Below are 72,089 nucleotides of genomic sequence, written 5' to 3'. Positions count from 1 at the left end.
ATGGTGAAATTTTGAATTTCAAAACATCCGCAGATGTGATCATACGGCGGACCTTCAATGTGACACTAAGTGTCATTCCATGAAAAAGCGAGGTATGGTCCCAAAGTAACAGAAAGCGTGTGCCCTAAACGAGAAAAACAATGGGCGGAACTAAACAAAATGAAATTTTGAAAGGGGATCAGAGGTTTTGAAGCCTACAAATCATAGATAAGGCGTCAAAGATAGAATAGAATTTAAAGAGAAATTCATGCTGAAACTTTTAGAAATGTCATTTTAGCGCGAGTTGAGTACAAAAGATCATTTTAAAATTTTTGTCATTATTTTGCCTGAATATCCCTTTAAACATAACACTGCATCAAATTACTGAGATTATGGTTACATTCCATACGAATATAACGTGACATTGTTTACATAAATATTTAATGAATTCTCATATTTCAAAAAAAGTAATAAAAAACAAGTTGATGGATACATCTATTTGTAACATGAATAAATTGTATTTAATTGGTTCCTTTCAAAGATCAAGCCAGTCACGGTATTCTTCGGAACAATACTGGATGTGCGTCTGCAATGTTATAAATGACAGACAAACAGATACGATTACATCATGACAACGTTATCATATTCTGATCGTAAACCTCAGGAAAGAAAACGTGACTGTGTAGTATAACATCACGAAAAGGGTGTTTATGACATAATCTGTCTTTTTATAAGAATCTCCAGGAAATATCTTTCCCATAGTATTTAAAGTCTATTTATTTACGTTTTCCACTTCATGACAACGTTATCATATTCTGATCGTAAACTTCAGGAAAGAAAACGTGACTGTGTAGTATAACATCACGAAAAGGGTGTTTATGACATAATCTGTCTTTTTATAAGAATCTCCAGGAAATATCTTTCCCATAGTATTTAAAGTCTATTTATTAACGTTTTCCACTTACACTACAGTATATTCATCAAATGTTCCTAACGAATTTATTGAAAGTTTAATACGAAAACGAAACACATTGTGTAACATAATGTATGTTTCAAATTTGAATTGTATTGAACAACTTTGTCTCCGTTTAGCATGTTTATCCTTGAATGTGACAGTGGACTACAAAATCAACTATGAAAGGCGACATTCAATGTAAAAGTAAAACTGTTTGCCTTATAAGAGCAAAAAGGTTTAAGCCAATTGAACAAGGTATGGCCATTCATATATATCATCATAAACACACTTTTACTGACAGCTTTAACATTAAAAAAAAAACGATTATGAAAAAAAAACACACAAAAAAACCATTTGCAAAATGTCATAGTCATTCTAATCTACATCCGGATATTTAATGAGTTCTTTCCGGTATAATTTCAAGCCTCTGTTGTCAGACAAAATTGCTCCGTAAGGTCAAATATCCCAAGAATTTACAATTTCGACAGTCTATTTTTAAAACGAAGATAATTTGTATCCAGCGATGCCCAAAGTGCAATTGGTTAAAGCGTTAGAATTTCAAAATCGATAAGCGTATCAAAACAAGGTAATATCAATTTTATAACAAATATGGTGACTCATATGTTAGTTTGGTTCTGGAGTGATATATGCGGATATATTACTTGCCAATATTTTATATCATATTTTATATTTCATCTTGGCAGGTAATATATCCACATATGTTATTCCAAAACCAAAATAATAATTTCATTGCCCTTCCCCTGCCTGGTAAGACGATTTTAAAATAAGGCATTGCTGTTTCAAATGAAACGTCATTTTTTTTTAAATTAGATTGCCTTTAGGGCACCGCTACACCACAAAATGACGTTACATAAATACATGACGTATTTGCTTTGTACCTCACGACTGTAAACAAGAGAAAAGGAGTAATCTGTTGACGACGCTTTTTGTAATTAATATCAAGCTTTGACGAGGTCATTTTTGTTTTAAATACAGATAAGAATATTTATCATTACTCTATTTTTGTAAATATTTGTTATTTGACATTTACAAAATGGTTGTAAATCGGAATTTACACCCCAAAACATTAAATTTCACCGCATCCACAGAGCATTTTTTAACCCCCGTTTGGAAAATTTCATGTGTTGTTCGGTTTAATCAATTTCGTGGGAAACAAAATCCAAAAAGGGAAAAAGGAAATTAAAAAAACTTATTTTTGAAAAAAATTCAAAATGAACAATGTATTTTTATTAAATTTAACGGGGATCTGTTAAAGGCTTAAAAGGAAAAAAAAGAAAATCATATTTTAAAAAAAATAATAAAGCCAGGTTTGAAAAACATAAAGAATAAGACATCGAAAAAAGCAAAACAATATGGAAATTTATCATCAAAAATTAAATGAAAATAATTCATATATGAAAGATTTAAAAAACTTCCCCTTTCCCTTAATTTTTCATTTTTTTTTTTTAAATTTAATTCTTTTATAGGGTACAAAAAAGTAATTATGGATTTATTTTTTCGCCCAACAGGGGTTTTTTAAACAAAAAAATTAAAAATTACAATTTTTTTGGGCCAATAAAAAAGCATAATTTAGTTTTTCATATTTGATGCAAAAAAAAACCTTTTCATAAAAATACAACAAAAAAATTTTTAACAGAAAATAAATTCCAAAAACCATGCAAAAAAATAAAAAAATTACAATTACTTTCTTTACCCTTTTTGTTCAAAAAATTTATATATTATATGTGAAAAGTCGAAAACCAAATATGTTAGGTGTAAAGTCAAAACACCAAATTTCCCTTTTTCGTAAAGGCCCAGACAAAGTTTTTTTTTAACTTAAAAACCCAATACAGGGGCTTCACGTTTGGGTTAAACTTTGCTGCACCTTTTTTCCCATAAAACACCCTCGGGGTTTTTCAAAAAAATAATATTATAAAATTAATTTTTAAAATTTTTTAAAAAGGGTTATGGGGAGAAGGGAAGCTTCCAATTCCACATCCCGATAACCAAAACTAAAACCCGAGTTTTAAACGTAAATTTTTGGGGTTTGTGGTTAAAGGGTTCTGTATTTCCTCCCTTTAGGCCCGTTTAATAAAAATTCATTAACTGTCGGGGGTTGTATAGATTTTTGTAAATTTTTTAAATTTCCCCAGTTTTAATCCATACACAACCTCAAAGGGAAATTTTTGACCCCCATTAATTCGTTTTAAAAATGTACAAAAAGTTTTAATTGTTAAAATCTTTTTGCAGTGATTTTTTTATAATTTAATTTTTGGGGTCCGTTAATACTTTTTTTCTCATAAAATTTGCATTTGACTTTACCCAAAACTCACCCCGGGAAAAGGGCTCGCATGGAAACCTAAAAAAAAGGGAAAGATTAAAAAGAAAACAGAACCCCAAAAAAACCAAAACTCAAAACTTTAAAAAAATTTGGCGGGGCTCGATTTGTTTGGCCCGGGCAGGGCGTACGGGAAAAAGCAAAAGTCAAACTCCCCTAGCCCCGGGTGAACAGAATTCAGCATTAAACACGAAAAAGGGCACTTTTTAAAATTGAAAAACATCTGCGATTTTAACGGCTTAATCAGGAACCTTCAAAGTGACACACAGGTGAGAAAAAAGGGGGGAACTAAAAAAAGGGAAATTTGAAAGGGATCCGGGCTATAAAGCATGCATATCACGGGCAAGAACAAAAAAAAATTTTTAAAAAAAATAGGAAACTTTACCCAAAGGGGTAAATTAACGGGTTTTCAATGGGTAGGAAATCAATTTCGATTTTCTGAAATATAATTTTTTAATTATACAAAAGTTCATAAAAAATTTTTTTAAAGACGTTCTTTTGCTTCACAATTGTTTAAAAACACAAATTTAGCAAACCCAAAATTGTTTTTCTCTATCGTCCCATTTTGAAATCCAAATATTTAACCCAAATTTTGGGTTTTAGTAAGCCCAAAAAAAATACTGAGTGTACGCTAATTTTAATTAAGGGCCAAGAATTAAAATTGATCAGAAATTTACAAAAATTCATGAAAAGCTGTACACTGTAACATGATGAAACAAGTCTTTTAAGAAAAATACTCTCAAATAGACGACAAAATTTTTAAAAAGGTTATTTCCTATATTTTTTTAATTTTAAAAACGGGATTTTTTTTGCATTAAAATTTCCTCTTTTTCAATCAGGGGAAATCAAAGAACTTTAAATTTAATTCGTCGATTTTTAGAAACACCAATTTAGTAAAGGGGGGACCAAAAAAAATAAAAAAATTTAAAAACCCTTTAAAAAAAAACCCATAAACGGGAAAAATTTAAATGCTGCAGACTCAGTTTTTTATATAAATACAGCACTATATCGCAACATTTTAACAGAAATTTTTAATGGCCGCATTGAAAAACAAATGCCTTTGTTAAATATAGCATATTTTTTGTCAGAAGAAAATTATTTACCTTCCACACCGTTTACACTAGCGTAAGTCTACTTCGACATGAAAAAGGTTACGTATCAAACGCGTTTGTATAGGAGTTATGCGAACCAAATTGTTTAAATTTAAATGTTTCCATTACACCGTTACATGTTAAATATAATTGTCCCATTTTAGAGGTTTAATACTAATCACATTGCACAGAACCTATAAAAACATGTTTTTTTTAATTTAAATGATTTTAATTTGATCATGGAACTTTTCATGCTTTACCTTCTTTTATTCTGTACGGTATTTATTTCGTAATTGACTGTATAGAAACACAACAATTCGTGTTGTCATTTATTGCTTTTTTTTGAGGGGAAATAGTACTTTCTTCCTTACGTCATGAAGTACATTCCATTGTTTAGTACATTATCAATATGTCAATTCGAAAATGAGAAGAAAGATGTTGTTAACATTCCACATGGTTAGCATGACATAGCAACATATAGCAGGCACCCATTACACAACACAAACAGACAATATGACATTGTGTTCGTAAATGTACAAACCTTTCAAAGTAACATTAATTAACAACATATTTCATTCTAAACAAAATGTATGAATGTAGTTTTAATATTTTAACCAAACAACAGCTCAATTACCCTTTGGAAAAACATTAAATCTGTTTGCCGTACGGCTTTTGAATAAAAAATGTCAAAACTAAAATTGTAATTGATTCACACTAGTTTTCAATACCTTTTTGATACATGGCTTATTAGCATACTACGCAGGCAGCCACTTGTCACTCACACATCATATTCAAAAAATCAAAGTTTTGTACCTTTTTCATCCTTAAGTACGGTTGCATGTTAATTGTTCTTAATATGTGAACTTCTTTAAATCTATTTACAATTACTATGGGAATTGAAGTAATAGTGAAATGTGTTTGAAGTGCTTGAAAGAATGATCTGATCTCTGATATGCAAGAAAGCATTGAAGAATTATCAGATGTAGGCATCATCAGTATCGTCTGAAACTTACTAAATGATTCTTTTTTTGTTACCTCAAAGGAACAAATAAGGATCGTATTTAACATCATTAGATTGATGATATACCATGTTAATCCATTTCATCAAAGTTTAACTACTTTTCTTTTTTTATTCTTCTTTTTTTCTATTAGAACTCTAATTAATTATAATTAGAAGAACATCTAAATTCGTGAGCATGACGGCAACTTAACTGGTTAATAATAATTTTTCCTCAATGTGTAAGTAAATATACTATTTTGAGAGTAACTGAGCAGCAACCCTATAAAAATGTACGTATTTTCTTATATATTTTTTACGGTATTTAGATAATATTAAACATTTAACTAAATTTCATGGTAAATCAATCTTTAAGAGGAAGATAAACAATCACAATTTCATTAGTTTGACACTAACACTTTATAAAACGATGTCATGTAAATACTGAAAAAATATAGAATAGTTAAATTTTCTTATTTGTGGCTTTGTAATTAGTAATTCCATTCGTTAATTAGATACATTTGTATGACATTTATTGCAAATCTATGATATTTAAGTCATTCATTTAACTACATCATTAATTTAACTGATAAATTGATTAGCAAATCTTCACATTTGAACCACTCATGTTTTATTTTATTTTTACAAAATATGCATTATATACATATTAACATGTACATTACTCAGTATATACGTACATTATATACTTAGTATTCAATAGAAGTTTTCATTCTGAAAATAACCTAAATATAAATCATCATAATAATTGACTACGACGTTGCAATAGTATAATAATAAGGAAACAACCACAATTATATAACATTGCCAGGATTGTTGTCTAGCATATAACATAGACAAATTCTTAATTTATTGAACTGTAAAAACTATTGCATGGTCAAAAGTTCAATCTAAAATTTGCATACGCATCATTAAATATTTGAGTCTTGCTGTCATTATAGTCAGTTTAAATAAATAAATAAATAAATAAATAAATAAATGAATGAATAAATAAATACAAAATTTACATACAAATCAACCGTAAAAATACATGTTTAGATGCCATGCCTTTACTGAAGCAACCTCTGCGAATGAATTTATTTACTTAAAAGCATAACCCTAACATAGGTACCATAAGTTGAGTCATATATCTATATTTTTGTCATAATAACTAAGTATATAAAAGTAAAGATAGTTAAAAATGGACAACACAATGTAAAGAAATCTACTGGATCGACCAAAAAGGGATTGATTTATTAGATGTATACAAGGAAATATTGTTTTATAATGAAAAGGGTTTATTGCTATCGAAAAAATACTCTGACTCTCAACTTATTAATAAGACAACTAATACAGTAACTTAAATTATATGTGCAAGACATTTAGGAAAAAAAAAACAAAAAAAAAACAAAAAAAAAAAAACAGCATTCTAACAAAATAACACTGTATCACATTGCGCGTCTATAAAAACCATTTGAACAATGATAGTTATAAAACATTTACATTGTTTTTCTCCAAACCATACGCAGTCTAATGGACTGTCAGAAATACACTGATTAAATGTTTGGCAGTGATCAAATTAGCGATTTGCTGGTAATATGGTTATTATTATAGTATATTATTGTTGTTTATACTGATATCCTATAGTTTACGAAGCGATTGAGTAATTGTTACTGGATAACTTCCCGTGCCAGCGTACAGACGTCGGGAATGTGAACTGAAGTAAAACAATTGATATATGATATAACTTTTGATAACCGAGATCGCATTGATACACTATTGCGAAACACACTTTGTTATCTTTAAATTTTCTCACACTTATCTTCAATTAATTTTAACCGGAATGTCATTAGAGGTTTTTAATATTAACCTAACACTTTAAATGTATTTTTCTGAACATCAACAACAACAACAAACAACAACAAACCAGCACATTATTAACGATAAAAATGCATATTCAATAAAAGTAAGAACATATTTCAAATTGAAATGTTATAAAACGTTTATGAAAATACTAAACATGCTTATTATGCAAACTGTTTGGACATCACTGATATTTGCATAGGACGACAGTCGTAATATAAAAGCCTTTTACTTTGATGTTGATGTTTGTACACTCAGCAGAAGTTCCAAACAAACACCATATTGTTTTAAGCTAGTACTGTACAATACGGGAATGTTGTCGTGTGCAGATGTGAAGAAAGTATATTGGTCACTGATTATCGACATTTAAGTTACACTATATTTGATGGACGATTAGAAATTTGACCGAATGTTTCTTAATGGCAAGAAATATGATTATAGAGATTACACCATTAGGACAAACATCTGGCTAGTTAAGAGTTTATAGCCTTTGTCATATCCACCATTTCATACACGATAGGAATGAAAACATTTAACATTTAAACTTTAGTTATCTTGGACTTAATGTAAAGTGATTGTTGATAGACATCGAGTAAATTTAATTTAGTTGAAAGTTCAAAACGTTACTTTGATTATTTTATACGTTGTTAAGATTGTTATAAGAGCGCGTTTCTTAGAATATACAATGATTGGTTTCGATACGGTTTTGTAATATGAATTATTTAACAGTCAATTATAGCTGTAATTGATGAACAACACGAGCGTAATACATTTGTAATAAATGTGATACAACCTCTGCTGTTATCCTGCAATAATTCTTTGTTATGCAATACCGTTAAATAGATTTAAGAAATCGACTATGAAATATGCTGGACACAATTTTGGCATTTTGGCACTGACTTGCACTCTGTCTGTGCATCTTTATTATTTCAATTCCTATAGAAAAAATTAAGACATTTTATTAAATTACTTCTAAAATATCAAATGTGTAGATAAAAGTTTTGCGTCACAAATTTGAAGAGTGTAGTCCTTGTTAAGAAATGCAAAGAAGCATTCAATAAGATTCAATTACTATATAGGTAAAAAATGGTGCTACATACAACAAAGAAATTTGAAAGTAAACAGCTTGATAAAATATCAAATACAGCAGATTGATAAGTCAGACAAATTGATAGATTTCTAATCTGCCGTTTTAACTAAAAAGATTTTACAACAAACTTGACAATGTGCTCTTTCGTAAACAATTATGTTGTGTCGAAATTCTTACTGTATCCACTAGTTTGATAATTAGAATAAGACAGGTTATGGATCTATGTATAAGCGGAGAGGACACCCCAGCAGTTTTATACATGTATATAAAACAGTTCATGCAGGTGCTGTCTGCTAAGAATAACAGGATCGCAATGAAAACAGACGTTGGAGGCACTAAACAAGATGTTCTGGAAACTTTGTTCTAAAATGCAAATTGGAGAGGAAGTTAAAACATATGTAGGAAATGATATTTGATAAATGTACTTTAAATTATCTTCTGTGTTATTCATGTTTTATTAGATATATACAAATGCTGTAATTATTTATATTGCGAATACATTGAACTTTTCATCTAATAAGCTCTTGACAGAATATCTGCTTTAAATTTGATTTAATCACACATGCAAACATACCTTTAATTTGATAGAATGCAATTATCAGTGGCGCCACAATGCTGTAAGTTTCAAGATTAAACATATAAGATACAAATTATATTTAATTATAATGGTTTAAGATTGATTTCTTGTGGTAAATGATCTAATGATGGAAATAGAATATAGCAATAAGCTAAAATTACGTTCTAAGGAATTTTCGTCTTCGTTGAAACCAGTATACGAGCAAATAGACTGAACATTATTAAGAGGATTATAATCTTTATCCTATAAAATTGCAATGTCTTCAAGCCCGTTTCTGGGAATCTCAAATTATTGATACATTCTTTTGACATTTAGAAGTAAATATCACTTGTTTGGATCAAATCGATAAATCGACGGAAACCATACCCTTGCACTTTCATGAATGTACTTCTACAGTCATATAGTATTTGTATTTATTTGGTTTGTGTATAATTGAGAAATGAATTAAAAAAAGACGGTACTGATAAGAGCAAACTACCGTCCACGCCCCCTAGTTTTATTTCTATAAAGGCGTATACGGCGTCTCTCGTTCTTTATCTGGTCTTAAAACGCTGTATATACTGTACATATGTATGTATATATCCCAAATAATTCGTAAATCGTAAAAGTAATAAATTAAACCGAAAGAAAATCAAACAAAAATCGGTTTATTACAATTGTTTCTTTGATTGTCAGCAACATTTAATCGTTGTTTCCTTGAGCAAGAAACTTTTCATTCATTGCGATTCGAAGAAAGTATTATCGAATTTGTCTTTTAGGTTATAGGTTCCTACACAAATGGACGTAAATAAACTCTGAAGAACAAACTAAAAAGTTAGTAACTAACTAAGATTGTACATCAGTGTACCTTAATAATATGTTAAAACATCTTAAAAAGAAGATAATGTTTATAGCAAACCAGTTAATACACGTATTATGAAAAAGGAAAACCAGAAAAGTTCTAATTATTTACATCAGTCATATCTTAAAGATATTTCTCATTAAAAATCATGAAAATAAGTTTAAAAGTGTCTTTTCTCAAAAGTATGTTGAGGGTTTTATTCTTATTCATAACGTTCATAATATTCAGTATCACATAATTTCGGTAAAAAACATCTAACATGCTTATTATACTAATATCTAAACCTTATACATGTAATACACATGTTTGTCATTTTTAAAGAACTTCAAGGAAAAAATTAATTATTTCTGAGGCATAATTTGCCTTCAACACATTTAGATATTCAAATATCTTATTTTAGCTCTTATATGCCATTTGTTATACATATCCAAAAAAAAAGAGGAACAAACGCCTTACCAATTAGCAGTTAAACATAATACTCCCTTTGATCTTCATAGTTTAAGTTGCTACGAGTGTTGTTATGCTATTTAAAATTGTGCTTCTAATATAAACTGCTAGCAGGAACAGATAACACACTAAACATCTTCAACTTTTATTTCAGAAAATATATTTACAATACCGTAACAGGAAACTAGATATGGTGATATTTTCCCCGGGAAATAATGCTGTCAAAATGTTTATATACGACTATGATAAAACATGTTTGATTAATCGACAGAGTAAATTGTTTCGCTGACAATCAAGTTATGAATATTTCGTCTAGAGATAACATCTGTAATCTGTCTAGTTGCAAATAAAACATGTCAAATTGTAGAGCTTAAAGCTACGGACTTGATAAAACAATAGATATTAGCTATGAGAATCAGAATCACATTAATGGTTTAATTTTTGATTCGTCACCCGTAATGATTGTTTTCCCTCTCTGTTTGAACGGCTTAAAGTAAAGTAAGTGATTTATAACTGACCACACGCCTGTGTTTGCATGATAAAGTGTCCAAGTAATCGGATTAACAGATAAACATATTTTAGATTGCCTGATTAATGGTGATGTATACTAGATTTGTTCTTCCTTAAACTGAATTTAGTTGTTGCTCTACTACTTTTTCGTCAAATAAAGTCTAAATGACAACCTTAATTGCCATAAAATGTCCTCCATAGAATTTTTTAATCACTCATTTATACGCCGAGTATATCCAGACAAACACTACACGTGCTGAGAAATAGTAGTTAACGACCACGTCAACTAGACGTCTTAAACGAGCTGTTAAAATCTTTTTATTTTATTTTCACATTAGCGTCTACATATAACTTATTTCAGAGACCAGTTATTTGGTATCTATAATGCATAAAACATGTATATTTATTTTCTTATATTCTTGAACGAAAATTCTTAAAGCGACCAGTTTATCAATCTTGATTTAGAACAGAACGTTTGCTCCTTGTTTTCTGGTACGGCTGTATCAAAATGAGGCTTCAATGCATGTTATTTTTGTCCTGCTGTATTAATTGTAGAATATATAACACTCTTCAGATGAACAAATCAGCTTAAAGGATAATCAATTCATTATGTTACCCTACATTGACACAGACACATTGGAAAAAGAGATTGATTAAATATTTATTTTTATATTGTCACAGGCGGGCAATTAAAATGTACTTAAAATAGTTCATACTTGTTGACCGAAAAATTACAGAAAGATAAATGTTTGTTTACTAAAACATGTGTCAGTCAGCTTTTATTGTTAACATGAATTTTTGTAACTCGACTTCTATTTTTTATGTTATTTCATCGAGCAGTGAATCATCTTTGTATTTCATTAAGACGCAACGTAATAGCAAATTGTCTTATGTTATGATGAACATTTATTAAAAATTTAAAACAGTTGAAGTCTTTGTTTTTCAAATAACTACATAACATGTACATTCTATGTACTGAAAAGCATATGGTAAAACATTGCCTTTAAGAATGAATAATAGCCCCGAACCGCTTGCTGTCCAACGCACAATTATGTTCCACAATAATTGAAAGAACCTGTCGTACAAAAATTTGATGTTTTGACAATATTTAGAGAATATTATGACATAAGACTGACTGTGAATAATGCCTTATTACCACTATCGGTTCGGATTAATTTATAAAAGAATTGTTAAAAGAAATATCTAAAAAGCCACCTACAGCTTCTTTTTAGTTTCACAAGCAAAACTCAAATCAAACATAATGATTTCTTTTTATTCACATTATCAACTCTTGGTAAACCAAAACAACAAGGCACGTCATTAGCCTTTTAACAATACGCTATTATCTGGTAAAGTGATATAAAATATTTACATTGTTCTCGCCAAACCATACGTAGTCTAATGGACTGACAGAGAAACATAGACTAAGTGGTGGGCGAGCCGTCATAATGTTCGTGATTTGCGATAACGGTTAAATGTTTTCTCCGTTATGAAGGTTACAAGGCGCTTTACATTTAAACAAAAAGTGACTTCATGTCTAATTTTATTTTCCAAAACTGTTTTTTTTATTAATCTTAATTGAATGATTATATTTTCTTTAACGTAGATATAAGTTTTGACCCTTAATACTTAAAAAGTAAATGGACATTCAAAATGACAAAAATCTTCATTTTAGCGTTTAATTTTGATTTTTAATGCAAGATAATAAAGTGTTGTTTTTTTTCCTGAAAATGTATATCAGTTGCCAATGATATAATGATATGATGATAGTGATTTTATATTACGTTTGTTTTTAAAAAAGCCAAGCAGTTATATTTTTTTTATAAAACCTGTTAACTTGTTACAAGCATTATATCAGTCATTAAAGGTAATTAATTATCTTTATGTTCTTTATAGACATTTGTTTTAAACCTTTAGAATATATAGATAAACTTGCACCTGATACAATTATACAAAGTCGGATTGGACTCAAAATAAATTTAGATTTTGATATAAACGAATTGAAAAGATAGATGTGCTCTTACATATAAGCTGACTTGAATAACAGTATATTGTATATTATTCTTTAATCTTAAAGAGAATAAAGAAAATCTTATGGAGATAACTATCCGTTTTCTCCTACCCAATATCATAGTAAACTGTGCGAGATGTTAAGAAGGAATTAAGGGAATGCAATAAGTAGAGAGAAAATTGGAATAAAAGCATTCGTTACAAGTAATAAGGAATATCTCTACAGAGTTTTATCTCCAATACCAAATTGTACTGCGGCGTCAAATGTAGGATTTCTTCGGACCATTTGATAGCTTGTAATTGGTTAATTCATTGTGTCTATTATATATGTTAGAGGGGACTAAATGGAATAATTGATAACAGGAATTAACGACACATAAAGTGAATAAATAACAGAGGAACTCTTTAGATATGTAAAGATGTCAAATATGTTTACATTTTGTTAGGCTTTCTACTACATTAGAATACCACAGATATATGTGAGCTCAGTATCTTTTAATTTATATTTTGTTATCGAAATCAATCGTAACTTTACATTGTTAGTTAAAGTCTTATTTCAAAAATTGTTATTATATCATTGTACAAAATATTAAGTTGAAGTTGAAACACGAAACTATTTCGTTTAATAAATTTTGTCTTCACACAATACGAAATTTATTTCCTTATGGGATTCAATTTTTTATAAGAAGCGAAAATCATCAATAAAGACCAAAGACCTCGATGAGAAAATATATTTATGATGTGCACTGAAGGGGATATTAATTGTTCAGAAAGTGTCAACATATCTTTGAAGAATTTTGGATTTGTAAACATTACACCAAGTGGATCAAATATCACTGTAAATTCGGAGTTTGAAAATAATTCATACGGTGAAAATAATGGGCCGTTGTCTGAAGAATCTGAAATTGGGCTCATCGTTCTTTTCACGTTAACTACACTGTTCTCAATTGTGGGCAATGGTTTTGTTATTATTGTGTTCGCTCGTGGACGACGTTCAAGAACAGACCTCCGTCCTTTTTTGATAAATCTTGCTATAAGTGATTTAATAATGGCATTGTTTTGCATGCCTTTTACTTTCATTTATACGATGATGGGTACATGGATATTTTCAGAGCCAATGTGTACAATAGTACTATTTGTTCAACTGTTTTCCGTCTCAGGTAGTGTGTTTACAAATATGGCAATTGGAATAGACAGGTTTATGGCTGTCATGTTTCCATTACGGTCCCGTTTAACAAAACAAAGAGCAAAATATGTGATAGTTGTAATTTGGACATGCAGTATAGCTCTTTCATCCGTACAGTTTAAAGTCGCTCGATCTAATGATTATGGTTATGGGGTCATTTCATGCCAGGAACAATGGGAGAATATAAATGATAGGAAAACGTATACAGTTTTTCTTTTTGTGATTACCTATTTAATTCCATTGCTTATCTTGTCAATAACTTATTCAATTGTTGGAATATTACTATGGAAACGGATATCTCCTGGAAACCGGGACCATGCTCGTGACATGCAGCAACTTCGATCTAAACGTAAGGTAAGCCTCTTAACCCAATAAATATGGTAATTAAATACACATAACCTTCCAAGACGGATTGTAGTAGATCTATTATCTACATTTAGTTAGCCCAGTGTCTTGATAAGTAAGCACTGAATTAATACTATAAGAAGCGACCACAATTCATGAATAGTTAATATGTATTCTTCTACAGCATGGATAACCGTAATTGATGTTAACAACATTTCTTATGTTTATATAATAAACTATTTTTGTTGTATAATTACATTTGCTTTGCTATGTACTATTAAAATCATTTCTAAAAGATAGACGCTACTAATTTACACAAAAATACTTATTACAGCAAAATAGTCGTATATAACATTTAAATGATCCTTTTTATATTAACCTATTTTTATGTGAAAGAAATGCATATTAAAAAATACATATTAAATATTAAGTACAACGTTGGAAAATATGTTAAGTTGAAAATTTAAATTGTATTCATATTATTAAGTTATAAAAAGTAACTCGAAATCAGTATTATGTATGGACGGAGAGAGTCAAACATGAAATGTTTAATTTAATGAATCTGATCAAAGGTTCCGTCCTATTCTACATAGTTTCTAAATTCCATTAGGTACTAAACTTAGGCCGTAAACTCTCATAACAAAGTAAACATACATCGTTAGTATGTTGGCACATACAAGTCATAGTTTCCATGAGGTTTTATTACATTCCATGTTCTACGAAGCCTGAACAAGATCTACACAAATAAATGATATACCTTCCTATTAGTTTGACGATATTGTAAATGTGTATCATTTTATAATACACATTGACATGTGTATAGTATTAAATGAAGCAATATCCGATTTATATCTTACCTAATAAACAGGCATTCTAATGATCGATAGCCGTATGGGTTCAAACCCCGCCAGGGGCAAGTCGTTGTTTCCTTCAGCAAGGAACTTTGCACTCATTGCTCAGTAGTGGTTGGCTCCAGGAACAGATTCGAAAGTGTGTCTATTAGTTTATAGCTTCCTTCACAATCAGACAAAAAATTATATAAACCAAAGGATTTACTTATAATAGCAAGTATGTATTTAACATATATGCGATAAATCTTTATTCGAATTTGCTTATTGAATATTTCTCAGGTGACAAAATATTGCACATAAATAAAGGCACGAAACACATAAAAAATCCGCATTTTGTAATATTGAAAAGACTTTCTCTTTAAAACACACTGTAAATGATAAGAATTCTCTAAAATATATACTATGCCCAAATTTTATATAAGAAAATATTGGTAATTACTTTACAGTCTCTTTACAAATATGAAATAAGCATGTTTTGAATTCACATAAAAAGATATGTTTTAAATTCTACGCACTATAGGTGGTTACAATATGAATAAAGAGTGTCATTAAAATAAACTGGCTTTTGTTTTTTTTTAAAGAAACGAACAACTTTATTTGACCTGTAATAGGGAACGCAGCTTCCCATAGGTAGCTTATTCGTAGTTTCATTCAAATTAGACATATTCAGTAAGAAGTACAACGATTTCGATTAAAGTTTTTTACTTCAGGATGAGCATAGAATATCTTTAAAAATATAGAAATTTATCATTATGTTACCTTTTTTGAACACTGTCTTGACTAAGATCAACATGTATTGATTTAAGTGATATTATGATAATTTTTAAAAGCACTTTTAATCCACCAACCTAGAGTTTTTGTTTCAGTTGTTTTCATAAATAATAGAAATTCATTCTGCCTTCTAGATTGCATATATCTATCGTATGATAATGTTACAGTATATTGAAATTTTCAAGTATTCTGCAATACGGTTAACATTAATAAAATATTTAAAAGGATATATTATATGATACATACAGATAAATAGCATTTAAAGTAATATACATGCATATTGTGTGTTCAGTTGTACTAAAAAGAGAAGAAAAAAAAAAACATATTGTGTAGTTATACAATTGACATAATGATAGTTGACTTGTATGAAAGACAGATAATAAAAAGTATTTCATCAAAATTTGTTTTGACAACAAAATTTTATAGTTGACAACAAATAAAAACATTGGGTTTTGTAAATACAAGAAATGAAGTATCGGTATTTCAATTTATAAAATAGCATTATTCATGTGCAGCACTTCTTTTACTCATTATAACAATAGGAAGTACTTAAACAAATCAAAATGTACAACTGTCAGCAAACGGATATTGATATGGTTGATGTCTGATAGCTGCACCTGTAAACAAGCCTTTATTTCCTCTTTCCTCTAAAGATAACACCAGTCTTGTCAACAACCGTTATATCAGAACTATTTTATTGCTAAAGCAAGCTTTAGATGTAAACAGTAAGTGCACGAGCTTGTAATTGAATTTTTCTTTCGTTAGGAAACGTGAATGGAATTTATACACTTGTGTATGGTTAGGTTTAAATAACTCTAGACATAGGATATCCCTTAAGGGCATTAGAAATACAAGCAAATAGTTTGTAATCGCAGATTTAGTTTCAGTGATTTTGAAGTCAGCTCATAAAAGATATTGGAACTTGAAATATCTCCAACAATCACTTTCACTGGTTTAATCGGTATTCAATCCTGAAACACTTTAAGTAATGGAATCAACTTCATCTTAAATTTCGGAGTAAGACTTACAATGCCCCTCCATGCTTTATTTAAAGTACAAGCAGGCATTTGAGTAGAACAACTGTTCTTCAGTGACCTCTAGCTAAATTACTTCCTCACGGAAAAGTGTGATCCCTTGGAGAAGCATAAATCCTAACAAAATTACATGAAAAATTGCAGACTCGGTTTGATTGAGTCTGTACATGAGGAGTAATGAAACAGTGCAAAATCCCTCACGCCCCCTATCACCTGCTTGAGCGGTACTCAATTCTCACACTTAATAGTGTACACGTCGCCTTTGTGATAATGTAGGTTGTCACAGAGATGATACGTATATTATATTATTTACCTCGCTCTCACGAGATAATATCTCATTCACAATGATTATGCATTTTTCATTCACTTTTTTATTTAGATTTTTTTTTCGATGTATTTTTTTATATTTTAAATTTTGAAACTGGTACCCCATTGCAACTATGTATATGTCAGTGTTTTTTTTTAGTCAGCATTTAAAATAAATGTGTTTGGTGCTGCGCAATTGTTTCGGTGGATTTCTTTTATATTTTAAGAAGAGTTAATGAATTTAATGCTGTCTTAACAAATACTTACCTACTAGTGGTTGAAATTAAACATATGATGCACTAAATTGTGTGGGTTTAAAAAATGTACCAAAGAATTTGGAAAATGAAACAATTTTATTGGATAAAATAACACATGAAGCCCTAAATTCCTAGCTTTTGTATATTTTTTGTCTCTGTTACCTTGTTTAATTGAATTTAATGTTGCAAGTTAAATATGCACATGTCAGTCCCTGGATTATTAAAGGTTGTGCCCTTTCAATCGTCTCTCATGAACATTATAATTAAACAGATCTGAGCATTTTATTACAGCATTAACACACGCACATACTCAATTTATCTACATAAAACAGTAAAAAGATAATTGCAGCAATAAAATGAACTACTTAACGCATTATATTATGTAATAAAACAGAGAAACAGCGTTTAATTGAATGTTCCAAACTGGCAGATGGAAAACCCACAAACAAATATAGACCGCAAATATTAAAAGAAAAGATCATTGACAATTATCCTTAATTTTCTTAAAATTTGAGAATACGAATCTGTATAATTTTGATTGACGCAGGAATGTATCCCTGGTAAATAAATCATGAGACTTCATTGAACGCCGCCTATCATTATTGATCTTGTTTATCACATTTTAGATAAATAAATATATATATATGTATGATCTTTATAAATGGTTATGTATATAACCAATGAATGTTGCCCTCCGTAGACACCGTTTTTATAAGTTCAACGATCAAGTGTAATCGCCGGTTTATTTTTAATATCAAATACGTTTTATGCGACAACATATATGCATACGTAAAGTTTACATACCTTTGACTCTAACCCCGCAATAATTATGTTTTTATACTTCTGAAAAACAGATCAACGCAATTGGCAATGAAACATACTAGACACAATTTCTGGCAATGCTAAAAATGTCTATGTATAATAAGTGTAATACAGGTCATGTCAAAGGTATCTAGGTATTTAGATATTTTATAGTAGTAGTTATATAATTCTTATAGCACTGAAATGAGTTTAGAACGTAAATAACAAATTTTATAAAAAAAAATCTATATCGCTTCGCGAAAGATTGTTTGAAGGGGAAAAAGCAAGAAAATAGTTTATTTCGGTAATCTGTTCATAAACAGTATCTTGTTTCATATAATTATTATGAAATCATTATTTATTTTACTGGTTATTGCATAAATTAAAAAATCGGTTTTGTTTCTACATTTGAAAATGTTAAAACTATAGGTTCAACTCGAAACTGTTTATTTGAAAAGCACTGAAATGTACGAGTATACATGTACTGCATTTTGTAATGAAAAAGAAACACGAATAAAACATTCCTGTAGAATGCAGCAAATCACAGTTGTTTAATTATAGCAATTAGCAAAGAAATTAAATAACATCCCTCATCCTTAATCGCATGCAGGTGTTTTGACAACCCTGCTTTTAAATCTTTAAAATGGTAGCCTGTTTAAACATGTTATTTATTGCATGTTTCCGACATTTAATATTATTACTCCTCACTTTTTTCGTAATGTTAATTTCCCATAGGGCTCTGGGAGTTATTCTTACTGTTAATGCAAGTGTACCACGTGACTAAGAATTTTGTACTGTTACGTCGGTAACAGTACTTTTTATTTCACAGTATGAAATCTGGTCACGTGATCTATTTTCTAAATAAAACGAAACAAAATGGCGGCCATTTTTTTTCTTTCGATGCATTTTTATTTTCGACGTTCACCACGATAGGACATGACCAGAGAAACTATGAGACCCATAAAATTTAGTTGTTTGCACCCTGGAGTGCTTTTCTCTATAAAATATCTTTTTGTTGAATTGTCAAAAGTAAACATCCGTTTTCAACGGAAGTAATTGCAATGCGAATAATTCTATGTCAAACTGGAACATGCAGACGATTAAGCATGCAAGAAAGGATTATTTAACAATTTTAAACAGTGAAACGTTACAGATATAGGACATCATTGTTATTTTGTCAAAAACCATGCGAAGAATATTCTAGATACAGAAGGATCAGATTATACAGATCAAAACCGTATAAATGGGTTAGTATTTTGCTTAAAGAATAAAAGAAAAAGAAAACTTCTCAAGTAGGCCTTAAGTACACTTAAGCCTTAAAAGGTAAGGAAAGTGTAGTGTTTGTTACTCTTGGTTTATTTTTGTTACAGTTAGATTTAGTTGACAATTTCAGATCATCACAGTATTTTTGCTCGGGGTAATAAAATAGATAACACATGGGTTTGTGAGTAACAGTAAAAATATCACCCGTAGTGAAAATACTGTTAACCTCGGCTACACCTCGGGAAACAGTATTTTCCTCCGATGATATTTTACTGTTACCCACAAACCCATGTGTTATTTATATACTAATGTCGGATACTGTTATATTGAAAAGTAAACACAAACAACAACAAAATGTAATTCTAGTTTTGTTTGAACATATTTAGAACAAACAACTTGTTAGAAGTCACAACTGTTTCTTTGACATGGTGTTCCAAAAATATAATTGAATATTGAAAATTAAAACTGTTGAAAAAAAGATTATCAAGGTTTTGACACATGACTTCTTTTGAAAATGACTATAAACCTATCTGATAGTCAGTCAATAGTAGTAGAATTAAAAATCTAATAAACTTAGCAGGAAAGGATGTTTAGTTTGTTAAAACTAAAAACAACTAATTATCGTTTATTTTTACATGTATATGTGATAGAAATAAGTACATACATTTGTAAGGATATGACACAGATCACTAATTAACTAGGTAAAAGTATCTATAAAACACTTGGATAACGCTCCTTATTTACAAATAAAATGATTTCCTTAAGTATACCAATGAGCACTGGGTGTCGTCTGCGTTTGAAAACAGAATAAATTAAACAAAAACATTTTATAAACTGTTTTGGTTGTACGAAAAGTGGTCTGTTAAAAAGTTCTACAGAATCTGTAACAAATTATTTTATTCAATAACATTTTCAAATTCTGTATGTATAATGTATTACAAAATGAAACGATATTTATGGCATGAATCTAAAGAAATACATTATTTTTTCGACAAAGCAATTAATGACAAAATTTGTTCCTCGTTATTATTATTTCTTGGAAAAAAGAACCACAAAGCTTAATAAAGTGATAAGGAATATTGGTTTTACATGAAGTTCCTGTGATTAAAATAGTTCTGCCAGCGATAAACAGTATTAAACATCCGGAACATCGTGTTTGTTTATGTTTTAACAGCACGCATGCATTCGTTGATAATGTTACAATTAATCTCATAACATAATGATTGTACTATAGTATTTCCCTCTAAATTTGAACAGATTTCAGCATTGTCTGTATCCACAGTATCTCTCTTTCAAAGGTCCTTTGCTCATAAGGGAACATTGAACACCGCGTGGACAAGTGTAAATGAAAACTTATATCTAAATAATTTTGATCTCGCCCATGCACTCGAAATTCGTATATACAGATTTAAGTTATCGCCTTACTCTATACACGCCTACTAAACGGTGGCTCTTTCACATTTTGGTGATCTGTTTAAATGAGAGCCATCTACGCAAAGAAAGGCAGGACGGACCACATACGATGCAAAAACACAATGTCAATAAGCTGAATTGTGGGAAGTGTGAGAAAATTTTTGATTATGAACGCAACTCAAAACGACACCTCCAAAGATGCGGAAAAAGTATAAAGAAGAACCACACATGGAAGTATTGTATCAAACAGTTCGGTAGTCCAGAGGCATTTTTTCCATATGTGATCCAAAGAGAAGATTGGGACAATGATATATGCACGATTAAGTGGGCCAGCATCTACTTTACGGTAGGGAAATCACTCAAAATGTGTCTCCTCGTAAAAGAAAACCCACGAGGTGATATTTGGTAAAAGTTCTAGCAACGTCATTTCAGGGTATTTCTTGTCGAAACTGCACCCAGCATGATGAGAAAAAAGTTCTACGTGGCATGATATTCTTCGATTTTTGAAAACAAACATGATCGTTTTAATTTACTAAAATTTCTTATCTTTTTCAGCCTTGTTTTCATCGAGGGCTCTGAAACGGAAGTGTCGATGGCTCTCATTTAAACAGATCACCAAAATGTGAAAGAGCCACCGTTTAGTAGGCGTGCTATAAAAAAACGTCCAGAGAGGTTATGTAGACACGGACCTTTAACGGGTCACCCGGAGATCAATTGTATACCATATCTAATCGTTAGATCCCGGTATAATGAATCGACAGAATAAGTTTGAATTGAAGAGCTCTCAGTATCGAAGTATCACCTATTATATTATTATGCAGTCGAGATCGAGCCAAACAAGAAACACTCTATGTGTAACGTCCTCTATTATTATAATTTTTCTAAAGTTTAAAAATGATCAATTACCAGTACCGTAGAAAAACAATAGATACTTTTTTTCGCGGACCTAATTTGTATGAAATTGGGATTCTGTTCCGCTTAAAAGTAAATGCAAGTTCTTCTTGATCTTATTCCTTATATTATTCGTGTTATTTGAAGTGTTGCATCATGTATCGCAACTAAAATGTAACCTATTTTAGATCCTGCTTTGTAAATACATCATGAAACGACCCGAGCCCCTCATTTACATTTTAGAAACATGTAACGTGCTTCTCCCATTCATCTTCAAATAGAGAGTATCTCCGGCAATGGCTTCGAAAAACAAACAACACAGATTTGCCGTAGAGAAATCAAAAGAGAGAAACATTCTGAAAAATCTCGAGACATTCTTTAGTTTAAAAATGGTTTATTCATCCTCATTTTCTTGGCAAAAGTTTATTTCAATTTAGGTTTGGAAGACTATAATGAAATATCGCTTTTAATCAAAATCTTGAAATTATCAGCACATTATCAATGAAATATAAGCATAATGTGGCAAATATTTGCCAAGCAAAGCGGAAAAAGCTTATAAATGAAAGAGTAAAATTACTTGATATTTCTCTTTCATCATTTTGGATTGAGTTTTGCTAAGCAAAATAAGGAAAATCTTTTCTCTAACATTAATTACTAAACTATGCAGAAATTGAACTTAACATGTTCAGCTTTTACTTTACTTAAGAATGATGCAAATGTCGGTTGCAGTGGTGATTGCAATGTTAGCAGCTGTCGAGAAAATTAAAATGTTGTTTATAGACATTTATACAATTAAAATTGAATTTTTAATGGCTTTATTGCAATCATATCTTTAATAATGGTTGATAATGCAAAATAAAATTTAATGGGTTTGTGTCTAAAGTACTTCCTTACAAAAACAAAACTATTTGTTTCCTGACTATGGTTGATACTGTGTTTTAAGCAAAATTCACATTTAGCACAAGTCACAAGATAATTCGTTCCAAGCATATGAACAGTCGTAATATGATATAAAACTCCTTAAAAACAATTTGTTTCCACAAGGAGTGTTTAATTATCATTTTTTGAATCAATCTTTATATGTATCAGTATTTTCTTATTACAAACGTATCAACTAAATTGTTAATCAAATCACGATGTTGCTTAAAAACATAAAAACTAATTAAAATAGTTTTTGTTTCACAATTACGTGTCAGTTGGAGATTATGTATTAGATAAGATATATAACATGTACACATATATAATACAGTAAATATTACATGTTTAAATTATATTTTCTTAGAAAAAATAAAAATGAGGAGGAAACGGCCTAATAAAGTGATATGGTATATTGGTTGTACATGAATTTCCTGTGATTGAAATAGTTCTGCCAGTGATAAAAAAAAAGAAAACAGTCTGAATGACACGTCAATAATTTTAACTTGCCTAACATTTGAAAATATAAAATTACCAATGCCGTGGAAAACAATAGATACTTTCTTTCGGCGGAGAAAAATATAATTATCATGTTATTTAAAGTTTTGTATCATGCATCGCAATTTAAGTTTAACCCGCTTTATATCCTGCTTTGTAAAATAATCATGAAACGACCCCGAGAACATCATTTACATTTTAGAAACATGACACTTGTCTCTCACGTTCATATTCAAATGAAGGGCACCTTCGGCAATGGTTACGAAAAATAAACAACGACAAACAACAAGAATAATCCTGACATTTTTACTTTAAGTTAACAAAACTAGTTAATTCTTAATGAGATCAGCTGGAATCTAGAATGCACCATATTTGCACTACATAAACATGAACAGCTCTATGCTATGAAATACTCGTACCACGAAACGCTATTAATTAATATAAAAATAATAGCAACACCGATATTAAAACATTTTAACCATTATCAGTTTCCCTTAAAAGTGTATGGAGTTTCCGACTGACATGTGTTGGAAGTCTTCAACATGTTAACTTTAGGGCGGGTTATGCCTAAGGCCTATGTAGTCCTTATGTTTATAAAACATTTCATACAAGTAAAATCTAATCTTAAAAATTTGAAGAACTGGGCATTGATTTAATCATACCATTTCTTCAAATGCAAAATAAAATTAAATGAGTTTGTGCCTGAAGTAGCCTTAAAAATAATTCGTTTTCTGACTCGCTGATAATGTGTTTTAAGTAAATTTACATAAAGCACAAAAAATTCTGGTAACAAAGTGATCCCTCGGAAGCATTAATCACAACAAAATTACAAGAGAATTGCAGAATCGGTTTGATTGAGTCTGTACATGAGGGATAATTAATACGTGTAACATCCCTCACGCCCCGTAGCACCGGCTTGAGCGGTACTCAATTCTCAACACTTAATCGTGCTGGCATCAATGATCCCGAAGGACCAGAAAATATAACAACACTGAAGTGAAGTACGGGGCAACTTTTTACAGCTGCCACACAGCACTTTAATCTTTTAATTTGAAGAACTGGGCATTGATTTAATCATACCATTTCTTCAAATGCAAAATAAAATTAAATGAGTTTGTGCCTGAAGTAAGCCTTAAAAATAATTCGTTTTCTGACTCGCTGATAATGTGTTTTCAGTAAATTTACATAAAGCATAAGCCATATTAAAATAATTAGATCCCAGCATTTGAAAAGTCGGAGTATCGACGTGACCGACTGGTTAACGCGTCGGACAAGTAATCAAGGATAGCTGGCCTAGTGGGTTCAAACCCCGTCAGAGTCAATTCGTTGTGTTCGTGAGCAAGAAACTAATACCTATTACTTAGTACTGGTTGATACCATGAACAGACTTGAGAGTGTTTCAATACGCTTATAGCTTCCAACACAATCGAACCAAAATAAATTAGTATAAACAAACAGTCGTTATATGACCAAAAGCTCTGAAAACGTATAGGTCATAGTTGCCACACATCAAAGTATGGTAAAGCATTTTTTGTATCAATCTTCATATGTATCATCATTTTCTTTGGACAAACATATCAGCTTAAATGTTAATCAATTCACGATGTTGCTTGTTGTGGACAAATAAATTAATGTTGCAAAACGTTTTCAATTAAAAACTACTTAAAAATAGTTCTTGTTTTACAATTAGGTGTCAGTTGGAGATGATGTATTAGGTACATGTAAGACATGTAACATGTACACATACATGTATATGATAAGTAAATATTATATGTTTTGTTTAAAGTATTGAAACAGATAAACAAAGATTCTAATATTCTGTGGTTATACGGTAAAACTAAAACCAATTTTGTTGTAATGTGATCTAGATTTTGTGAGTCTTTAAATTAAACTTAAAATATTTTCTTTTGGTTTCATTTAGGAATCGTGTAAACGATATCTAATGTGCATACAATAAAGTTGAACATGGCACTTTAGGATAACGAAAAGCTTTTGTTGTGTTTCCTTATTGAAAAAAACAAAACATTTATATTCGGTGTAGTCTTTATATCTAAACAAAACACTTCAATTGTTTACACTTATCTAAAATATGGTAAACAAGATCATCAAGGAAAGGCGGCATTAAATGAATATGTCTTGAAATATACATCAATTAATGTAAAGTGTTTGTAATGAAATAAAGAAAATAAGAACCCATGAAGAAAGTCCAAACACCAAAATTTAAAAAATTGCAGGCTCGGTTTGATTAAGTCTGTTCATGGACGGTACTGCAAAGTGCGAACTACCGTCCACGCCCCCTAGCACCGATTTAAGCCAAATTCAACATTTACACACGAAATGGCAAAATTGTGAATTAGGAAACATATGCAGATGTGTTCATACGGCGGTAATCATGGAACCTTCAATGTGACACAGTACTGCCATTCCATGAAAAGCGGCGTATGGTCCCCAAGTAATAAAAAGCGTGTGAAACAATGGGCAAAACTAAATAAAATGGAATGAAGACGACAATGATGTATAAGATGAATGCTTTGTTATTTTGTTTTTTGTATTATACACAAGAAGTAAAAAAAGTTTTTACCAGATTTATATAATCCTAACCAATAAAAATAGTGTCTATCAGTACATTTATTGTGTTAAAAAATAGGCAATTTTTTTTTATTTTGTTACACCAATAAACATTCAAACTCTCCCAAGTTTCAAATATGAAAAGATTGAGTTATTAAACTAATAGCTGTTAAGACAATGTACACATGCTAAAAATGTAGTAGTTTGCAAAGTATACACCAAATTAACCGTTATAAAAAGATGTTACAGCATAAATGATATAAAATATTTACAAACATTTCGCCAAAGCTTACGTTATTTAATAGCCTTTTAAGGTTACATAGATTTAACAGCAGGCGAACAGATGTTAATAATGTGGTTTACTAAAACATGACAAAACAAAATGTTAAAAGTAAGAATATCTTCTTCTAATTTGTAAAAAAGATAGGTGTAGATTTGGTTTACTATTGCTGATAAAATTTCAAAATGTATATTTATGTGTTTATCTTTAATATATTTTAGAATATCCAGCATAATAATGGAAATAATATTTTTCGTATTAAAATGATCTATTATTTCTAAACATAATATAGTTCAAAGATGTAAAATCCACAGACGTCGAAAAACCTTTAAACAATATAGCAACATCTTACAAAGTATGGATGAATTATATGAAAAACTGTATACATTTCAAGTAAATTACTTTCCAATTTCAATGAAGGAAGAAAGAACATTTATAAAGATTCGTTGCTCTCCTCACTAGTGCCAAAGGTAAACTGAGCGATGAAGGTGAGGTTTAATTACTAGAGAAACATTGGAAAGAAAGCGCTCGTTACAAGTAATAAAATAGTTCTCTTACGGAGTTTATCTCCAATACAAAATTATACCGTGTTTAAAAGTGTGCAATTTCATCGGGCCGTTTGATAGCTAGTGTAAATGCTATTGAAATTATTTTCATATTGTATGTTATATGGATTTAAATGGATTTATTGATAGCAAGTATGAACGTCATGTGAAAGGAAAAACAATTAAAGACTTAAAGGATAAAATCATGTTTAAAAATTTCTTTCATTAAAATGTAAAATGAATAATATGTGTTAAAATGATTAAAGAATTAAATCAAATTGTTAAGCTTAATCAGCTTTAGATATTTACTATACAAATCAAAACTGTTATAAAAATGATATTTTAAAACCTTCAATACACACAGTACAACTACTTTTATTTTGGAATGATATGATTATGGATTTCAGTCTTTAATATTTTTAAAATAATCCCTAAAATGCAAAAGCCTAGATGCGGAAATATATAAATAATGTGTTCAAAAGGGGAGAGTAATTGTTCTGAAGCTAAGAACATATCAGTAAAAGGTTTTGAGTCCTTGAATATAACGACCTTTGGTTTAAATGCTACTGTTGGTGTCCTTTTAGAAACAGATTCTCAAGATGGAAACAACGGACCACTATCGGATGATTCTGAAATTGGATTGATTATTCTTTTCACGTTAACTACACTGTTCTCAATTATAGGAAATGGTTTTGTTATTATTGTGTTTGCTCGAGGACGACGTTCAAGAACAGACCTCCGTCCATTTTTGATAAACCTTGCTGTTTGCGATTTAATAATGGCATTGTTTTGCATGCCTTTTACTTTTATTTATACGATGATGGGTACATGGATATTTTCAGAACCAATGTGTCCCATTGTGTTATTTGTTCAACTGTTATCCGTCTCAGGTAGCGTGTTTACAAATATGGCAATAGGTATAGACAGGTTTATGGCTGTAATGTATCCATTACTTTCACGTTTAACTAAACAAAGAGCAAAATATGTGATAGTGATTGTTTGGACATGCAGCACTGCTCTCTCGTCTGTACAGTTTAAAGTCGCGCAATTCGATGATCATGGTGATGGCATTATTTCTTGCCAAGAACAGTGGGAAAATATTAATGATAGGAAAATGTATACAATATTCATTTTCGTGATTACCTATTTAATTCCATTGCTTATCTTGTCAATAACTTATTCAATTGTTGGAACATTACTATGGAAACGGATATCTCCTGGAAATCGGGACATTGTTCGTGACATGCATCAACTTCGATCGAAACGTAAGGTAAGAATCTGAGCAGATAAAACTCTCATAAAAGGAGAGAAAATGTTAAATGCACTGCCTTGCTTGGCGGAACTTAAGTAATATATTATGGATAGGTTGTCAAAGTCTTAATATTAGAGCACATGAACATAATTAAGTTGCAATTACAGAAGTGAATAAGTGATGATAATTGTAGTTGATTTTACTTTTATCATAAACATATTTTTGGCGCATGAGTCTCTGAATAAAACTTGAATAATTGTTACGACAGCCTTTATACTCTGCAATTGTCATTTAAGTTTGGTAATTAGCCCTTTCGCTATCATAATCATAAACATATCATTATCTGGGGTACGGTAATCAAATTGTAATGAATTAATCTCCTACCACCATTTTGCTACTTTAAGCATTTCACGCATTGTAACAATGGTTTAGTTGAAGTATTTGAGATACACATTTTCAAACTGTCTTATTGAATTGTCAGACCACAATGAGTTCGACAAAAACATCCTACATTTAAACATTTTCTTTAATCACAATAGAATTATACATATTTTACTACATACAAAATCATAAAGATGATTACAATTATGTCTGTTTCTTTTCTTATATGCTTCGCAATCGTCAAATAAAATTTTCTTTTCTCTATTAAATAGTTTTCGCTGTTTATCTGTGAAAATGATTAATATCCATGCATTTGAAGTGTACAAGCAACATTATATTCCTTTCATTCTGTAAAGTCATATTACACGACGGTCAAGTTCCTGACTTGCAAGCTCTAATACTTGCTAATTCAATTTGCAACAACAGGAAGAACCTGAAAACAGCAAATTTAGAATCATCATGCGTTATGCTTTAAAGCTAGTTAACTGCATCTACAAGTTTTGCCTCCATATATTTACAAGAGAATATGCATACCATTAAATGTTTATATATGATGCTGTGAAAATTTACTCGTACTTTTTCTATTGTTTAAATCGTAAAATAATCTGTGTCGACGAATTTCCAAAATTAAAGCAGTTTATCTGATGTTTACTATTTATTTAATTTTTGTTAACTGATATATAGGCGTGTATAAAGTTGAAGGCATATGAAGTGGTCACGCGACCAAGTTGTTTTTACGAACGCGTACGTTTGTCCTTTCTTTTACCTTTCGTTTTAAAAATAAGTCCCTATTTATAATTATGCATAAGTTCAATATGTCACGCCGAGTATGTCTCCAGAGGTGACAAAAGGAATGTTGTATCAGCATAACAAAAGGAAAAAAAGAATGCGAACAGGTTGTCAATTGTAACGTAATTGATATGTTTTAAATTAACTGAAATAGAAAAAACTGTCCGAAATTGGAAAAAAAAATATATTCACGACAGACACAAATCTATATATGACAAGTTGTCCATTTCAAACAAACCTGTTGCTTTGATCACGTAAACAGAATTTTTATATGTGTTTACATTACTCTCATTAAAACATCATTAACGCTAAAATTCTAACCCCTTTACGAGGAAACAATGGTATAACGAAATCAGCCGTGTTAAATTTTTTTTATTCTAGCAGGAACTCATTGTTTTATATCATACAAATAACAAAAATACTGTTAAAACAACTCAACGACAACAACACCAACAACAAAAAACCAAGTATCAGAGCTGCGTCGTTTACGTATATGGTTTGACTGATTTGATACCAAGACATTATTATATTACGTACACGTGCAAAGCTGCACAATTAATTAGATACTTACTATAGACCTGTATATTTTTGTTGTCAAATGTTTTGATTCTGACATTACACATTGTATTTATATCATTTATTCCATCGATATGATTATGAAAACAACAATATTTTAACTGTTGATTATTGTGCAAATATACATCATTTCTCCTCATATTGCATATTATAATTTTGTCAAATACCAATTATACAAATATATACTTTATATTTACACATTAGTTCTTAAGCATGGTTTAAAACACGAAATGCCAATTTGACTGACATCAATAAAAACAGTCTTGAAACACGTTAATTGAAATTAAAAATGAGTTATACATCATTAAAAAATCAGACTGGCACGAACAATTTAATCGACCATAAAATAACAGGAGCAATGTCTGTGATAGAAATTACATATTCTGCACTCTGAATCAGTTTTAGTTCATTCAATTTATATTTTGTTTGCGCCAAAATACACAATTCAATGTATGTCATGAGCACACATTAGAAATCATTTGTTAACAGCCATACAACTTTATATTTCTATGGAGTTTAAGCTTATCTGAAACGTTCAAATTGTAGAAAAAAAGGATTTAATTTAAAAGAAACAAAATTGTAATGAGATGTTTCGCTGTATAAAATTTTAACATATTCGACATTGTCTTTTTTAACTGAGAAGTATGTGCAATGAATGTTACAATATTTCTAAGCCTTTCAAATTGTTTATTTTGATCTGACATTTTATGAAATAAATGTTTCCTTTGACAGACGTACTTTTGCTTTTGTTTATGATTTTGTTTTAAGGAAACTCAATACCTGCAATCTTATTTAAAAAGCAATAGCACCGCGTCTCATTTTTAAAATAAAATATATCATCATAGTGTTAATATACTGTCATACCTTAACATTCTCAAATAGATTAGTTAGAAGGCACAATCGTGAAGTAAGACTCCTAGTTAATTAAACATTAATTGTACATTTGTAGTAGAAAATTTATTCTAAAATATCATTTAAAAAAACAAACCAGAATAAAGATCAACAAGGTAAAGGCAACGTTCACAGGATGCAGCCCCCCAACACACACACGTAGGGCACACAGAAGTCTAGAAAGTTATAGTTTAGAATATGCGTAAACATACATTGTATTGTTTTTCAAATTTTAACAACACTAAATGCATATTACAATGACACTATATTATAAAATATGTACTTATGTATAAATAAATAATAGGATGAACAATAATGTTCTGTACTATGGTATCTTGCTTGAATTGGACAGAAGAACTATATCGTTGTAATGTTGAACATACGAGTATACACGTATTCGTACAAGTCATATATCATACGCCTCCTAAGAGACTCATTAATGAGGCAATAATTCGACTGTAGCCGACAAATCATTTTTTTCTGAAAAAAAAAATCACAGCAGAGCATGCTTTCATGTATTTCTGGCGCAAATGGGTTGATAGTATGATAATAGAGTACAGTACAACACATGCAATACAATATAATAAACTAAAATACAATAATTATATCAATAGTAAAATTATACAATTCAATGATATACAATAGAAGACAAAACAATACAATGCAATTACTTCACTGCACTACAATGTCCTGCCCTTTCCTTTCCTATCCTGCACTGCACTTCACTTAACTTCACTACACTACACTACACTACACTACACTACACACACTACACTACAAGATATACTTTTGTACGAATATATAGTGCCAGTAAAATAACGAAGAGAGAACCAATTTTATTTGACATGCAATAGGGAATGCAGTTTCCCATACATTGTTTCTACATTCCATTACTCAAATTAGACATATCCAGTTTGAATTTTATAGATTTCAATAAATTTTGGCTATAAAATATTTTATGCAAAGATGAGCATAGGTTCTCTTTATGACTAAGAACTTTTTTACCAGTAGTAATATTTTTGTTTCGATATTTGTACAGCAGCTCACCAGGATTTAACACACAAACCCATTACCAAACAATAAATCATTACATGAAAAGAAAACGCTGTATTGAAGTCAGTTCAGACGTTAATTTAACGCAAGAAACGGTGGCCCAAAGAACTGGCTTAAAATAGTTCTCATTTTATGTATTTAAAAACAGCAATGTCAAGAATAGAACTAAGACGCCAAGATCTTTTGTAAATCTAAAAGTGAAACCTATAATGAACTTTAAAGTGTTAAATTTAATCGAACTGATCTATAATTTTACTATATTAATTATTAATCAAATTATCTACATGTATTTCAATAAATTTTCTACAGAAAAAAAACTCAATTTGTTTTTAAATAAAGTGCAGTTGTTTAAGAATTTTATTGTTGTTGTAACTACAATCAGGAAAACATATACATGTAATAATCTAATAAGCATAAACATGTCTACAGCAAACCAAAAGCTTACATAAGTAACGTTTGTGTTAACGGTTAATATACACCTTATATAGATAACCTCAATGTTTTTTTCAGAAAAGGAGATTAAGCTATTTTGTAAATACAGATAAAAAGAAAAGAAAAAAAGAATAGAAATTATAAATAATAGCATTTTTATTTCATAGAGATGCCAACGAGACTATTAGATGATTTGTGTATTTTATTCCGTTATAATCAAAGGAAACACTTCAACTATTCGAGATTTAAAAAAACATGCTTCAGATGCATTGATTTTTACACTTCTATTAACAAGTATTTTCACAACAGATATGAATGTCTTCTGAGACCGAAGAACTTTGATCTTTCTAAAACCGTCCTGAGAAAGGAAGTTAAAACATGTTTGTTTTTACTTTAGATAAGAGATGACGTATGGGAATACTCATTTAAGTTTAAGATTATTGTTGATATTGCAATATCTTTAAGGTCATTGTTAATATTGCCATTACTTTCAATGTAAATCTACGCATTACATGTTAAAATTAAATATAAAGTATGAATTGAAATGCGTTTTAAAAAATCGAACACAGGATAAACTTAACTCTAATCAGACATGTCACCACAATATAATAAAGATGCAAACATCTAGCACCAGAAAAAATAAAAGCTTGAGAATTGAATGTTGCACTTCATAAAGCTGTAAAGTATTATTCTAACATTATTCGTGACATAGTCTATGAATGAATGCCGTTTACGGACCAAATGTGTATACGAGTACTAATATACGGCTATTATTTTATACATGTAACCACTTCGATAAATTGCATAAATAATTCAATATTGTAAAAGTATTCTTGTGGATATAAATCGTTTCTAAAGTGATTCCTTTTTTATATTATACCTAATAAATATGTCAGGGTCTCTGATGCGGCGAGTTTTGAATCTCATTTTCATATCTTTCAATCATAAGAATCTCATCCAATGCATGAAAAGAAAAAACGACATTATCATAAGCACTAAATTTAAACCATATTTATTAAAAGCTCCGGAATGGCGTCATTTAAAAAGAAGGCAACGCGGGAGGTCGAAAAGTTGTTTATATAGCGACAAAATATCCTCTGTTATGTTGTCCAATTTATAGAACAATACAAGTAGACTTAGTTAATACTTTAAAAGAAATACAATAATTATTATATATTACTTTCATGTTTAAGCGGAAGTAGGTTACGAAAATGAATTGTAATCTCACTTATCTGTCTTTTAGTGGTTATGTTAGAAACAAAATAAATGACGATATGTGTGTACAAGAGCCGATAAACACCTCTCAGACTGATTTTATTTCTCAATTTAATTCTTAAAAAACATTTCAATGTACTGTTCTCGTAATATTCTCGACATTTTTCAATAAAAATATTAATAATACATCAAAGTATTTACATTTTCAGTATTTATGGATCCTTACTGCATTTTCCTTTCAGAATATGTTAAGAAATGAACGAAATTCGCGAACTATTAAAATTTGGTAACTTTTCTACGTACAGATAATATTGAACAGTTTTATTTAGAGCAAATTTTAGTTGAAACAGGATTTGCAAAATAAGTTGAAATACCAGTAACGGAGTTACTTCGTGAACATGGAATTTAAAGTACTCTGATTGAAGAAATTTCTTGAAATCTAGGAATTTTTCATTGAATATATGTAATTTGGAGACTGGAGAAAATGATGCACAAACTATGTTTGGGGAGCTGCATTTTTTATTACTGTTCAAGTTAATGTAGTCTTCAATTACAAAATCTGCCAGTTTTTTAAATGACACTATGTACTTATAATTTGTTTACCTATAGTGTGTAATGTTTAAAACGTAACATATATTCTCTTTGTGTCCTCAAAATATTTTACATTTAAACGAGACTTTTTAGCATAATTATATATATTGATTCATTTATCATATATCAAATTTGAGAAAATCATGTCCTATTCTCACACAATGCACAGCTTCACACTGTGTATATACATTTTATACACCCTTGATGAACGCATCATAAACTTGGGTATTTTGTACATAAGCACTGTATGAACGAGTATTTGTCTTTTATTTTGAACAACTCCAACGTTCTTGTATCCTTCTTTGGCGACAGTTGTTTTGAAAGATATTTTGTGGATTCATTTTTCACATACTTAAGTACTGCAATAATAAAGCTGACATGTTTAGTGCACAGGGATTCTCGTTCGTGTAGAATGTTGTTAACAGTCGTCTGTCATGTCATGTATGTCATAACAGGTATTTTTTCTACTTTTTATTGTAACAAGAATGCATCATGGAAATAAACTTCAGAACTGTGATATGTCAAATGTCTGTGATATCCGCTATGTGCTATAATAGTTTTGTAACCAGTCAACAAAATAGTTACGATATATGTGTATCAAAGGATTGCTTTGTTCATACATATAAAATGTCTAAGCTATTACTTCGAATTCGATTACAGATAGTGTGCTTAAAAATGATTTATTTATGTGACCTGGAAAATCGACACATGGTGATGATAGACGAAATTCTTTCAAAGATTCAAAAAAGCAAAGAAAAAAAAGAAAGAAAATTTCTGGCATTTAATGATAAGCTTAATGAAATCGTTAAATAAAATTTCGATATTTGAAACCTTAAAAAAAACGTAAAAAAGCAGCAACATTAAAGATGGCACAGGCTCGGTTCGATTGATCATGTTCATTGTAAGCGCCCTCTCAAGAAGGATTCCAACATTTAATCATGAAAATGATGAGATTTTGAATTTAAGAACATCGGCGGATGTGTTTATACGTTGATGATTATGAAAAACTTGACACTACCGTGTCATTCCTTGAGACGAGGCATACGGTGTCAATGTAAAAGACTGTGTGTGTCCTGAATAAATAAACAGAAACAATTAAAAAAACAAATTTAAACGAAAGGTGTGATATTGATACGTTTTCTATCGCGATTTTGTGTTATTATCTGAAATATAGTTATGCCTCATATCTATTTCAGCAGATAATTATGCAGTCCAACTTTATTTAAAACGTGCATAATAACTATGAGGAAACAGCTGCGCTTCTCATGTTAAATAGTAACGTCATGAAGCACAGTGCCCAACGTTAATTTAAATATATCAATCACATTATATCATAAACCATTTAAATCGTTTGTTAAAACTCGATTTTAGTCATAAAGGTCGAATGTTCCGGGTTTTTTATCTGTGGCATCACCACTCACAATAATATCTCATTATGTTCACTTATCAAAAATGATATCTATGAATTCATATCACTTTATGCATGAGAAGAGAAACTCATCATCTTCGCTAAATCTGCCAACACAAATTGCATATTGCAATTTAAAGCTGGGACTGAAAATGTGAACTGATCGCTGTCTAAGTTTTTAGTTGGCATGCTCATACTAACTTGAGAATTATTTATTACAGAAACTGAGATAAAGTATTTTGTTAATTCAAATATAATATGAAATATGGAAACCTTAACCCACATACTGCTTTTTTAATTATTGAACATTAATTTCATGTGATGATGCGCGCATTAGTTTCGTGTATCACTATAAAAGTGAGACGAATTTTCTAAAATCATAATAAAAGAAATTGTGTAGAATTTGAAGATATAAAATTTCATGCTATGATTCTTCAGCAACTTGTTAGATGTGAATAGTGTTGTATTTAAGTACAAAGATACTTATATACCTGCATATTTATTGAATATTGTTTACAGCCAGTCATGCATTGAAATCATTTAGAAGAAATTATTTTCTTGCACACGCTCAGCAAATACACTAACTCAAAAACCGTAATTTTCCACAAAAGTGTTTTTCTATTATTTAACGACACAAGAACACATGATGAAAATTCAATAAGAACTGCAATGTGTTGAATTCTAGTGACGTTTGATATCTACGAGTTACATCCAGACAGCAAACTGGTTAAGATGTTTGTGTATCAAAGGTGTGTATTGTTTTCACACAGGACAGTTCTTAGCTATTTTATCATGTGCATACATCGCTATGAGATTTATACCTGTAATGCCTCACTTAGGTGACCGGTGTAAAATGTGCAATTTAATTCCCTCCAATAAGTGAGTAACTTTTAGATATTAAACATAACAAATTTTCTTTTAGAACAAATATCAGCGGTAAAGCATATAGTTATTACAACACAGATGAATCTGGCTCACTTGTAATATTTTTTTAACTGGGGGTATAATACCAATAATATATGATTATCTTTAATGTATTTCAATTTACATTATATTCACCTAATATGAACTAAATGACTTTAAAAGCAGTAAGATAAACATTTAACTTAGTGTGTTACTTTCGTGACACATAAATATTGTTTCATATCGTTTTATACCAGGAATGTTAAATAAATAAAGAAATACTTGAAATTACATGAAGCACAATTTTAATCTTAAAGGTTTTAACTTTTGGCTGCGCTACGTATTTTCACATTGCACGTATTGTTCACTTAGTTATATCTCGATCAAATATTAAAAGAATATTATTTGAATTATCAACGTACAATGTGCCAACAAAAATGCAGATAACAATTAAATGCTAGGTATAAAAAATTAATGCAAAATGAGAAATTTATCTCTGTCTTAGCTTGTTGTTGGCAGGTTATTACTTACTTGAGTATTGTTTGTTTTTTCTATAAATATATGTTTCCTATCTGCACTTGAGATGACATATTAAAATTAAAAACGCAAATTAAATGGAATTTGAAAAATAAAATATATTGAAAATAGTTAAATAAAAATTAAATGATAACCTATGACTGGTGGTGAATAAAATAAAAGGATTGCAAACAGAGAAATATTTTTGACTCTTAAAAATACATTCGTACGTATGCCTGCACGTACACATACATACACACACGCACGCACACACATACGCGCTCGCATGCATGAAAGGCAATGCACACAAACGCTTTTGCGCGCGCACGTACACACACATAAACGCGCACGCACGCACGTACACACACACATGCGCGCGCACGCGAATCTATACTTACAATATTGAAAAGTAAATGTTTGTTTTATTTTGCAGCAATATAAGACACAATTTTCTTATTTCATTTCATTTTGAGAAAAAATTATATCTTATATATCACAATAGATGAATCAAACTTAAATATAAAATATAAAAAAAACACTAATTTATCTGACAAGTGAGATATGATTAAATATAATATATCTAGTAAATTTTTCATAAATATGACATCTGTTATTCACATATCCTTTTGTTCCATCTGGAGCTTGCATGATATCATATAAACAGTGCATGTACATATTGTAAACATTATTCTCGTTAAAACGTCATAAACACACACAATCTTAACTCATTAACAGGTATCAATGACCGGATAAATGCAACAAAAACATTTCACAAACCTTGCCAACATCTTTTGCTATCTAACATCATAAAAACGAAATAAAATCAAATGTCAGAAATGCGACCAGTTGTTAAATCTTGGCGCTTTTTTATAGATAAAAAGTAAATCATTAAAGCTTACAAATTTAAACCAAGAAAATTTGCTTAACTTTATTTACTTACAAGGCACTTCTTATTTTAGTTTGTTTAGATATTTTATTGCATTGCTATACATGTTGTTACCGCAAAATAATTTTTATTTGTTATTTACTATAATTATTATTATAACTATTTGTTATTTTTGAAAGAAAAAAGAAAAAGAAAAGAAAAGCAACATGTATCAGAATCATTCGTCTCTACTATAAAAATGCGAGCTACAGATGATTATTAATTTACTTTCAAGCTAAAATAAATGCTAGTTTTTTATATTATTTGAACGTATGTTCAAACGATTATACGTTCAAATTACTGACATATTTTTTGTAAAAAAATATATGATAAGGGATTATAGAATAAATAATATGATTAAATATATGCCATTATATATTTCGAACGGAAGAAAAATGTCTGTAGACAGGAACTTGCTGCTGCTACAAATTGACAAGACTTATATACGTGTCTTTTTCAAGTCTTCCTTTATGACAGCTCTAGACATGTCCTCCCCAGTCATTTATCATACACCGTCCATAGAGATTCATTTTATGAGAGAATTTGTCTGGAGTATCACAAATTACTAATTATCTAACTGGAGAATAACGTGATGTTTAAATTTTTAAGTTATATAACAGGATAGTATTGATGTATTCTACAGTTATTCTTATCAAAAAGGCGTCCAGCACTTTTAACTGTTCAGAATATAATACCGCTCAAGCCGATGCTATGGGATTGAGGAACATTACACCTTTTCATTATCAATCATGTACAGACTCAATAAAACCAAGTCTGCATGTAATTTTGCTGTCTTTTATGCTTCCGAGGAATCACCTTTCTCCAGATATTTATGAACAATTAGGCAGTAAATACAACTTGAACAAATAAATATAATATGAGTTGCTGTATTGTTATGAAAACTTAATATATTTAGCACTTCTGGTCTAACTGGCACCGTCCCGATATCACTTTTACCTGTATTTGAACATGAACACTCTACAAAAAATCCCCTTTCAAGTTGTTGATCATATCAACACCAGCAAATCAATTATCTTAATTTTGTAAACATTGTCAAAATATTTATAGACTATTATTTACAAATATAAAATGTTTTTAAACAATCAAATCCGTGACATTTGATATTTATTTGACATATTGCCAACTTACTTTTTTTTGAATATATCAATTTTGCCAGTGCAAATAAGGCTAATACAATAGTCTCTGCTTTTTGATCATGTTTTGTCAGTTTAGTACCATGAAGTACATGAAATTACACTTAAATTACCTCGTCTGAATTTACTCGTGCAATATTTAGTAGGTAGTAAGTTATGAAAGTTATTTGATTTTAAACTTAATAATGCTGATATATGCATACTATTATTTTTTGTATTGATACTGCTAGAAAAAATATTTATTTCATAAGTTAAACAGCACAAACTATTTGATAATGACCCCCCGCCAAAAAAAAAAAGTCTAATTTTCAAATATTTTTGTTACCCTAAAGACTAAAATGTTATCGTTGAATGTAGGTAAACCTTTGAAAAGTAAAGAATAACATCTGAGAAATATTAAACAAACGTGAGATATGAGATATCTTAGTAATATTTTGAGTGCAAATAACAGCGGTACAATATCACAGTGACATCACAACTAAATGAGGTTCATTTGTTAATATCATCTTGCCTTACTGTAGAAAGTTACCTTGAATTAACACCAACTGAGAAATACATACTTTCCAACCTACTGGATTAGCCACCTACTTACTCGGATATCCTTTTATCGTGTAAATATGTTAAGCTTCATTATTAAGAAGCAAGAGTCAAAACTGAAGTATTTCGATCTGAATTGTTATGTCGACAGAAGCGACGTAACAGCATTCTTATATTTTGTAAGACAAATAAATATGTATAACTTAATATCATTTTGTTACGCATAAGCATAAGTTCCGGTGTGTTCAGTTTAATCAAGCACCTGTTCCGGACACAAGAAATAAAGATATTTTTACTTTCATAAAATAAATGACTTTATGATTAACAATGAAATTATCTTAAGGAGAACGGAAAATATAGGGAGGGGGAGTAGTATTGAACATAAAATTTTAAAACTGTTCGTTAATGCAGGCTGAAATAATGCCATAAGTCGCTATTAAGCTTTCATGTGTGGCTTTGTTCTATTTTGTTGCGATATTTTTCAGATATATTACTTATTTATAGAATGGTATGAATTAAAAAAAAAATATCACGAACGTTCTCAAGCTTTTCGGGACCCTTAGTTGTGATAATCAGCTTCAATACTTAAAGTGACATTATGCTAATATTTTCATAGTAAAGTTGAGTTGAATTGACTTTATATTTCAAAAGATTGGCTGTCAAAATGGTGTTTGACCAACAGTTGATATAAGAAAATGTTTAGGATAAAATTGTAAATCTGCCTATAATATAAAAGGACTGCCCCACTCTTTTTATAAACGAAGCGTTACAGGTAAACTCTAATGGATATTTACAGAAATTTCGTTTGGATCTGTGCTTTATTTATGTTTATGTGAACTTAATTATTAGATTAAAAATAATTATGGCAAAATGAAAACTATTTTTGATCTTCACCCGTTCACTCACTATATACCCTTGGATGGGCATAATGTCACTTTAAAGAAGTAACATATTACTTAAATTTCAATATTAGACATGGTTTATTTACAAAAAAGACCCTGAAAAAGACAATATATCAATAATATGATGTATATCATGTTGTTTTATTTAAAGATATACTATGCTTAAATTTGATATCAGAAAATATTGATAATTGCTACACAGTCTCTTTGTAAATATGAAATAAACATGTTTTGACTTCACACAAAGTTAATCTGTCATGTTTAAAACCCTACACACATAGGTCGTCACAATATGAATATATAGTTTTCCAATTTCAAATTTTATTGCCTGAAACATGATACAATGTTTATAGCATATAGTATCGATAAAAAAAACTGGCAGGTTTTTTTAAAACAAAAGACCAACTTTATTTTGCCTGTATTAGAGAACGTGACTTCTAATATAGTTTATTATTCATTTTTATTTAAATTAGACATATTCAGTAAGAATTTCATAGGTTTTAATAAAATTCTTCGATTAAAATATTTTACTCAAATATGACCACAATATATCTTTAACAAGTGATTAAAATGATGCACTAAAATTTTTTGCACTTTAGATTTTAATCATCCGATAATAACTAGAATAGATAAAAGGTCTACCATAACATTGCCCCACAATAAAACGCACAGATAGAACATGAGAATACTTAACTAAGATTAATGAAATGATCCAATCACCAGCTGATATGAGAAAACTAGTAATCTTTTGTATATGTAAAACAGTAAGATATACTTATGAAATGTAGTATAATGTTCAATAATGACGTAAGTGATCATATTATGAAAACGTAAATGTAATATTAAATGGGCGTACTTACGTTATGACAGATATTCTTGCTAACGGAGAAATTTTAAAGACCTCGGTACGAAAGTTTACAAAACATATAACGTTGGTATTTACTTTGAGGCTTTGTTTAATTATCTTGGAGAAATGTGCCAGCAAAAACTGTTAGCATAGAGCTTTTAATTAAGAGCTAGGCAAAAACAAAGTGTCTGAAAATGTTGAATTAATTGTTGTCTAAGTTGTTTATTGGCATGTTTGTATGTTTTTGTGTTTGGAAATATATTGTCTTAACTATAAACTGTAAAGCGAGTATATGATTTAAATATGTTTTGTTATTTTTACCTGTTCATAATTCCTTCACAGCTGCAAATTTATATAAAAATCAACCGGTATATTTTTTTCGGAAATAGTATATTTTGTTCTTTAAAATGTCATAAATGGATGCATCTCACAGGGAATATAAATAATTATGTTTCTATAACATATGCCAAGAAAAAAATATATCAATGTAAATTAGTTAGAACCAACCATTGAACTGAAATAAAAACAAAGCCTCGACTCCTATTCGGGTGTTATTTCAGTTCTCTGGTTGCTAATATTTAATATCACCCTAATAGACATGTGTTATTTTTATAATAATGATTTCATTGAATACTGCTTCATTGAAGACCCTTCGCAGTTGCTTTATTTTTCTTTCCAAAATTAAAAACTTCTAACATTTATAATCTAAAAAATGCTGATAGCTTTGATTATATAAAAAAAACAAACGTACAAATAGATAACTTTCTTTTCAAACATCAATACCCTAGAACACACACCGTTAACACAAATGATACACTTTGATCGAACAAATACGTAATCAAATATTTATTTAATGCTACAGTTGTTTACACTATCTTTGAAACTTGTGAGAGCTGATAGATTCATACTTATGAAACAATTTGGATGAAGTGGTATTGATGCTGATACTAGAGATATGAGAATTCATTCTGTTTGTGCATGTCTATCAAGTTACGTACAAATGATATCAAGTTAATACATAGATCAATAGAAGTAATCATAAAATAAGATTAAAAACATAACATATGAAGTAGACCTCCGTCGTCTTCAATTATTTTGATACAAAATAAATTCATTCAGTTTTAAGACATATCAAGGGTTAATTTAGCTCATGAAGAAAGTAACTATTATCCGGTTATTTGATGTTACAAATATTAATAATTATTGTTTCTTTTTCTTTGTAATGAAGAGTTAATTGAACAGCGTAGATATCAGAACAGAACAGAACAGAAATTTTATTTTCTAGACTTATACAAAGTACATCGTCTTGTTAACATGCATTGAAAACATATATACAACATAAACACATAAATATATGTATGGCGAGTGATTATAATAAATATCAACATAACAATTACAAGCACCAAATTCATGAGAGGATAAACTGCAATTGAGAGTTCAAAATTGAATTTCTTAGTTTTAAAGCTTCTTGGACATATTTGCAAATATCAAACAAACATGATTAAATCAGAACTAAATCTAAATCATATCTTTTAATTACAAACTTCATCAGTAAACGGAAATACAAAAATGATGATATCACATTTGATATATGTAATAACGCCTTTTGGCATTTTTTACCTTCAATTATGTCATAAAATTATGTATGATGTAAAAATATGAATACAGATGTTTTAACATATGACCCATATGACCGAAACCGAGCTAACTATCAGAACTACAAACAGGAGAGACACGTTTTTAAGAAAGGATTCCATTAATTTTGCTGTGTCGCATCTTTATATAAATTCCAGAAAATGCATCGCCCGGGCTGGTCAAAACTATGCTGCACTATTTTATTTGCTTCTGGAAAATGAAAAATATCATGCATAAGCTTTATTCACAGCTGACTGATATGAAAATCGATGTTACAAAGAAGTTTTCACACAAAAACATAATATTTCACACAACATGCCCCGCCAGAAATAGGGCATCTGTTTGGTTTGCGTGATTGTTTAAAAGTTATGCCGATCTGTATTCGAAGTTATGACCTCTTTGATGAGGAAAACAGTGGTCCATGTGATGTTAATAGTATAGGCCTTCAAACATCATTAGCAAGAAACACACATCACTTGCGTCTTAACGTAACATCATGTTGTAATGAAACTATAAAAAGCAACTTCAGCTTAATTGTTTAATGATATGATTGAAAAAAGATAGTTCGTATTGCTGTATAATAGAGTGAAAGAAAGTAAAAACGCAAAATTGAAGATGTTGCAGGCTCGGTGTGGTTGAGTCTGTTCATGAAAGTGCAAGTTACTGTACACGCACCCTAGCTCAAGTTAATGTGACCACATTATTTATCTTCTCCTTGTTAGTAAATATATGAGATTACAATTATAAAACTATAAATATTGTTCATTACAAGTTTATAGTATTACAATAATACTTTTTGCAATATAATTTTTGCCAAATATTGTTTACAAACTATCATAAACTGTTTATGCTTTCTTTAACTTTGTAAAAATGATTTGCCATGCACATGGTATATAAATGGTTTGTCATATATGTGCAAATAGGCCGTTTCTCATGAAATCTATACATAGGATATAAAATCGTCACTATTTTGATGTTGATTTGAGTTTACAGTTTTTGAGTTAGTTAACAAGCGAAACTGTTATATATTGTAACATATATTCAAACAATTATTATTTATTTTGTTTAAAACAGAATTATTATTGTCCTTATATATATATATATATATATATATATAATACTCCTTATTATAAAAACCTAACACATGTATCAAATATGTTTAAAGTGGTATATATGTTTGTTTCCTTTATATCATTAGGGTTTGTTTAATGAGTGTAGTTACAGTATTCAAATCAGTAAGAGATGACACTTGCCTCATACAGTTTCATTCAACTCATTCAGCAATTTCAATGTGGAAGCCTCACTTATTTATCCTATATGTATTGCTCACTACACATAAAGAATACACATCGCTATGCATCATGTGCTTTAGAAAGATTTATCGGCTATGCATTTTAAACGATGGCAAAACAAGTGACCAGTATCTTAAGATTTAATATTTAATTTAACGGAATGTAACGAAGATGGCTAGATGGCTTCAAATACAAAAAATCATTTTACACCTCATACCATATATTTTATCGTATACAGTTAATTTTTTCATTAGTATAGATGTATGAATCAATATCAAACATAAGTTATAAAAGAATTTAATTTTCTTTTTCAGTTTAGCATTTTTTTCAACATTTGGTATGTCAAATCAGTGCTTTTTCTTTTTGAAACACTTGAATAGGATTTCTGGGTAATATTGTATTGAAATAGATATTTGAGAGAACCCATGTTTTTTTTATAATATCCTTAATGATTTAAAAACAGACACAATGAAAGAAACGTTCACGAAATAAAATACATATTGATATAAGAGAGTGGTGTTACCATAGCGACAACTTTTGAAAAACGATATATCATTTACATGTTCACATGTTGACCAATAACAGCCGCACCAGTTTCAGGTATTTAACACTGTGTGAATATTTTCTTGAATTACGAAAAGTGGTGACATTTCCTTAACGCAGGATAAATGTTAAATTATGTAAACGACGAAGCATTATCAAAGGCGTGTGTTAACGCTATCAAATGACCGTTTATATCTTCTAGGAATAGTACGCGGATTTGAGTAAAAGACTTTGAATAAATAAGTTCGCATAGACTTTCAATGAGGGATGGTTTCGGTCTATGACTTCAAGCTATAAGACCCACGTCACTGATACCTTTTGTAAGGACACAATCACGTCAGTTCACTATATTTCAGGTACACAAGGAAGATGCCTAATTGTGCATGAAGCTAGGTTACCAAGAGTAGCTCTTAACTTCCTCTACGAAAAGACCGATAAATTCCTTATTGAACAAATGAAAAGTACAAATAAAATTAAAATGTTCAAAGAAAAAAAAATCTGGAATCAAAGTGATCCCTCGGAAGCATTAATCACAACAAAATTACATAAGAATTGCAGACTCGATTTGATTGAGTCTGTACATGAGGGATAATGAATAAGTGCAACATCCCTCGGGCCCCCTAGCACCGGCTTAAGCGGTACTTAATTCTCAACACTTAATAGTGCTGGCATCAATGATCCCGAAGGACCAGAAAAATATAATAACACTGAAGCCTTTATCTGTTAAAAAATCAGTCTAGAAATTCTTAAAAATCATCGTTTCAGTTTTTTAATGTATATATACTTTGAACTCATCTGCGGATGATTAAAAGATTCTAAATAACCCATCATTTAGATAATTAAATTCTAAGGTTTGTTCAAGCCGGTCCTAGGGGCTGTTGACGTAAGGTGTACTAAACTCGGAGCCTGCTACATTTAATTTACAATATTGCCGTGATTTCTCGAAATTTAAACTTTCCTTTTCCGACTTTTGTAAAAAATGTAAGCATTGTATAATTAATAATTCAACAATAGAACATCAATATTAATGCAGTTCATATAAGAAATATTTTAATACAAATCTGTATGTAAGATCATTGAAAGTAAAGATGATGAAAAAATGTTTACTTATGATTTCTAATTTACTTTGATCAAGTAGACACTGACCGAAAGGTGTAAACTATTTTCTTATTTTTAGCAACCACTTGCAAGACGCATCAGTAAACTATCAACGGCAAAGAGTGATCGGACAAGAGCAATGATAAATATTTATATAGAGGCAGACACGCTCATTCACCAATTTTAAGAGCCTACTAAACCGTTCTCATCAATTACTTCGCCTGAAGTGGCCTTATCATTGTTTTTGAGTACAGTCCGATATGTATAGTTCTGTCTCTCTACATACCTTTATTCTTATTGAGTTTGCAACTTTATCACTATTTCATTTGTTTAACTTTGATCATATATTTCAAGTAAGTATTTCATTTACTTTACAAAACAAAGCTGTAGCCTCGTCACATTTGTTTACATTTCTACAAGTAATAACCTGAAATCTTAAATACCTGCTAACAAGTGGATAGATAATAAGAGCTTAAATCACGTACAAATTACAAACGAAGATATTAATCAGAAAATACTTAGAGCATAATTAAGGTGATAAGGAGGTTCACTACCAGCATGTTAACAAGGAATATTAATATTAAAAAAAGCATTATGATGATCAAAATCAGCTATATATAATATATACCAGAGAAATAGCATTTAGCATTTTAAAATAGACCTAGTGTAGCTGGATGAAAATATCGAACATTATTCAGTACCTGTATATTTTTATCAATGCCATTGGAAATAATGATTAAGAATGCTAATGCCTTGATATATATAGAGAGAAAGAAATGTGGGGATTGGTTACAAGTTATAGATTATTTAAAATGTTATAGAGGCATTCACATTCTGCGACATTTTCATACTTTATGTTATATAACATTGTTTTTCGTTGCTATTTTTGGTGTAAGTGATTTGATTAGCGACATTGGATATATTTACGTATTAAGAGGATAGTAGCCGTGTAATGTGTGGGATAATATTATATATAAAAGAAAATATAATATTTTCAGTGAATAAAAGTAACAGATGGTCAATAAGATATTTAAATTTCAATGAGATGGGAGGAAATAACAATTTGTTTTAAGTTTTCTCATATGCATCAAAAGTAAAAACATAAGTGGAAACATTTGCATTTAAGTATTAAGTTTAACAGATATATCTATTGAAATCTTGGATCAAACACTAAATGAACTTTTAACTTAATGAAAAGCGGTGCATAGATAACTGGATTAAACTACCACGCTGCGGTGAATATATTCTTGTTTCAGAAGAGGAAATGGAATGAAATAGTTCTATTCAGAAGATATTTATATATGTTTAAAATAAATTGATAAACTGGGATTAATATTTTTGCTGTACAGTAGGTGGGAAAATGTGTGCAGATTTTATAAATTTACCTATGAAGAATTTTACTAATTCAAATATCTTATTTGTATCAGAAAATAAGACGTCATTGTCTCAAATTCTCAATTTTTCTGATAAGGAGCAAACTGAGCTGTTTTCAAAAAAATCAGAAATCGGATTGATTATTCTTTTTACTTTTACTACAGTATTTTCAATAGTTGGAAATGGATTTGTTATACTTGTGTTTATGCGTGGCCGACGCTCAAGAACTGACATTCGTCCATTTTTGGTAAATCTTGCAATTTGTGACTTAATTACGGCTGTGTTTTGTATGCCATTTACATTTATATATACAATGATGGAAACATGGATATTTACAAAACCAATGTGTACAATAGTACTATTTGTTCAGTTGTTATCCGTCTCAGGTAGTGTGTTTACAAATATGGCAATAGGTATAGACAGGTTTATGGCTGTCATGTTTCCATTACGGTCCCGTCTTACTAAACAACGAACAAAATATGCAATAGTTGTTGTATGGGTATGCAGTATTGCATTATCTTCCGTTCAATTCAATGTTGCCCGAGCCAGTGATCATGATGGTGGAATCGTAAAATGTGGCGAGGAATGGGAAGACATGAAAAGTCGAAAGATTTATACCGTATTTATCTTTGTGATAACATATTTAGTTCCTTTATGTATCCTAACAATTACTTATTCAATTGTGGGGAATATACTGTGGAAACGGACATCTCCTGGAAACCAGGACCGTTCTCGTGATTCAAAACAACTTCAATCAAAGCGTAAGGTAAGCTTTAATCGGGTGAATCAGTTAAGTATACAACACATTCTTATCGATCATTAATTTTCACTTCATTGATTCATATACAAGTATATTAAATTTCCTGACATCATAGCCGATTCTAGTAGTTAATACACTTGACATAAGAATGGAGAAAACAAAACAAAAATAAATCATATTTATTATTTATGGATATAATTAATTGACCGTCGAATAACCGAAAGTTAAAAATGACAAACACCCATGTCTAATGTAAAATCTGACGATACATTGTGTCATCTGTTTATCTCCTTTTTCATTTTAAAGGAATAAATTATTTCGAAAAAACATTTTTATCACTTTTTAAGAGGCACATACATGTACTATAAGTGATGAACAGATTGACTTAAAGGGGGATAAATCATGACAAGATACATGGCGCATGTATAATACCGTCTCAAATTACAATTATAGACCTAAGTTACACCTAATGAGTTTGAATATCATTTGAGCCGCGTCACGACAAAACCAACATAATGGGTTTGCGACCAGCATGGATCCAGACCAGCCTGCGCATCCGCGCAGTCTGATCAGGATCCATGCTGTTCGCTATCAGTTTCTCTACTTGTAGTAGGGTTTGTAGGCGAACAGCATGGATCCTGATCAGACTGCGCGGATGCACAGGCTGGTCTGGATCCATGCTGGTCGCAAACCCATTATGTTGGTTTTGTCGTGACGCGGCTCATTTATAGCTGTCACTCCTACTATACGTTTACGTAGTAGATTATTAGTGTAAGTGATAGGTATTGGTGACACACCTTTTACAGCTACATGTATATGTTGTTTAAATCACTGCGGGTTCTGTCGCCTTTATTTTGAAATTATTTGTTGTAATTGTTTGAAATAATAACGAAATTTATTATGGTTAGAACTTGTTATGACGAATTGACTTAATTCTAGAAGTTAGAACAGAAAAAAAACATTAGAACACTGTTTTATGGTTTCAACGTTAGAGAAAAACTTTAACTTTATTAATAGTGATATCGTAACTCCTTACTATAGTGAACTACACGTTATCTATTCAAGCTTAATTACTAGAATAGCAAAAAATACACATTTTCACACTTTTTGAAGTTTAAAACGATTGCCATTTTTTTTTCAAATGTATTATGGCTATCCGAATTAAAAATCTATTGGATGATTAAAACCATTCTTAAACGTATAAATATTGGATACGTGCCTGTATTTATGAATTTGATAAAGAACATATTAAAAAATGCCTAACAAATGCTATGAAAAAATAAGCAAGGAAGGGTAACATTCATTGAACTTATGCCCTTACACTAACCCAAGCAAAGTTTCATTCAGGAAAAATTAATTTAACATCACACTTATGTTAAATTCAACGGTATTATGGAATACATTATTCACTTAATGTAATCATATTTTCACAGTGCTATATACAAACATACGTACATTTGACATTTGCAATGTTATTTACCCTGTATACATGTATAATTGAAATTCAAAATGAATTCATTTTAGCAAGTCTCAAATGAATAAATAAATAAATAAATCATCGAGAAAAACAAAATTTTGCGTAATAATATGTTCATTTTTCCTAAATAATATCAGATGCTTATATGTTTGCTTTTAATGCTTTATACATAAAGCCATGGATTTATATTAAGTAATAAAACATATTTAGTGAGATCATGTATGACTTAAAATCCACTTCAACGAAGATAACATTTACAATATTTTCTTACATCACACCACATGAATACTTTGGCCCCAAAGCCATTGCTATCTGTTTACTTATTTTCACATATTTTCTAGATGTTACGTAAAACCTTTGGCGCATGCTCAGCCACGTTAAATGTTTTAAGTGTTGATACTAATACACGGGAAATTATATAAATGACTTTAGTCTATCGGAGTGACAAATAATAACATTTTTGACGTACGTTTGGCAATGTGAGAAATCAAGCGATAAAGTAACAATTTATTTGACAGAAGTTGTTAGTGCAGTTCCGTCTCTCTGAGTAGATGGTATCTCAAAAATTACCTTATATCTCGTGTATGTATTGACGAAAATGTTGCAAATTCTTTGCACATGAAGTATATCTGAGTATCTTTAAACCTAATTTAAGAATGAAATATGGTCAATGCTTCGTTTTAAAACTTCTCAAAATTTAGTGCATTCATTATCAATATCAAACACATAATTTTATTGTGTTTTGATAAAATGGTTTTATAAGTCATCAAAATGAAATATTCGTTTAAGTCTGTTCAACAAATATCGGTCAAAATCTGGAAAATGTATAGTTTAAAGCAAATGAAAGCACAATGCGTTATTATTGAACAGAGGATTCATAAAAAGTATATTAAAACATCATAAACTACGCACTCAAAAAGTCAGGTCTTCTTTGATTGATTCATGCAACATGTTTGCTATTATAAAGGATGGTTATGTTTAAATAAAACATTTGGACAAGGTGCATTTCAGTAAAATGAGTGCGAGTACATATGCACTTCGCATAGTGATTGTTTTGAAAATTGTTTAATATATAATATTCCATAATGTGATAAAGAAACAGATTTTATACGAAAATTTAAGACATTAAATGTGTGTTTTTGATGTAAATGGTTTACCTTGTATTTCATATACTATATATGCCTTGAAAACATTTCATGTTTACGTCTCTTTTCTTTCATAAGATGATATATGCTTATTTGCAATAAACGCTTTAATTTGAATATATACAGTTCAAACAAACCGTTATTCTTTATTAATAGAGCAGTTAATATGAAAATAAACTTAAAATATCTTAAAACAAAATTGAAATTTAAATGATTGTACTTCCTCAAAGGCATATCAACTTAAATATTTTCTGGGGATCCTTCTTATGCATAGGTTTCAAACTATAATGACACTATTAACTGGAGTCGGCAGCACTGAATTACCTCTTGCAGATGAATGAACGAAAAAAAGTTCACATAACCACATGTTTATGTCTATCAAATTCGTTCACGTCTACGGATGATACTGTGCATATCATTGTTAATTTACACCTGTTTTCAAAATAAGCTTACGGGCATCAATGTTTTTAAAGTTATGCATCTTGTTTTAGATACATAATCTAAAATCAATATGATGTTCAGTGTTATTCTATTTCAATCAATGCTTTTTTGTCAGTTAGCTTGAATTTAAATGTATTTTTTTTTCAACAAATTGTTTTAGTAACTTTAACAAAAATATGTTATTAAATTAAAGACCCTTTTTTTCTCAGGAATGCTTTGTTACTTTCAAAAACATTTTTTGATGTATTTTTATTATATCCTAAGACTTATTCATTGGTCAATTATCTGAACCACTTTTTTATCAGGTTTTTATTTGGTATTAAGTACAGTTAAAGGGAGTTACTATTTTGTATGGTAGGTAAATTACTATCTTTTAAAATTTTACTAATTTTATGACAAATTATTTTTCATATATATTGCTCATTTCTTCAGGAAACAAGCATTTACTATTCTCCAAAAAATATTGAAACATTATTAAATTCATGTTTGCCCTTTCTAAAGATGTAAATAAAATCGGGGGCATTTTGTGCCTTTACGTTTAACGTATAGATCATTAAGAACATTTTACAAATAAAATTCTGTTTTGCACTTGACATTTCATTTCGTATTAAGTTGTTGTCTGTTTCTTAGTTGTGGTATATTTGAAAAAGATTTATACTGCAGTAAAAGGAAGTAACGTGAAGTTCTTGTTCATTATATCAAAATCAAATTTTAAATTGTAAATATATAATTAATTCAGATATTGATTTTCACAGTTAAATATTTGCTCTTGCCTATTTCACTCACGTTATAACATTTTATTTCGCCTGCTTCAGCTTTTTGCAGTCATCAGGAATTACCTGCATATCAAAAACAACATGCTAATTCAATATGCCACTGTTTTAAAAATGCCACTAACACACCCTCTTGAGTTTAAGAGCATGTTAAAACGAAAGCTCTATCTGATGAGTGATCAAGCAATGTGAAACAGTAGGATTGAAAAAAAACTCTTTACTATCTATAGAAGTTGAATACGTTCATTTAAAAGGCATATGTTTGCTATTTGATGCTACATTTTCCGTGTTTGAATAGGCTGTATTCACTCCTGAGACCCTTAGGCTACATTGCTACTGCCACATATGTATATTCCATTCTCGAATAAGCACCATTAACTCGGAAGGCAAAATGTTAATCTATTACCACAGCACTTTGATCAGATAAAACAATAGAAAAATATTTACACTGTTTACGCCAAACTGTTATCAGACTGCTTAATGGGGTCAATGAAGTTAAATAAATCAAGGACAAATCGGGTGCATATAAGTTGGTTGAAATCTGCGATGTGTTTGTTAACTTACTGTATATCATTCATTCATTCATTCATTCATCAATTTACGTCTTGCTTTCTATATTACATTTGTACATTGGAATAAACAATGACCAGGATTAAAATTATTTGAAATAGTTTTTTCTTATTTATAAGGTTGTAAAATTGTGACTGTTTAAGTGATTTCATTCAATCGTTGACATAAATGTATGTTAATGTTTGCAATGTTTGTAAATATTCTTTATACATGTAAGTATAATCAAGATTTTCAGCACGTTATACAAGTAAGTGTACAAATAACAATATGTACTAAAAGCAAAATGTAAAATGATAAAAAAGTTATATGTAATAAAAAAAGAACATGTTTTAAATTGAAAGTCAAAGAATATATGCTACGACAATATACGAACTATCACTGCTTTTACCAATATATTTGACACACACCTTAGCTTGACAAGGAATTTACATCTTGACATCATTGGCTTCATTGAAAATAGTGAAAGGTATCGTTGACGGCATTGGTAACAGTGTATAACTAAGAGCGTGATGGAGAGATTTCTCCAATACTGTTAGGAGTCGATATCTGTTTTGATGCTGTGCAATATCAAAACTGTTTGCCTACGACTCTTGCTAGTGAAATCTGTTTAAGTCAAGTGGAAATACATACAAAAGATAAAACGTACAAGGAGATTTTAGTTTTAATGTTCGTTGCGTTCATTTTACTTTCGTTGGTATACCTTTTTCATAGATAACTGGATTAATCGTGCTACTTCTATTCTAATGATCTACAAACGATCAATTTTCTTTAAGCAGATAAAACAAATTTAGATAAGCATATGAGTTATCTTGAAGTTTCCGTCTTTGAGGAGAAAAAATGAATTTTTGTGGCACTTGTTTTTATTTCAAGAAGCTTACAACATGTCCTATCACATTTATAGAACACTGATATGATTCTAAATGGTGCTCCTGCTATATTCGGAGAATATCTGTTGTTAAGGTTAGCCATACGCATGCATAAATAAATGCATATCTTTCAACAATTATGAATTTTAAAGAAGAAAGGAATTATACAGAGTATTACAACATATCAATGCAAACATTCGGAACTTTAAATGTTACTCAATTTAATACGAATGTATCTATAGTGACAAATGGTGAGCACCTTGGAGATAACATCGGGCCATTATCTTACAATTCTGAAATAGGTTTGATAGTGTTGTTTACCTTGACAACAACGTTTTCGATTGTTGGCAATGGTTTTGTTATAATTGTGTTTGCAAGAGGAAGACGCTCACGAACAGACCTCCGTCCTTTTCTAATAAATCTTGCTATTTGTGATTTAATCATGGCAATCTTTTGCATGCCTTTTACATTTATCTATACGATGATGAATACATGGATATTTTCAGAACCTATGTGTCCCATTGTTTTATTTGTTCAGCCTTTATCTGTCTCAGGTAGTGTGTTTACAAATATGGCAATAGGTATAGACAGGTTTATGGCTGTCATGTTTCCATTACGGTCCCGTTTAACAAAACAAAGAGCAAAATATGTGATAGTTGTAGTATGGATATGCAGCACTGCTCTTTCTTCAGTACAATTTAAAGTGGCTCGTGCAAGTGATTCTGGTAGGGGAGTGACTCAGTGTACAGAACACTGGGAAAGTATTGATGATAGAAAGATTTACACTGTTTTCGTTTTTGTGATAACATATCTTATTCCACTGCTTATACTAGCAATTACATATTCAATAATTGGAATATTACTATGGAAACGAATATCCCCTGGAAATCGGGACCATGCTCGCGACCTGCAGCAACTTCGATCTAAACGTAAGGTAAGCCTCAGTCTGTAAGAACGCTAACATCGGATTTTAAAAAGTCTAGATGAGTTAATACCAGGTGGAATAATATTGGAACTTTACCGTATTATTTGTTTATTTTTATAAAGTAAATGGTTACGAAAGAAATGTATGAATCGAAGAAAGAAGGTTTCTCTCTTAACAACTTAATCTTACGGACGTAGGAAATATGGTATACTCAAAATTCATATAAAAATAATGTCATTTACCCTTTTTTATTTAATTTATTCAAAGTATGTTTCTCATTAAACTGGTCTTAATTCCTGACGCATATACTCGTATAAATATAATTTAAAATGACAATGCAAATTTTTAAGACTCGTGGGACATAAAGATACTACTCAATAAATAATTATTATATTGTATTTAAGATTTTTTCCCTCATATTCTGAGACAAACACAAAAGGATACATCCAATGATATTTTGCTGTAAAATAAAGCTCCGGTGTTGGAAAAATAAAGGTGTAAGTAATAAATATTAATGTAATTGTGACGATAAAAAACTTTGAATAAAGGTTACTATAATTACCACTATTTACGTTCAATGTTTTAACAAAGTATCTAACTACGGTTGATATGTTATAAATCAATTATTTAATTATTTAATTAAAAGCATATTGATTCCAATTGATTTAACACCAAATCATATTGTTGATACATGATTTATCGTGAGGCCGTTTTTCATCTTATACAATCGACAACGATAACAATCCAGAAACGTCATTTCATCAGATGTAATGTGAATAGGATGATTGCCCCAAAGTGTGTATTTCCTTGCCACAGGGAACATTTCAGAGTTTGGTTGATTAGTTTTGTTACACATTCAACACTCAAACTTATTATCTAATTTTGTTGAAAAAAAACAAAAACAAAAAAAAACAACAAAAAACAGAAGGTCACACATCTTTGATGTCAAAGATTTCATGTGTTTTCTGATTTTGTTTTCTAAATACTGCATCTTTCTAAGGTTTGTTATATCTATAATTGTCTGTAAAACGTAGCGAATTCATTAGGTATTATATCTCGTAACTTGAATTATACCTCAGTACATTCCTTCTACTGATAGAAAATTGAAACTAAATCTATCAATGTATTTTTACAGCTCTCAAATGTTATATGAACTAGAAAAACGGCAATCATAAAATATTGCTTTAGGACGTGTTAAAGTCTTTTATGTAACAATCTCTGAAGCATATTCCATTATCTTGGGAAAGCACGTGCCAAAATATGCATTAAAAGACATACTCAGTTACAATTCTTCATTATGTTATGGTTTAAAAAAAAATTGAAATTGTTATTTGTACCTGCACAAGTACCCTTAGCTTTGGTATGTTTGTGATTATGTCGAGATTTATTTCGATTCTCTTATATACGTTTCGCTTTTCAAAGAATAAAAAGGCATGCGTTTGTAGGAATTCATAAAATTTTATTCGACAAACCTTAAATCCTAATGTTCGAAAAGGTATTTTGATAACAGTCATATTCGTTTACACTTAAGTTTCCCTTTTAAGTTCTTAATTTGTATAATCTCCCATTAGATATTTACTGAATAGTTAAATAATTTAAGTTCTTTTAAGATACTCTTAGTTGCGGTAAGTTTAATATATTGATTTATTTAACAATCAAAATCTTCCATGTTTTTTGTGTTTTTGTCAACTAGTTTTCGGCACTAAAATAAACATCTTAGAGTTTACCGCAGGTGTGTTATATGTGTAATGGCTTTAAATGAGGACTAATTAACATCTAATAACTATTGCTTGGTAAATTATCTTACACATAGGACCATAGTACATGTCGACAAATCGAAAATGTTCACATTTCAGTTTCCAAGGATATCCCAATTCTCTCTTTTTGCATCACTAACGTAAAGTCCTACCTTGTATACAAGATACTTACAAAGAATTATGAATGTGTTGTTCGCACGGCGCACCGTGTCTTTTAAAATATCTTTTATAAAATATCAGTAATCGTACTTATGAATTCAGCTTAATCATTTGTTGTAGCAAATCTCATTATGTTTCAGTTATCAAATAAATATGCATATAAGAAATATTGTGTAAATGTAAAAGTTAAACTTTTCAAAAGCAAATATTTTCAGTTTATACCCATGATAAAGGAGTAACATATAACAGGCTAGGAAAAAAATTATTTAAATTTGACATTTTATTAGAATATTTTTATAGAAACATCTTAAGCAAAAAAAAAATTAATATCAACGACTTTCATTTGAAGTGATCTGCCATTTTGTGATTTGAATTATTTAGTGCATTGCAAGCACAAATGTTTGCTTTAACATTAAAAGTAAAAACAAAACGAGACAAGACAAAAAACAACAGCACCCTCCTCTAAGTTTTCTGTGTTTGTTTTCCGCTTAAAAAGTAAAACACAAAACAAACAAAAAAACTAAGAACAAAACTGCTATGGTTTTTCATAAGCAACTCTTGTGATTCCATGTATGTATACTTTAAGCGATCATATATACATTGATATGGTCTGGTCTACAATGATCGCATTTCCAATATTTCCAATATTGATAAAAAAATGGAAATGTATCATTTTGAAGTTCTTAACATTTTTTGAAAAAAAAAATGTTGAAAGAAGAGTTGTAGGTTATTTAGTACAAATATATGGTGAAATATAATATTTCATATACAATATTTAATGTCATTTACAAAAAAAAAAAAGAAAAAAAGATTCTATGTTTTTGCACAAATGGTACTAAATACCTCATCATAACTATTTATGTTAATACAGACCTTTCATTTTAGACCAATTCGACTGAAGCACGTTTCTTCCGGATCACTTAAAACAAATTATTTTCTTCATTTCCCCATGAATGTCTAATATCATTTTGTCAATTCTTGTTAGTTATAATAAGAGAAACTGCTTCTTGTCAATTAATCACTCACAGCTTTTCTTGCAGCTTTTCTTAGTAAATACTCTTGATTTAAAGACCAAAGATTCTTATGTTTTGTGTTTTCCGTGAAGTGTTGCATATACACTGGCATAGGTTCAACAGCAGTCGAGACAGTAGGCGTCCATGTTCAAGTAACAGACAAAGCTGAAAATATATTGTCTGTTACTACGCCATACAAATGTCTAAACATACAGTTTAAGATGATATATTGTTTTGAATTTAGTTTTGCTTAATAATCTTGAAAATATGACATTATTTATTATGAAATTAAATGGTCAGTTTTTTTTTTATATCACTTAAAATAGAAGAATAAAACTGCACAGGAATGCCTAATGAAAGTAATGAATACGAATATGGGAAGATATAAATATGTTTGATGCTTGTTTTCCAATATATATGATGTAAAATGATACAAGCTTGTAAAATTACTAAATAAAATATGTTTTAACAAAATAATGAATATATTTTTCTCAAGATATACAAATTTAATTCATTTAGTTTTCATTTTTATTATCAATCCAAAAATATCAAATTTGGAAATAAGAACAGATAAATTACGAAACACTTGTATATATGTGTAACAATGATATATTGATAGTAATGTACACACTGCAAATGAGCCGCGTCACGACAAAACCAACATAGTGCGTTTGCGACCAGCATGGATCCAGACCAGCCTGCGCAGGCTGATCAGGATCCATGCTGTTCGCTTACAAACACTATATCAAGTAGAGAAAATGATAGCGAACAGCATGGATCCTGATCAGACTGCGCGGATGCGCAGGCTGGTCTGGATCCATGCTGGTCGCAAATCCATTATGTGTGTTTTGTCATGACGCGGCTCAAATATCTTCTTAATTATGTAGGCGGTAAAGCCTTCAAGCGGTTTGCATAAGATATTTACACGATATCAGTTTCTCTCATTGATTGCGAGTCTTATCTATCACGGGACATTTTTAACAGAATGTTATAAATATTAGACAAGCACTGAATGCACTTTAGGACATTGCACATAATATATACACATCAGATGCAATGAAAAAACAATTTTTACATGTTTAAATTAATTAAATTAATTAATTAAAAACATGTTAAAAATGAATGACTGGAAATAAAAATACACATAATTGTTAAGACTCTTAATATTTCTACGTGCATGTAACAATCAAGTACGCCATTTCCATGCATTTTATAGAATGCACATGCTATCATTCTTTGTAAATACCTATAGATTAAACTTAATCAGATGTGTTCCTCCCTGACAATTAATTAAAAAGTAACAAAACACATGTTTGATTAAGGCAAATACTGTTTAAGAATGTGTTTGGTACATTTTGCTCTAAGGAAAATAAAACAACTTAATTAATATTTAATGCTAGTTCTTGTCTATTTCATATCAGCTTTATTTGCAATTTGCAAGGTTTAAAATGTAGATTATTTACACATTATTATATGAACGCTTTTCATTGTTTCACTTTCTCAAAAGTATTTCTCTTATTATGAATATTAGGAATAATACTCTTAGTCTTGTTATGTTGCGATATCTGTACTGTGTACACATATTAAGATGCCCTCAAAGGTTAACCGGTGCTAGTGGGCGTGAACGGTAGCTTGATTGGGCCTGAAACACATCTTTTGCTCTTTATTGATAGTTTTTATGTTTATCGTTGTGAATAGTTACCACCAGATGTCCGAGGCGTTGTGTCTGAAACTGGTTAGATGTAAGTAATAAATCGTATATATTTGAAGACAAAAAATATCATTTGCTTCATTTACATGCCATTTGATATTAAACTTAAGTGTAAGTTTTTCATGAAGAAACTATCAAGCTGTTCCGTAGCAATTTGTATAAGATTCTTTATGATTTTGAGAAAATTTATGTTTCTTGCTCATGCATAATGGTGATTAAATTTTCATAAAAATATAAACGTTGCATAGAGGTTTTATCACGAGCTTAATACATTATTTTAATTGGCATTTAACGAAAACATAGGGATACTCATTGTTCATGTCTTTCCCGGTACAAGGAAATATATAACAATAGCTTAAGCAATAAAATTATGTGTTTTGTAGAGATAAATAACTGTTACGTTTTTTCAAGTATCATGAAAGCAAGATTTCAGATGTTGCTTTTTTCCTGCATTTGCTTATTATTGTCTTTGAATATGTTAGCTGTGCGACTAGTTTATCGTGACAAAATCATCTCAAATGCAGATCTTATCTAGCATCAATGAACAAACTTTTTTTCCAAAAATACGTCCTCTAGATAATAAAGAAGTATAAGTTAGAATAATTCATACTAGGTTCTGTTGATAATTCAAAGAATGAATAATTTCATCAAACTCTCTGTCTTATTAATAATTTTACGAAATTAACCACAGAAGGTGGGGAATATGAAGAGGGAGTTATATGCGTTCAAAATGTTTTCAAAAAGTAAATAAAAATTAGCACGGTCTCAACCGCACCTAATTACAGCATACATATATAACATGAACGACAACAGAGGTATACTTATAACGACATTATTAACAGAAGTTTTATTTTAATTCTTGAAACAATAATTTAAAAAAAAAATCAATTGCAAATATAAGCTAGTGGTGGGGTTGCTTTATCGATATGTAAATGCATTTGGGTTACAACAGTCTTACTTTGTATAAAAAGATCGCCATTAAATCCACCGTGTAGATCGGTTCCTATAAAATAATAATTATATAAATGTAAAATATATGATAATGTATCACTATGATGAAGTTATCTTTTGTAACAATTTTAATGATAAAGCGTCTGTAATAAAATACGATAAAGTAAGGTGTTAAATGCTAATTGCCTGTTAGAAATCATAATCAATCTATTTGTTGATGTATTTAACATCTGTAAGTCATTTCTATAGCCAAAACTTATTGATGCTATAAGCTTGGATCTGTCTGCATACTTTCAAGCAAATGCAATGGTCTAATTTGCCAATATTTCGGAAGAACATATTTCACTCACAGTTCTCCTTTTATAATAATTATTTAGCATCAGTCGAATTATAATAATAACAAGCACAATTCACATATATTATGAATAATTCTGCTATATTAAATTAACTTAGCTTTTAGAGACAATCGCAGGTCTGTTCACACCCGTTCTGTCTCAAATGTGAAGTAATTAAAATGCACTCAAAAGATGAAACTGAAAGTTGGTTGTTGGCGTGCTTGTATTCAATAATAGGTTTACATTCTGTGAAGTTTGTAAGCATTTTGTACGGTTAAAGAGTGTAATGCAAGAAAATGGTTAATCCACAGTATATGCTGCCAAAACATTAAATACCAGAACTTAATCTAAATCATACTCCTTAATTCCAAAACGTCAACTATAAGCAAATATATGAGATGATGATGGATCTATGTACGAGTGAAGATCAGGAATTATTGTTTTAATTACTGTATGTAATTACTCCTAGTGCGCCTTTTCCCTTCTAGCATGACATGAAAATATGATGTAAAACTTTCAAACCAGATGTTTCAACATACTGCCGAAAGTGTATTATAAACGTTACATCATTTATCCGTTATACGGAGCTCATTTTTTTATTTTGACTAATTAAACAAAGGCAAAATGCTTATTGGATGTTTCAAAATCGGATGTTATAGGCCACTGTCAACAGATATATATCATTTGTGTTTGTATGATATTATAATGAAAACACTATAACCATTTCCAATGAGATGCGATGATAACTGCATTGTTACGATTGTTTTTCAATTACAGGCTTCGACAGAACGAAAATTTATATTTTTTCTATCTATATTATATAATAAGCAAAGTGTCATTCTATGCGATTTGTAAACACAGCTTTAGTATATTTATGTATCGTAAATAATCATTTGACAACAAATAGGACATAAAACAAAATCCCTAAAGAATGCTCAACGTCTTAGAAACTGGTTATCCGAAAAACACATAGCGTATAAATATCTTAATTTATCCCTTGATTGTGCCATAACATCTATTTAAGTTATCAGTTATGTTTTCTTCAACTGTGAATGATATCATTACAGAACATTGTGCACGTGCTCATGAACCAATACTGACGAACTTGTAACAAGTTTTATCAGGAAATTTGAAATAATAGAAAGTTGCAATAACTAACAATTTAGTCATTTTTTCTATATAATCTATTTGTAAAAAAATGAAATTGTACCTTGCAAGTTGATTTCATAGTTTTTTAGATTATGATACATCAACTAGATAAGAATTTAAAGTACTTGCATAGACGTATTTATACATCTTCATCTTTTCAGTATTGTGTGAAATAGATACTTTGCAATGATAAAGGTTGTTTTCATGTACTATGATGTATCATGTAATTGTCCGGTAAAGAACAAATTTATCTAATATTTTTAAGTGCAGATGCTAACACCATAACATTTAAAATAATTTTAGAAGTGAAAACTGGTAAAATCCTATATATAACAAGAAGTTTAATATATTTTCAGGTAGTAAAGATGCTGATAATTGTTGTTGCAATGTTTGGAATTTGCTGGTTCCCACTTCATCTATTCATTCTGCTTCTTGACTTTCGCCCAGAACTCTTCAAAACCGTGTCCATGGAGACGCTAACAACATTATTTATAATATTTCACTGGCTGGCGATGTCAAATAGTTTTGCAAATCCAATCATCTACGGTTTCACAAATGAAAGTTTTAGGGTAAGGTTTTTTGATTACTTTTGTTATAAACGATACAATTTGCATTTGATTTGGAGAACTACATTCGTAGATATATATCATATTTTATTTTTAACTTTGGCGTGTTATCCATTATTTTCATCTAATATTCATGTACATTTGTCCGTTCTCCGTGCTCTAGTAGGAAATTGAATCCCATTGTCAGGATTATCTGATAAAAACTTGAAATGACTTAAAGTGAATTGGTCTATAATGGAAGGTTTGCAATACAATAAATAATTAAGTTGAAAGTATGTAGTATCAGACAAAACATGAAATAACGAAATAATTATATATGGATATTGTTGGCAAGTGAGAGATACATGGTCCGATATTACACATATTTATATAGGAGATAATAAAATGTTCTAGAACAAAATATTATTATTTATCATAAAGATGTTCAAACTAAATCACTTTGAACTTTTTCAAGAAATATTTTATAAAAAAAATATCCAAATGATACAATTCTGTTGTGTTCATCTATTATTTTAAATACTTATGAAAATGTTCCCATTGTAGACTAAACCACTTTAAATGACCCAAAGAAAAATTGTTTTGTCCTTTAACATTTTTAGCATTCTTTGCGACATGATCAAAGTTTATAACATTAGCTGTTCAGCGGCAATGAGCAAATATAAATTATAATTACATTGACAAAGTTAAATCAGAGCAATTGTAGAAATAAAACGAAGCCTAAAAGAAAATGTCATGTTTTTTCATGAACGAGAGTAATTATAGTTGCTGTACAATCTCTAGAGTAAGCAGCAATAAAGTTTTGCGTTCAGTTAATTAAGTAAGAAAAGATGGAAAAAATAAAAAATATTTCACTGCTTACTCATGACTAACCACGTACAATCTAGTTCCTAGTAATTAATTTGATGTCAACTAAGATTAGAAAAAAACGAGTATCCATATGTTTACAGTGTTGTCTTATATGTATACTTTCTATTTCAGGCGGACTTGGTGACATTGTTTTACATGTGGTTTCCCTGCTGTGTTTGCCTTACAAGAATGTTACCAAGACATTCTAGTGGTTCAACTTATGAGACCGTTGTCTTTCGTCGCCAAAGTCTGTACAAACAAAGTGCTAAAATTAATGGAACTTTCCAAACGAGAACTGTTCATTCACAAAGGGGTGCTAAGCCATACCTTAACGGTAATAGAAGCAGATTAGACTATGAAAATTTAGGCGAATTAAGCAAGGAGCGAAGGAAACTTACGAATGGCTGTGGACAAAGAGTTATACTAGCAATGGATAGGGATTACATTAAATTAGAGCCTGTTAATAGATCTTCAAGTATTGCATTGATGTCAGAACAAAGATCCGATGAAAGCTGAAAAATATACAACATTGTATTATATGAATTTTACATACACACAACAAAAGTGGAAACGGGTAAAAGCATTTCTGCTGTCGCATAAATAGAAGTATAAATTATAGTGTAGGCTATTGTTGATACATGCTCAGAATATTCAAAGATTGAAATACCAAAACCATCATAATTTATGATATTATACCTAACTCAATATACTGTTAATACAAAATACAGTGGTACAGTATTTCTTGTCGGATTGCAAGGATGTGATATCACTTTTAACTGCCAAGAACTTATTTCAACTTTACCTTATTAGCTTTTTGAGTATCAATATGATAATCATCATTGCATTGTTAACATAACATACAAAATGGCTTAGTAGATTTTAAAAGTGTATTGGATTATGAACATGGTATATGTATGCCTACATAATTAAAAACAATCTTTATCATGCCAAATTGAAGTGATTACAAAATATTTATGAACATTACATGTCTTGTTGTATTGTTTTTAGTATTATTAATTAAAAATACCTTAGTATTAAAAATCATTTGGTCCTTTGGGATCATTAAATGATGCTTAAGCCTGTGCTAGAAGCGTTTTAGTTGTACATTTTGCTTCAATTATATTACAGTATGAATATCGCCAAACATGACTATTGTCTGTTTGTAAAAATAAAACATAATTATTAGCATTAAACACCTGTAAAGAGAAGATGTGGAGGCAATGTTGGGTAATTATTGTTAACAAACAAGCTTGTGGCACAATAGTGTTGTATTTGCCATGTGGAGGCAGTTAAAATGTCGCCCAGTACATTCAATTTTGCCGTTTTAGGCGTTTAGAAATTCCATTTCTTTTGTGTAGCACATCAATGACAATTCTAAACGGCATAAAGTGTTTAAGTTTTAGTACGATTCGTCTCGTTTTCTATTTTTTTTTTTATAAAATCATGCGATTAAAACATGATTTTTATTCAATTTCAAACTTCATTTCTGATATTGAAAGTTTGGAAAACGTGACAACTTCGTTAATTCAGTCTGTTCGTTAATCGGTATTCTCCATCATTAACCGATCCTTCAATTATCCTAGATATGCTGCTTACATGAACAAACGAGTTACACGAAAAAGTTTTCGGTTTCTTCAAAATTATATGCAAACGAACATACGACCTTCTGTGTCTACCATTCATTCAAAAAATTATATGTTTTTGTTTCATTTAACTACAATGTCCAATGTATAAAACTAATATTGTACTTTAAATGCAAGTAGTTGAGAGCTGTTGGAATTATCATTATTCTCAAATATAACATCTCTTTATCGTTTATAATGCTTAGCTATTTAAAGAGTTTTATCATTTCTAACAAAGCATAAACTACGTATACATTTTAGCGTAAGTTCTGGAATACAACATTGAAACACCTAGGATTTTAATATCAATGTACACAAATTGTGATTTCAATTTTACGGACTGTTTCTTTCCACATCAATCTTCCTTTTAAGATATGTTTTGATAATTTACCGCTTGATCACTATTAAATGTTCCCCCGCAACCTCATTTAATTATCAGACCAACTGCTATAAGAACAATGTAATGCGTCTGGTTCGTGCTTCGTTTGATGTGATGGATGTGTCGAAATTATGGCGGAACAAGTTGCATCATCTGTCAGTGAAAGGAATGCATTTCAAAATATCCACTGATTTACTTTCAGCTAAGTTATTTTTAAAGTTTATCATGAGGGCTGTACTGACTTCAAATCATGATACAATGAGAAATGACATAGACAAAATGAAAATAAATTTAGGTGTAACTGAAGCGGAAGGCAATCTTAGTACCATTATTATAAGAAAGTATAAAAGTACGAACTCGCAACAGCAAAAGTAAACACAATGGTCAACAAAAGCACTAACCGTTTACGAAACAAGGAATCCGCAAACGCCCGGTCACACAGGACCAATTGCAATTCAATATCACAAATGTAACTGAATTTTTAATGCAGTACAGTTGTATTTAAATAAACATTTTGTCCGTGTCCATAGGCGACGAGTCGAATTGAATTTTAGACAAATGTAACAAGAAAATCTATGGGTTCTACCAACGTCAGATAAACATGTATAAAATATGTATTTTTTCATTGATCAAATAAACACTTTCCGAAGCAAATAACATTGTTCAATAATCGCCTGTACATTAACATATTCAATTTGTCGTTTTGTGCGTTCTTTAGGGATTTTTTATATTTCTTTATATTTTCTAATATTTAATTGACATAATCTATATTCTAATATAGAAATCTACTAAAGTCGTTTCCTGAATTAAATATTAAAAATATTAAATTCCTGAAAAAAATATAGAAAAACAAAATCCCTAAAGAAAGCCCAACACGACAAAATTGAAAATGTTGAAGGCTCGGTTTGATTGTGCCTGTTCATTGACGGTACTAGAAAGTGCAAGTTACCGTCCATGCCTTCTAGCACCGGCTTAAGCAGAATTCAACATTTAACAGTAAGGTGACGTTCAGTGGAAACCTAAATGGTTAGAAAAAGCAAAATTGAAAATGTTAGTCCAACTGGAGATCATTAGGGGATGTGTTTCGTGAATAGCGCTCTTCATTTTTTGTCGGTATTCATAATTTAACATCATACAGCCTAACGACCCATGACTTTCAGGTTTAGCTTAATATAACATGGTTAAAACTTTAGTGTCATCCTAAAATCTATGAATCTATGTGAATATGACGAGTCGAGCAATAAGCTCTTTTACAATATTTTCCGCCTTTAATTAATTTTAAATTTTCATCAAAATGTTCAAATTCGTCTATTTTATTTACAATATAATTATATTGTTATAAAAGAAACTTCTATAAAAAAAAGCCGTTATTTGTGAAGAACAAATGAACATACGTTAGAAAAAAAGTATTATTTTCATTTTTTTTTTCATTGAAAATCACGTACGTCCAGGTGACAGATGACCTTCAAAGGGCAAGCGACTGCTGCACAAACAAAACTCATCTGAGTGGTATAATTTTAACTATCTTATTGAAAAGATTACTTTAATCAAGGTATACTAGTATGCAAAACAAGAACTAAACGCAACAATTGTTTTAATTTGCACAACCATAAAATGTGTTATTCATGCCAACTTTCGTTAAGATTTATCATTGTTTCAATCGGCTGGTTGTCTACTTGCGATCGGGTTCTGTTTGATATGTTCGGTTTGGTTTGGTTTTACGGTCCACCAACACAGTTAAGGTCATATGGCGCCGAACAGGAAAGATGATTTTGGCTTACCTGTATGTTACAAACTTAAGTAAAACCTCACCAGCTGGAGCTACTAGATTCATATACTTCAGTAATTCCAACCAATTTAGTTGGGCAGAAATAAATGGTGGCTGCAATACAGATGCCTCAACCATTAAAAGAAACCCCTCAGCACAAAGGGAATGCAATCCGTTAAGAAAAACATTTCGAAACACTTACAGTTCAACATCAGAATTTATTATATCACTAATACTATCTCTTATTACGCGGTCACGTTCTAATTCCATATATGTGACATTGACCTTGATGCTAAGTGGTATTCATGTAACGAAATGCCAAGAAACAATAAAAAAATACCCAACAAAAAGTTTTTGAAAGTGCGTAAAAAGAACTCCCTGATGTCTTCTTCTTGATAATTATTATAGTTAGTAATCGTGCAAACTTTGCGTTCCCGTGCGTTCTTTAAACAAATGGGGCCTCACTATTGAAAAAGTAAACAAACTGACTTGCGTTGACATAGGCAGATTTGATGTGCATTTTAAAAACTATCAATAAATATTTCTATAAAAAGATTTGTACCTTATAACTGGTTAATGTGATGAATGTCCGGTTTTGTAAAGTAGTCTACAAACAGATTTACAAACATTATACATTGTCAATGTAAAAATGTAAAAACATTCATTATGAATTAAAGGATACAGAGATAACTACCAGAACGAAGCTTCAAAGCCTTTCATAAATATTTCCAAATGTTAAATACGTATCATTGACGCGGAAATGGCCGTAAGAAGAACTTTAAACTCTATAGCAAGGGTATCAAACATTTCTTAATGTCTTATTATTACCGTTTTACAGTTTAACTAATTGACAGATATTTAATACAGATGTAGGCAACCTGTTTTTTGTTCATAAGAAGGTATATAAACAACTCATTCCTATAATTTGATAGATGTTAACCAGAACATTAGTACGTGCAACCTAAAAACTCTAGCAAAATGTATTTCAAATGTTCTGTTTGTAAGAAAACAAAATCATATCAGTCAAATAAGTTCTGCTTCATATATTTTATGAATACACTTATCTAAAACAATATACGTGTTTTCAGATTATTCTAGAGGCATTTTACACAATTTTAATAACTTATATTTTATGAAATATGAAGCCCCATTCAAACCCTTATAACCACCTAACTTTAAAGGGACTCCACTGAGGTATTTTGACATGGTGGGACTGAAAATATTTTTTCCAGATAAATGTACCATTTGATGTAGGTTTAGATCACTAATCTTTGTGCAAAATCTCAGATCATTCGCGCACTTCGTTTTTCCAGAATAATTATTCCAATTGTGAAAAAATGACCAAAAATGAAAAGCGTTTAAACGCTTTACAATCAAATCGGGCTATGAAAACCATATAAATACGATTTTCAATTTATCTCAAAGTATATTTCTTAAATATCTTTGCATATATGTCTGTTTTAAGTGCCCCAGCTCATTTATGTAAGAAGTTCAAATGTTATGTTTTTGGACTGTTAAACTTCAGTGGAGTCCCTTTAAAACAAAATAAAGTAATCAATAATTGATTAATAAAAAAATGAATTAAGAAATGAAAAAAGTAAATTTAAAAAACAATTATAATTGATAAAAAAAACAAACAAACAAAAACAACAACAACAAAACAAAGTACACAAAACAAAGACTTGTTATCATAAGAGAATTCCTTTAGGAGAGCTTGAAAGCAATCCGACAATATTTCTAGAAGAACCGTAATGACGACGTTGGAAAATAAGGCTTTTATTTCACACTCATCAGAAGATTATTAAATACTATGAATACATAACAGTGGATTTATTTCATAAAGCATTTACAAATTAGGAATGAATAGGTATATTGTAGAATGTCCTGTTAAAAACAAATCCGGACCGGTAAGCTTACATTTTTTATTATAACAATTTAGATAAATAGGTTGGCCTTACTGTTATCTTTTTAAATCTGACAATATTTCTCACTAACCTGCTCGTAGCGGTGTAATAATGGTAGCCAGAGTGACGCTCGATTGCCTTGTCAAACATCCCTTATGAAAGCATGTTAAAAATTTATCACCGCTGTGCTTCCGCAAATCGGTTTCTACTTTAAATATAATGCTGAATGTCCTGTATATATACCCATATAAATCACACGAATGAACTGCATTTTGCAAAACGTACGTGACCCATGAAATGCTTGCCTGTGTTTACGTCTTTAATAATTTACCAAGTGTTTTAAAGCTTTGATGCTATGTACGAAAGACTAATTGTAGACATCATTTTGTAATGTCTCTACAGCAAAAAATGACGGGTGCTTAACATTTTTTATTTATAAAATAATAAATGCTGTTCTCAGTAAGGATTCGTGTGTGTTTCATAAAATTTATAGCTACTTCAAACACTATCGGACTAAAACAAAGTCTTATAAACTAAATGAATAAACATAACTAAAAGCTTTTGATATAGTTGATCTATTTCACTAAAACAAAGTATGTGAAATATTGATATAAAACACAGAGCACCACAACAAATACAACTGTTTGAATGAATCACTGATCATAATCATGCGCATATTTGTTAGGTAAACACTTCTGACACTATAAAGTTATAAGTATTTCTTCATCCAAGATCTATACCAATAAGATAAATGAATATTTTTAAAAATCGTATATATAAAATTCAAACTTAGTCTATTTTTGTATCTAAATCTCTTTTGCAGGTAAATGAAAAATGCACAATTTGTATCATTATACTATTACACTTAGATTTTATTCGATCTTTAATTGGTAAAGACTTATAATTGTACTTAACATTTAAGTCTTTTTAAAAATTTATTTATCATTCTATGCGTTCAAATATTTATAAATCTATAAATATAAATTTCGAATCATTTACTATATAATATTTGTAAATGATTCGAAATTTATAGAACTTAGGAAAACGTGTAATCCCTCGATAAGACATTATGGCGTTTTATGGCGCTACGTTCCGAAAACGTCGGTCTTACTTGTTATATTTATTTACTCATTTGCAAAGCAATCAATATACGTTCCGAATTGTTAAAAATCATCTGGGCCTTTGAAAATTATTTTAAAGTTTTGTTGCATAACTATGCGATGGATATATGCGATTTGTGATTGAAGCAGTTAGGTATTTCTATGACGAAATAGAATTACAAGGTATCAGATATAATCATTTTTAATGTTACATTGAAAAACATATATATAGAGTTTGTTATTTCTTAAACATTATTATTTTATCTATTTCAACACTACACAAGGAACATTTATCACGTTTTTTAATATTTATTTATTTATATATATATATATATAATATATTATATATATATATATATATATATATATATATATATATATATATATATATATATATATATATATATATATATATATATATATATATATATATATTTATTTGTCAAAATTAAAAAAAAAACAAAAAAATTATTCTATGCGTGCAAATATTTGATACTTATGCAAAATTTGTAAAAGATAAATGTATAATTTTGTTCATGTTATATATACGCTTAATAAAGCCAAATTATCAATCTAATAATATTGTTGTTTCTTATTTCTCCGTACATGCTTCAATTGAGTGTTTAGTGGTTGCCGCGGTTAATATAAATGCGTATTATTGACAATGTATCTTATAATTACTACACTAATATGCCTTCCAAAGGTCAAGTTGAGCACTAATGTTCATTCATGAATAAATTGAATTTAAAAAGTACGAACTTCAAACAGAACAAAGGCGTACATTTTAATCAAATTACTTCTTCATAGCCAAATGAGCTTAATTGGACATTTCCTTAAATCGTTATATGGGTTCAGACCTATCAATTTTCTATTTCTGTCTTGTCTATTTACAGTTGAATTTACGTCAGTGGAATTTCTAACTACTGTAATGTTGCAGATATCAAAGGCATACGTAATTAAACAATCAATATATCCTTATTTCATTAACTTTAAAGATTATTAACTACAATTTCACATCTACGATCGTATTTAAATGTATGCAAAGTCATCATTCACTTACTTGTGATTTACAATAATGTGTCTCTTAGAAGTACTCTTAGAAAAAAGCCAAGCCGATGTAACTCATAACCTAATGGAACCAAAACTAAATAGTCTTTGGTAACCAGTAAAGGGCTTGCTCAGCAAACCTATTCGTACAGATGACCAAGATCTCCGCTGTGGGGCGTCCGTGGCCGAATGGTTAAGGTTGTTGACTTCAAACCACTTGCCCCTAACCGCTGTGGGTTCGAATCCCGACAGGGCTTTTGGATTCTTTCATGTGAGGAAGCTATCCAGCTAGCTTACGGAACGTCGGTGGTTCTTATCAGGTGCCCGTTCATGCCTGAAATACTGCACGGACAGTAAAACTGGAACGTCGCCATATGATCTATACTGTGTCGGTGTGATGTAAAACCCCAAAACAACAGACAAACAAACAAACAAAATCTCCGCTTTGTGTAGCTCAGGTTTTAAATTCGGATTCTTCCATTTATAGGAGGCTATCTTGTTAAGTTAAGCAACGTCGGTGTTTCTTGTTTTATATTACAACTCAATTTACTTAAAACAGACTATTCTAGACCAAATTAAAAGCAGGGGTAATCAATAACACATATTCAATAGGCATAAGTGTATAAAAACAGAACATCGATTGCTTTAATTTTAAATTTGATTTATTTTCACATTAATGCACTTTTAACAATACACATTGAAGTTAACAAAATATCTAGTATGCTGCTCACAGTAGTATACTCTTAACGTTAATCTAATAATCTAATTTGTCAAAAATGTTTCTGAACTGTGTCGAAAACTATTATACCCAATGAAACATTTAGTAAAAATTAAAGAAACGGCAAAATAATGTGGTTGCGATAAAATTATGGTTGATTCGTGAAAGATTTGTAAACATAGAATGTCGTACAAATTATACTCAAACACCTGAAAATGTCCCAAAAGAAATATTCCACTGCTTTTTAGTAGGTTTGACGATGATTTCACGCATTTTCTACTCGCATTTAATAAGATATATTTACAAATTTCTTTCATTCTTAGTATTCTGTGTGTTGTTAATCACGGTATATACAATAATTTAACAACTCACAGTCAGCAAATTTACAGCTTCATACACTTTATATTATTTAAAGTTTACTCGCTTTTTCATTTTTTCAAAAGTCATCTTTTCTCCAATTTGAATTTGGAAATTTTAGTTTCAGTTTAACTGTCATGATATTCGCATTCATTTATAAAATCAAGGAGCAATTGTATGACTCATTCTTAATGTATCTCGATAAATTAAATTTGCATTTGTCAGACATATTTCGGCAAACATATGGGCTTCATTTTTATGTTGTTAACAACGTCACAACATGTATAAATAAGCCAAGTAAATAGTCTATAATGTCAACGTTTAGTTAGAGCACACTTAACTAATCAAATTCCTGCTGCGCAAAACTGTGCAACAATCTTGTAAGTATGATTAGTAAATTCTGTACAGGTTCTTAACAGATGTGATTGAACAAAATACCATAGAATATTGCAATACACATGAGTCATTTTTGTATGAAAACGGATGCTAATTTATGTAAATTCATCATGATTACATTTTAATTTTTTTTATTTAAATGATGCTTAATTTTCGTACTTGAGCTATGAGTTTTTATAAATGTAAAAAGTGAAACAACATGATAAATATAAACAAAATAAATATCATGACTCTTTTCTTTACTATATATCAAACAAATATTACTATTTACAGTCTGGTTGATTGAGTCTGTCTACTAATATAACTGAAACATGATTTTATGCTTTCGATTTGAAATCATTTTTCAAGCATTAATTGAAATTAAACACACCTTTTCGTAATAATAGACTAACAGACTGACGTTTTAGTATGAGACAAACAC

The 72,089-nt window shown here is 29.9% G+C and overlaps 1 protein-coding gene across 4 annotated transcripts; it reads left to right on the top strand.

The window, feature by feature from the left end:
• The first annotated feature begins 12,845 nt into the window (after positions 1 to 12,845).
• On the top strand, positions 12,846 to 63,097 carry LOC132739753 (substance-K receptor-like). 4 transcript variants are annotated; one of them, XM_060727540.1, is made up of 3 exons: positions 12,846 to 14,235; positions 61,322 to 61,534; positions 62,510 to 63,097. In XM_060727540.1, exons 1-3 carry the CDS (start codon positions 13,432 to 13,434, stop codon positions 62,891 to 62,893), a joined length of 1,401 nt encoding a protein of 466 aa, XP_060583523.1. In that variant the 5' UTR covers positions 12,846 to 13,431; the 3' UTR covers positions 62,894 to 63,097. The 4 variants fall into 4 exon arrangements, with proteins under 4 accessions (XP_060583523.1, XP_060583524.1, XP_060583527.1 ...); XM_060727541.1 differs by lacking the exon at positions 12,846 to 14,235 and adding an exon at positions 26,586 to 27,889; XM_060727544.1 differs by lacking the exon at positions 12,846 to 14,235 and adding an exon at positions 46,565 to 47,699.
• The last annotated feature ends 8,992 nt before the right edge of the window (positions 63,098 to 72,089 follow it).

The sequence above is a fragment of the Ruditapes philippinarum genome, unplaced genomic scaffold (assembly GCF_026571515.1).
Source record: "Ruditapes philippinarum isolate M1 unplaced genomic scaffold, ASM2657151v2 ctg1252_1_1_1_1, whole genome shotgun sequence".
NCBI classification, from domain to species: Eukaryota; Metazoa; Mollusca; class Bivalvia; order Venerida; family Veneridae; genus Ruditapes; species Ruditapes philippinarum.
Note: the sequence above shows the minus strand (reverse complement) of the source record. Positions and strands in the feature narration are given on the sequence as shown.

What these genes read in the sequence shown, in the direction of transcription:
- LOC132739753 (XM_060727540.1), top strand. Translation starts at nt 13,432, where the DNA reads ATGATGTGCACTGAAGGGGATATTAATTGTTCAGAAAGTGTCAACATA. An exon ending in AACTTCGATCTAAACGTAAG is followed by an intron (nt 14,236 to 61,321) that starts GTAAGCCTCTTA and finishes ATATATTTTCAG; the next exon opens with GTAGTAAAGATGCTGATAAT. An exon ending in TCACAAATGAAAGTTTTAGG is followed by an intron (nt 61,535 to 62,509) that starts GTAAGGTTTTTT and finishes TTTCTATTTCAG; the next exon opens with GCGGACTTGGTGACATTGTT.